The sequence below is a fragment of the Phoenix dactylifera genome, unplaced genomic scaffold, assembly GCF_009389715.1.
Source record: "Phoenix dactylifera cultivar Barhee BC4 unplaced genomic scaffold, palm_55x_up_171113_PBpolish2nd_filt_p 001223F, whole genome shotgun sequence".
NCBI lineage: Eukaryota > Viridiplantae > Streptophyta > Magnoliopsida > Arecales > Arecaceae > Phoenix > Phoenix dactylifera.
In genome coordinates this window covers 28,210-99,882 of record NW_024068558.1, presented here as the reverse complement: position 1 = coordinate 99,882, position 71,673 = coordinate 28,210, and the positions used below count along the sequence as shown (strand labels likewise).

At 44.5% G+C, this 71,673-nt stretch overlaps 3 protein-coding genes and 1 long non-coding RNA gene across 4 annotated transcripts in view; all 4 read right to left on the bottom strand.

The window, feature by feature from the left end:
* Positions 1-285: 285 nt before the first annotated feature.
* Positions 286-1,188, bottom strand: LOC120108203 (defensin-like protein 1). The gene is made up of 2 exons (XM_039121782.1): positions 1,068-1,188; positions 286-688 (listed from the first exon to the last, which is right to left on the bottom strand). The coding sequence occupies exons 1-2, from the start codon at positions 1,126-1,128 to the stop codon at positions 528-530; spliced, it is 222 nt and encodes a 73-aa protein (XP_038977710.1). The 5' UTR covers positions 1,129-1,188; the 3' UTR covers positions 286-527.
* A 12,717-nt stretch (positions 1,189-13,905) lies between these two features.
* On the bottom strand, positions 13,906-22,966 carry LOC103721255 (glyceraldehyde-3-phosphate dehydrogenase GAPCP2, chloroplastic). Its single transcript, XM_039121784.1, has 14 exons — positions 22,732-22,966; positions 22,356-22,444; positions 22,159-22,226; positions 22,013-22,051; positions 20,287-20,387; positions 19,148-19,260; positions 18,762-18,861; positions 18,510-18,656; positions 18,207-18,267; positions 17,974-18,071; positions 17,752-17,894; positions 14,776-14,859; positions 14,603-14,692; positions 13,906-14,508 (listed from the first exon to the last, which is right to left on the bottom strand). The coding sequence occupies exons 1-14, from the start codon at positions 22,831-22,833 to the stop codon at positions 14,454-14,456; spliced, it is 1,290 nt and encodes a 429-aa protein (XP_038977712.1). The 5' UTR covers positions 22,834-22,966; the 3' UTR covers positions 13,906-14,453.
* A 3,292-nt stretch (positions 22,967-26,258) lies between these two features.
* Positions 26,259-46,069, bottom strand: LOC120108204 (bifunctional purine biosynthesis protein PurH-like). The gene is made up of 12 exons (XM_039121783.1): positions 45,735-46,069; positions 45,506-45,617; positions 44,715-44,790; positions 37,816-37,912; positions 36,664-36,766; positions 36,381-36,514; positions 36,125-36,302; positions 35,880-36,037; positions 34,291-34,500; positions 33,869-34,216; positions 30,989-31,115; positions 26,259-26,721 (listed from the first exon to the last, which is right to left on the bottom strand). The coding sequence occupies exons 1-12, from the start codon at positions 45,831-45,833 to the stop codon at positions 26,570-26,572; spliced, it is 1,794 nt and encodes a 597-aa protein (XP_038977711.1). The 5' UTR covers positions 45,834-46,069; the 3' UTR covers positions 26,259-26,569.
* Positions 46,070-67,158: 21,089 nt separating this feature from the next.
* LOC120108202 overlaps positions 67,159-71,673 on the bottom strand; it is an 18,156-nt gene continuing 13,641 nt past the window's right edge. Inside the window, exon 4 of the long non-coding RNA XR_005509668.1 lies at positions 67,159-67,211. This is a non-coding gene — a long non-coding RNA (uncharacterized LOC120108202). The remainder of the gene's footprint in view (positions 67,212-71,673) is intronic.

Sequence of the window (71,673 nt, the reverse complement as noted above, 5' to 3'; positions counted from 1 at the left end):
ATAGAAAAATTTTGAATAAATATATTGAACTAAAAAACATAAAAACTTTCCGACTAGTTTTTTTAGGTGAGATCTTCGATCGTTAAAAATAGTATCAAAACTGACCTGATCCATAGCTCTGCATGATGGACTCATAGAGACTAACCATAGACTGAGTAATTTAAATCTCGTCAGGGACAAAAAATACTTCTGGATAGCGAGATCATGGATTGCTATAATATATATATATATATATTCATCACCAAAAGATAAGCAGACCTACAAATGATTCATCATTCATCCATATCAAACTTTATATCAAGTGTATATATACCAGGAGGCACAAAATAATCCAAAGTAATTTTCTTACACATACCATATCCCAGATAAGAACACTGGAAAGCTAGAAACCTCAAAGCATGTCCCAGAGAAGAACTACAGAGAACTACCAACGGAGAATAATCTTCCCACATACATAATATCCCATATTTTTTAAAGCAGATCCATGTACGTACAATAGCTTGGATGCTAAGAGTGAGATGCAGCACCTAACATATCTTGGTGCAGTAGCACTTTCGCCAGAATCCCCTGCACCTGCCACCAGTAAATCCCCTTCCCTCTCTTTGGCATACAATGGCGCAGTTATGGTTGTTCGTGCACGTTCCCTTGTACGTGTGGCTTTGCGACTCGCACAATCTTGCACCGGCAACTGTCATCATCTCGATAGCCATGCATGCATCCGTGCAAGCATGCATGCATCGATGTCAAGCACATGGTAAATAAAGATCATAACATAGTTAAGAGTGTAGAGCAAAATTATGGCCCTTTTAGGGTGACCATCCAAAGTAAAGCTGTTTTCTCATTATTTTTCTTAATTTCCCTTTGTTCTCTTTTTGTTTTTACATATTAATACCACTAGTGGAAGGAGTCATGACTTTTGTTAAGCAGCCTAAAAAGACATGAGCTTTCCAAACGCTTGCAGCTATATAAGCTTCAACCAATTTGGAAAGCACAAAAAAGAAGGGAGAAACCCAAGGAGAGGTATATATATATATGCTGTAATACATGCATGCGAAGATGAGTTTTACCTGAAGCAAACAAGATTAGCATCAAGAACACCACGCCTGCAGGCACAAGATTTCTCTCCATCCCTAGCACCTCACTTGCAAAGGCTTCTCGACTAATCTATAGGCCTTGGCTTGGGAGGTAAAGCTAGGGTTTATAGCCATTTATATCAACTTTGGAGGGGCGCGATTGCTTGTTTGTTTGCGGCTGCTGCATGGCAGATGTCCTTCATGCATGCACGTAACGTGGAGGCAGCATTTGTAGAATGGTCTGAGTGGTTGCCACCTACCTGCAGGTTTCTGAGTCATCAGGAATTCAAAGGTTCGATATTCGGATCCCAATTGAGATTGCAAAATCAATTTTTGGTTGTCAAGGAATTTTTGGTCGTCCTCATATTAAATGACTGACCGACTAAATTGTGATCCTGAGCTGATCCAATTGAGACTCTTAAAGATAATTAATTCATAATATATATGAAATTGGTTGACTAATCTAAGTAAATGTCTTTATTATGTTCATTGTTTACTGCATGCAGAAATAAATATTTTGGTTAATTACAAAGATCGATGGAATCGATTTCTCTTCTCAATCTAACCCAGTGGCTCTTCTTTCATGTGTGATAAATGGTACGTTAACTTAATCTCTGTAATCGAGGATCTATTCTCCTTCCCTTCCTGACTCTCTTGGTATATATTTCCGTGCCCATAGATCTATACTCTCTTAAGGCTCGTTTGATTCGCGGGAAACATTTTTTCTCTTAGGAATGTAATTCTTGGAAAGCAGATTTCTGGAAAGAGAATGCCTGTAAAAGTACTTTTGGGATGTTGGGTTGATAATGAGAAAGTGACAAATTTCTAAAGTGCTTATGTTTGGTTGACCATCCACTTTTCTGGAAAAGTTATATATAATTCCTATTATACCCTTAATAAAAATTAGGTCTTTAATGCCTCTTTAATGCTGAAGGACTTTTTTGAGGAAAAAATAAAAATGAAGTGATTCCTGTCGGCTCACGGAAAAGTAACTTTCTCATTTTCTCATGGAAAAGACTTTTCCATGAAACATGGGAATCATATTCCCATAGAAATACAACTTTTTCGTCTCTCTTATTTGAAAACTCCAACCAAACAAAAGGCATCTCATTACTTTTCCATTCACCACACTTTCTCTCCTTCTTTTTCCGCGAACCAAATGAGCCCTTAGTGTTCCTGTTCCCCGTTGTTGTATAAGAAATTTACACTTATCTAACCATATATATTTACCATCAATCGACACTATGTTTATGAGCACAGATCTAAACGTTGAGCTTATAATTAACCCATTTATTTGTTTATAAATACTTTTTTTTAGAAAAAGAAATGAAATAAGCGAGATTTCACTGTTCTTAAGAGAGTCAAAACCTTTAGACATCAGTTAGGAACAGGAACCAAGCATGCACATGGAACTATATATAGAAAACCATAGGCCAAGACATCTAAAGAGAAACACGTCATTGTTCGAATCTAAATAAACACGACCCTAAAGAAGAAGAATTTATATGAAATTTGAAACATATCTTTCCGAAATGGTGGTTTGGTCACCAAAAGGTGATTTGAAATTCTAGGCCCCAACGGTCAACAATTTGCCGAACCAATGAACACAGCTACATCGAGCAACTTTTGATTTCTAATGCTCAAGGCTACTTACTCTCAGTTTACGAATTTAATAGAACTCAAAATGGATAACTAAAACTAGTGACCTTTTTTATCTATGGTATGGGAAAAATCGGTTCCTCTAGTATCATTAATATTTTAGTTTGTAAGCCTGGTCCATATCTTTTGTTGCTTTTGTGTTGAATTTCTCCATTTTATTTGTCCTTTCCAATGAAATTAACTGTCATAAAAGCCAACATTCCATCACATTACTTCTTTATGTGTCCAGGCTACGGATAAAATAATATCCATCTTATTCAGCAAAGATCAGGGAAGAGCAACCACAACTCATAGATGAGACATATGATAAGCTTGCAAACTGAGGTGGAGTAGAGAACCTAATAACATTCCTTGATTCAAAAGCACCTGCCTCGGAATCCCTCAACAATCGCCACCAGTAAAGCCCGCTACATGATATACTAGACTATATATAGTTATTGCATTTTTTGCATGGTCCCTGGACTTGTGGTTCTGAGACTCTCATAGCCTAGCGTTGGCACTTCTTGCTACATCTACATACATGCCAAGGAAAAAGATCAAAATTTAGCGAGTCTGTGTAAAAAATAAAAGTGGATAAAGTGAAATGTTCAACCAAAGTTTAGGATTATTTGGGTCAGAAATCGAAATTTTTTAAACTCAACATGTTAACTCTAGCTTCATTAGTGATTTTGTTTGAGTGCTACTATATCACCAATTTATAGCTATCTAGTTGAAGTTCACTACTGTTGGTAATGTCACTACTGTTGGAACTTAATTTTCTGGTCGTTCAATAACTCTTGATTTTAGACTATGGGTGATTTATTAATATTCTCCTGATGTTCAAAAAATATTTTATTGAGACGTTTTGGCCCTTATCATCTTAAGCTTGTATGAATCAAAAAATCTTCATTATCGATAGATACAATATAAAAAAGTGGAAATTAATTCCCCACCCTCTTGATGACTCTGTTATAACAGAGAGTCTCTGTTGACCAAAATTGAAATTTTTGATCCAAGGACTTTGCAAAGCTTAATTCCCTATCTTGGAGAGTGTTTTTGTTCAAAATTATAGTTCCGAAGATGCCCCCACGACCCCACGGAAGACATTTGAAGGCGGAAAATAGAGTCCGTTGGAATTTCATGACTCTTGTATCCCGATGTTTCCTGAGCCACCGCTCTCTTCTCCGTTTTCTCTTTGCCATGGGAGATGAATGTTGGAATATATTCATATCCATTCGCTGAGAGTCTTTATTGACCGAAAATGCTGAGAGTCTCTCTACTTCTCTATTTTCTTTTTGTCGTGCGATTCCTCTTCTTTTGTTTTCTCTTTTCCGTATGGATTCTCTTCTTATCGCTGCTCTCTTCGTCTCTGTTTTCTCTTTGCCATGGGAGATGATTCTTAGATTCTCTTCTTATCCGTTCGCTAAGAGTCCCTGTTGACCGAAAACGCCTAGAGTTCCTCCTTCTCTGTTTTCTCTTTGTCGGGTGATCCCTCTTCTTATGTTTTCTCTTTGCTGTGCGAAATTAATTTCTGGATTCTCTTTTTATCCATTCGCCGAGAGTCCCTGTTGACCGAAAACACCAAGAGTCCCTTTTCTTATCCAGGATATGGCTACGATGTCTCTCTCCCCCACTCTCCCTCTGACTCTAGTATAACAGAGAGTTCCTGTTGACCTAAACTGATATTTCTAGTCCAAAGATTTTGGGTTAATTGCGATTCAGAGATAACATGGCAATTTTCATTCCCGAAATCCTGATTTCCTACATGCTCACTAGGTTCTTCTCTATTTGCCATTGCCGTGCAAAGAGATATCTTGGATTCTCTTCTTCTTTAGCTGTCATTGCTGATATCCTGTACTGAAAACAGTCCCCATGGCAGCATTCCTTTTGCTTCATTGTTAAAATAGCATTTATTCTATTACGAAATAGAATGATATGAAGAATAGATTCGGGAGAAGTAGATCAGCAAGCAAAACACAGATCAACACAAGCTTTTAACGTGGTTCACCTAAGTTGGGCTACGTCCAAGAAGATCCCACAAATATTATGTATATATGTTGAGAGAAGTACAAACAAGGAAAAAAAACAGAGAAAAAAGAAACAGGAGCAACACAACTTACTCCCAAGGAAAAACCCAAGAACCTCATTTTCCTAATTTCTTCTTTTTCCTCTGCAGTGCTCTCACAAACCCCTACGAATCAGCAAGCAAAGTCTCTAGTTCGATCATCCCAGGGACGACGAGGCAGCCATCTTCATCCTCATCATCGTTCCAACGTGATCGTCGGCTACTTCTGTTGAGAATCACCACATCAGCCCCCTCATCATCTTCATCTGTTGTTGAAGATAAGGACTTCCAAACCATGGTTCCAATGACATGGCGACAAGTGGCATGAAGGTAAGTGAGGTGGAGTTGCATACGGCTCCACCGCTTAACAAACCTCCCACTCAAAAACATGATCAAACTCTACAAACAACGTCTTCATCTCAAGCATAATGCTTGTGTACATGAGCCTCAACATGTATCATAGCTCAATCGGGCAGAATCTTTACTCTGTCTTCAGTGTGAAAGACCAAGAGAAGCTGAGCATGCCTTCAACTTCTCAACTGTAACTACCTTGGTTAATATATCTATAAAATTTTTGCTGGTATGGATCTTCATAAAAGTAAACTAACCATCCCCCAAAAGAGAGCGGATAAAATGATACCTGATATCTATATGCTTTGTCTTACACTGGAATGCTAAATTCCTTGCAAGATAGATTGCACTCTGATTATCACTGTACAATTTAACATCTTCTTGCAGATTTCCCAATTCTGTCATCAGGTTCTTAAACCATATTAGCTGTTTGCACGCCTCTGTTGCTGCAACATACTCGGCCTCTGTAGTGGATAAAGCAACTATCTTCTGTAGCTTTGAAGCCCAACTAACTATTGCGTTGTTCAAAGTAAACATATAACCTTTGGTGCTTTTCCTGCTATCCAGATCACCTGCGAGATCTGAGTCCATATACCTCTAAAGCCTGATCTCTGAGCCTCCATACCATTATCCATGATTAGTAGTACCTCTCAAATTCCTGAGAGGTACCTTTCTTCATATAAGCCCTATCATCTGGAGTTTTTGCATATTGATTCTTGCTAAGCTTGAAGTGACTAGCCAACGGAGTGTTAACAGGTTTTACCTTCTCTATATTGAACCTCTGTAGGATCTTCTTAATATAGCTCTTCTATGACAACTTCAGCTTTCTGTTTGCTCTGTCTCTAGTGATTCTTATACCAAGGATTTGTTTGGCTGGACCCAGAACCTTCATAACAAACTCATATGTGATAACTCTTTCTAGAGATTCTGGATCTCCTCCATGTTTGATCCTGCAATAAGCATATCATCTACATACAAAAGCAGTATAATATAAGAGTCATCAAATTTCTTAATAAAACAGTAGTGGTCAGCATTGCATCTGGTGTAACCGTGCATAGATATAAACCTGTAAAATTTCAAATACCATTATCTGGGAGCTTGCTTTAAGCCATATAGGCTCTTCTTGAGCCTACACACCATCTCTTCTTTTCCTAGAGTTTCAAAACCTTCTGGATGATGCATATAAATTTCCTCCTTTAAATCACCATGGAGGAATGCGGTTTTCACATCTAACTGCTCAAGATACAAATCCTTTGATGCCACCATACTCAACACAGATCTAATAGTAGTCAATTTAATGACAGGAGCAAAAATCTCAGTGTAATTTATACCTGCTTTCTGTTGAAAATCTTTTACAACCAATCTGACCTTGTACCTCTTGGTGCCATCTTGTTTCTCTTTTAGCCTATAAACCCACTTGTTGTGAAGAGCTTTCTTTTCTGTAGACAACTGAACCAAATCCCAAGTTTGGTTTGTCATCAAGGAGTCCATCTCCTCATTCATAGCCTTCTGCCAAGCTGTGGTGCTATCAACTTGAAAAACCTTATCAACTTGAAAAACCTCTTCATAACACTCTGGTTCACCATTGTCAGTCAACAATAAATAATGTAGAGAAGGAGAATAACGACTGGGAGCGTTAACAGTTCTAGTAGACTTTCTGATAACAATAGGAGTTTCCATATCCAATGAAAATACATTTTCTAAACTTTGCATCCAATTTGTTCCTACTTGTAGAATCCTCATGAACATAAGAAATGCAGCCAAAAGTTCTTAGGTATGATAAATTTACCTCCTTCCCATAGTCCATGCCTCCTCTGGTAATCCTTCATCCAATGAAACTGAGGGTCCTCTGTTTATCAAATATGCAGCAGTGTTCATTGCATCCGCCCAAAACTGTTTAGGCAATCCAGCGTGCAGTCTCATGCTCCTGGCACGCTCCATGATGACGTGGTTCATGTGCTCAGCTACACCATTCTGCTACGGTGTCCCTACAATTATCTTCTCTCACCTGATTCCATGGATAGGGCAATACTCCTCAAACTCTCTGCTGCAATACTCTCCTCCATTATCTGACCTGAAGCACTTCAGCTTCAGACCTATTTCATTCTCAACTAGAGCTCTCCACTTTTTGAAGACATCAAATACATCAGATTTATTCTTTAAAAAATAAACCCATAGTTTTTTTGTAGCATCATCTATGAAAGTGACAAAATATGAAGAACCACCAAATGAGCATACCTGGGTTGGTCCAAAGACATCAGTATAGACCAACTCCAACTTCTGTGGCTGTCGAGGCTGTCTTCATTTCAAGAAACTCACTTTCTTCTGCTTTCCATGGATGCAATCTTCACAAAACTCTAGATCCACTGATTTGAGCCCTAAGAGCTTTCCTTTGATATACATGATCTTCATTTCCTTCTTGCTCATATGTCCAAATCTACAATGCCATAGTGTTGAATCTGTGCTTGACTCTGCAACTGAGATGGAACTCACAGTGCCCTCTATCACATAAAGCGTGCCTTCTTTCTTACCACGGGCAACCACCATAGATCCTTTAATGATCTTACAAGAGTCACCAACAAGTGAAGTAACATAGCTTGCACTAGCAAGCTATCCAACAAATATAAGACTTCTTTGAGACTGGGCACATGTCTCACATCTGTCAACTTCAAAACTGAAATGCTGCTATATTGATCTGCACATCTCCTTTGCCAATGATGTTACATGGCTCTCCATCTCTAAGGTAGACGCATCCAAAATCTCCTTGGGCATAATGTGTAAAGATGTCCTTCTGTGCAGTAGCATGAAAAGAGGCACTGGAATCTATGACCCATGATTCAGCCTGCCCATCCAAGGACAAAAGTAAGGCATCAGTATCAGAAATTTCAGCAACATTTGTTGAAGAGCTAGTTTCCTGTGTAGTGCTCTCTGTCTAATTTTTATAGGCCTTACTGAAGCACCTAATATGCCCCTTCTTGCCACAGTGTCAGCAGTCATCTCCTTTGTCTTTGATAAATTTTGATTTGCTTTTTCTAGACTTCAATCTACCATGGTTCTTTGAACTATACTATGACCGGCCTCTACCCTCTACATGTAAAGCCATCCCTTATGCTTTGCCGGAGCCTTTCCTTCTGATCTCCTCGCTGAACACCAACATCATCATCATACTTCAGATTAGATGATCCAGAGGAGTTGCTTGAGGCCATGACCAGCCCATTCTAGCTTTTCGTTAGGGAAGACAAGATTAACAGAGCTCGAATCTCGTCATTGAAGTTGATGCCAACCGAGTTCAACTAATTACTGGTGATGGTATTGAACTCATTCAGATGTTCAGCAACACTTCTGTTTTCAGCTATCTTCATATTGAATAGCTTCTTCATCAAGAACACCTCGTTTGATGCCGATAGCTTCTCGTACATCCTTGCCAATGCACTCATGAGACCGGCTGTGATCTTCTCCTTTGGTATGTTGAATGCAACAGACGCTGCCAAAGAGAGGCGAATCGTCCCGAGGGCTTTTTGATCTAGGATCTCCCACTCGTCGTCGGTCATATCCATTCTCTTCTTAGTTTTCTCTCCAAGCGGAAGATAGAGATCCTTTTGATAAAGGTAGTCTTCAATCTGCATCTTCCACAGCCCGAAGTTCGTCCCACTGAACTTCTCTATTCTCAACTTTCCATCTTCCATTGCTCCCACTCGAACCACAAACAGAGCTCTTATAGTAATTGTTACGGAATGGGATGATATGAAGAATAGATTCGGGAGAAGTAGATCAGCAAGCAAAACACAGATCAACACAAGATTTTAACGTGGTTCACCCAAGTTGGGCTACGTCCACGAAGATCCCACCGATATTTTGTATATATGTTGAGAGAAGTACAAACAAGAGAAAGAAAAACAAAAGAAAAAGAAACAAGGGAAGAACAACTCACTCCAAGGAGAAACCCACGTACCTTACATTCTTAATTTCTTCTTTTTCCTCTACAGTGCTCTTACAACCCCCCCCCCCCCCCCCCCCCCGAATCAGCGAGCAAAGTCTCTAGTTCGCTCATCCCAGGGAAGACGAAGCAACCATCTTCATCCTCATCACCGTTCCAATGTGATCGTCGGCTACTTCTATTGCGAATCACCACGTCAGCCTCCTTATCGTCTTCATCTGTTGTTGAAGATAAGGACTTCCAAACCATGGTTCCAATGACATGGCGCACAAGTGGCATGAAGGTAAGTGGGGTGGAGTTGGATACGGCTCCACCGCTTAACATGTTCATCCTTCCTTTTTTCATTGTCATGGCTTCAAAGAGCATTTCATGGTTGTTTGTTCTTATGGTAACGAAGCTCTTATTATTTCCATATCCGAGAATACAAATCTCGATCAAATTTATAAGAAAATAGTGAAAAGGTGGAGACATCTATCTTCTACAATTGTAGTAGTTAAATTTTATGTTCCAAATAGGTATAGAATGCTTGTTACGCTCATGGGCGATGAGGATGTTTAGAATATGCATCAAATACACGTCAACGTAAATGCGTCAGTGATCAAGATGGTTGTTACTCATTCTCCAAGCTTGACCGAAGCTGCTGATGTGGTAATCGATATGAGGTAATGAACAAGATATTTGCATCCGTTTCTGTTTTGCTATTCGTAGTTTAAATTATTGCTGTATTGCATATTTTACTGCTTAGTTTATGCATTTTAAGTGCAAAATTGTTAGTTCGTATGCTGAAATTTTGTTTAACTTATTGTAGGGATAGTGGCCCATCCTAGAATATTGAATGTAGTTGCAGATCCAAAAATATTTTAAAGGATGGCTCAAGTAATTTTGGTCGAGTTGTTGAAGCAACAAGAGCCACTATTGAAGAGGAACCTAGTCAAATAATTTTTTTGGATGCTTGGAAAATTTCTATAGAGGGTGTTGGTCTATAGCTCAAGGGTCTGAAAACCATACGTGCTAAATTAAAAGTGGTTGTAAGTTTGCCAAATGGTAAATCACTGTATGCAGATACCTGAGTTATCTCATGCACACCCTTTTGCAATTTTTCATGTCTTCGTGTCTCTATTGAAGCAACCACTTGTGGCCTTTCTCGTAAGAGAAGGTGCGACTCCTCCTTCCTAGGCTAGCTTCTCGATCACTTGATGCAAGTAAAAATTTAAGTTGTGCATCAAGTTAAAATATTTGTGATGTAAGAAATAAACATTCAAACCTGAAATCGTTTTAACTTCTTCATAACTTCGGCGATTGCATCTACCTTGCAAGAAAATGGGGCATTACTCCAACGCAAGAGACGTGGATACACGAAGGGTGGTCGGTGGCTTCCAATAAAACTGTTCGCATGCTCAACAGCCCATGCCTACCAAAAACCGATGTAAACATCAAATTAGAAGTAAATACATATCTTAACAATAAAATTTAAAAGGAATATTAAGATGCTTACCACCACAGCAATCATGCAGCCATCCATATATCTAGCAGATCCCTTGCCGATGATGTTCCTTGTTCTCACACTCTCGGCTAGACTAGGTATCTGCTGGCGAAGAAAAGCGAAAATGGCATGATCCCAACTATATGAACCTAAGCAGTCTAAATCAACAAGATATAAACATAATGCCTTAGGAACATAGTAGTGTATGGTTGGAAAGAGGATAGTCATAAAGAGATATAGAACCCATAATTTCGTGAAATCCTTTACATCTTGTCGTCCGCTCTTTTCAACAAAGAATTGTAATCTATTTTTTATTGCATCTCTATCAGTCTTTTTGTGGTCACCCTCAAAAAAATGGGTGATGGGTCAAATGTAACCCTCTCCTTCTTATATAGTTCGACCTCATCGCCCGTCGCATTCAAACCAAGGATGAGTACAAAATCACTCCCTAAAAAGGCACTAGATCCTTACCAAACCAAAAATCCTCCTTCACATCATCCGAAAAGGAGAGCAATATGTCCAGGATAGGCCTACTCTATTAGATATATGGAAAACCTATCATATGCCCAAAAGGAGTGATGGTAACACTTTCTTTCTGCTCATGAGACATAGACGAGACTAGGGTGATGGTAAAATTGACAAAGTGGTTGAAGTAACAACTTCCATTGACCATATTATTAGGGCCAATAGCATGTGGTTTGCTTTTACTCTGAATTGGAGCCATCTAAGATGTCTGCATCACAGATACATTCAAACAATAATTTTGAATAATATCAACTCAAAATTAGAAATACATAATTAAATAAAACATCTTGCATTAATGAATGATCTTAAAAATTAATACAAAGAATAGAAATAGCACCGAATAGCCATCAGTGAAAGATATTCATGATTTTTCCATCATAAATATGACAAATGTGCTATCTCAGCCTTTCTATCGGTTAATTTTTCGAATCCTAACCATTCCCATAATTTAAAACAAATGCACTCGAATACTATATAACAGCTTGGTGATCGATAAAAAATTGAAGAAAATAAGCTAGAACGGTTGACAAACCTGTTAAAGGAAGTAATGTCGAGCAAAGCTTCGGTTACCACCGAGTCGGGCGAAGTCGGGAACGTCAGGGAAAGCTTCTGGAACAGACGTCGACAAAATGTCGTAAGCTCCCAAATCTCAGTCGGAAAATAGAGGAAAAATATAGTCGAACTAGCAAAAGGGGTGGGAACCTAGGGATTACGGAAAGAGCGGAAGATTGGATGAGCGGAAGAGCGGAAGAGTTTCTCTTCCGATGAGGAGAATGGATTTATGGTGGGAAAAACAATGAACGAATTGCAGGAGGTAATAGAATCGGACTTAGGGTTCGAAACAGGGAAGGATACAAAGATAGGAAGATGAAGGGGACGAAGGGGTAGATGGTTATTTATTCCCCATTGGAATAAGGCTGGACCAATAGTTTAAAAATTTGTCAACAGGGACTAAACATTAGAGGCCGATCTATCTTTGGACCGGCCATTTTTCGTATAAAAGATACTGGTTGGGATTTCGCGATTAGTCACTAATCATTTTGAATTAAGTTTTTTACTTACTTATGAGGTATTCAAACTAATGTATCAAATTAGAAGTTAATATCATATTTACTATAGAGCTGGGCTAAATAAACTAATGTATTAAATCTCCAAAGTTAGGAAAACTTTTAATGTGAGATTTTCATATTAACCTTCAATTGCCTTCATTTCTTTAACTTGCCAGCAAGGTTTTCACCTAGGCAAAAATATCAGCCTGATGCGTCTGTATTTGTCCAATTGATGTGATGAATAAGATATGTACTATTATTTTTTTTTATTTTTTATTTTTTGCTAAACAAAAGGGGTAGGGGGAGGAAGGGACAAGCCCATCCCCGCGTAGCAGCCCCCACTGAACCCCCGCCCCGCCAGGAGAATGTTCGATGCGGGCAGAAATGGCCGTGTGTTGGGCACCCCGACCGGTTTTACTCATACCCTCCCCACCCGTGGGTCCGGCTCAGCTACTCCTCTGAGCTCTGGCTCGAGTCCCACGTGTGAGTACGTCACACCCGGTACCACCCCGGCTACTAGCGGTTCAAGAGCGGTCCTACACCATAAGTCCAAGCAGTGGCCAAAGTAGTGAGCTCCGGTCCACAATTTAATCGTCGCCGCAGCGATTCGAACTTAGGATCTTATGGTTAGAATTGCTGCTCAGTACCACTAGGCTACCACCTTGGTGGCTGTACTATTATTCACTCACCAGAAAAGAAAACATATCTTGGACCTTATTATCTTGGCGAACCAAGATATCCACGATACTGATCAATAAAATATCAAAATAGTGGTTGAGATTTCAATGTGCTTATTAGAAGTTAATGTTAGATTTACTATATATGTCAACATTTTCATATCTTGGTTCCTAAAATAATGGTCATGATCTCAAATTTTTATTCTTTATTAGCCCAATTTTCCATCTGTAGTATGAGGCATCAACCAAGGTGGCAAACATTAGAGGTGTCAGCGGAGGATGATAATTTGCTAAACACGTAGTATTGGATATGGGCCTAGAAAATAGACAATAAAGTATTGGATTGGGCTTAGGTCTCGAAATCAGACCCAAATGCGTACTTGGTTGGGTATAAATTTAGGTGAGTTCATACCCAAAGTCTCGAATCTGACTCAGTACGTACAATTATTTTCGTTTTCAATTACAGGAAAATGAAGTAGCAACACATTTTTTCACCATATCTCTGCGGTTTACAATTTTGCCTTGTTGAAACAAAATGTCATATTTATATTAAAAAAAAGGTGAAATGCAGCAAAGACATTTTTTTTAACATTTTTCTATATCTTTATTTTTACCACGGATCATAATTATGCTAAAATAACTTATTAAAATGTCCAATTACTGTCCATCCGATATCTGAAACTGATATGCGTATAGTTTTACTTTTATTCAGACTCTCACGGTTTCAGTTGGGATTGGAATCCGAGTTTTAGAACCTCGATTTCCAGGGATCTAGCAGGAATCTTGGTTTCAAGGGTTTATTTATAGTTGGAGGGGGTCTTGTACAGCAATGCTGGAGATCTAGAACGGCTAGAATAATGCAATTGAGCTAGTTCTCTTCGGACTGCCCTAAAAAACCTGGACGGATACAAGTCCTTCCTGCCTAACATGATCAAAACCTGGACGGATATAAGTCCTTCCTGCCTAACATGATCTTGGACTTGGGCGGGCAAAAAGGCCAATTCTGAGATATGATCCAAATTAAAACAACACTCAAACGTACATAGTAATCAGCAGCACCTTCCAAATTTAAGAAAACGGAATTCATTCACAAATCAGAACACCAAATAGACCAAAATTCGCCATCTCCATATTGAATCATATACCATCCTTTTACAATACCGATACAGTATGAAACTATATAGCACTATAGTATGGTATGAAACTGTGTATCAGTTTAATACCAATATAATACAGTATGAGACTCATACCAGTTCAGTACCGACTGAAACAACAAAACTTACTGGGAAGATAAAAAAACATAACAAAAATTTAATATTATAATTCAGAAGACCTGTTTCAGTGCAACAAGAATGAATATGATCTAGGTGCATTTTTTTAAAAACACACGAGAATCCCCGGGAATAAATTTCTTCATCAATGGTCTCTTCCTCCATGCAAGAGATGAAAGTACCACTTCCCTTCTGAAAAATCATGTAACTGGTAGCAATACAAATTAAATCTCAAGCATTCCGCATTATTTCCAATATCGGAACAAGAAAACAAGACAGCTCCATCAAAATTGAAGCTTTAAAAAATTTGTTCTGCTTGAAGGATCCTCCAAGCGTGGACAGCAGCAACCCGCTGGATGCCTCAAGTTCCAAAGCATGTGTTCTTCAGTGGCGGGCACCGACCAGGGCCATGTGCTCTATCAAGTCCAGCACTCGGTTGCTAAACAAGAAAAAAAGGATATGTATCAGACTGAAGACATTGAACAAAAGATAGGGATGATAGCAGTGGAGTGAGAACAAGAGTAGTTCCTAACCTGTAGCCCCATTCATTGTCATACCAGGAGACAAGCTTCATAAAGGAAGCACTTAATCCAATACCAGCCTTCGCATCAAATATACTTGACCTGGAAATATATAACACATGCAACGGTTTAGAACCTGTTTGGCGAAGTCATACATGGGAATCCATTATATACCGAATCCATACCTTGAGTCGCCAACAAAATCGTTAGAAACAACATCCTCATCAGTGTACCCAAGTATGCCTTTCAGTGGGCCTTCTGATGCAAACCTGAAATAAATTGGCAAGATTAGATGCAATAACGAAGTGAAGTAGAAAATATATCAAAATTTTCATGTACATGTGAGGCTTAAATATGCACACATGCACAGAAATAAATAGCATATTTTCTAACCAAGATCTTTGTTTATCAGTGTAAACATGTAAAGGGATCCAAGTGATGGTGCAATCATGTACGAAAGTCCCTTTTTTAAATTGAAGTGTCTACATTATCCTTCTACGACCATACTCTAGTTATTGCTTCCATGCCAGCCATTGACATTGTCAATAAATTCACCTTGTGCATTTTACTCATTACTCACCAAAAGAACCCCCGTAGGATCCTTCTTGTATGCTTTTCCACTGAGGAAAAAAACATATATAAGTTCCTGTTTAAAAATGTTCAAGAATTGCAGAGAGAAGGAACCTAAGTAGCTATATTTGCGATGCAAGCGAAGCGGCAACCTGAAATCCCAAGTCACTTCCAAACGATCACAAAGTGACACCTAAGTTTGACGCAATGATAATTGGTACAATAGTAATCTCCTATACTGTCATAGACTGGAAGTTTGGGCGTTTTTCCCTTTATACATGTGGTATTCTACTAGTCAAAAAGCCCTAACACCCTTTTAGCTAAAGAGTCATCTAGGTTGCCTAATTGGTAGAGCATGATCCAACAACTCCTCTCCCCAACCAAAAATACCACTGCTCAGCCTTTTCATGCTACATAAGTTTACCCTTCAAGCAAATATTCATTTAGTGGTTCTTAAAGGTGGACTCACCAATCTATCTTTCCACTGCTTTATCAACTTTAGCAATAATTCTTTCATACTCACCATATTTTCTAATTTATCTAAACTTCTATTATCCTTTCCTCACTATATGCTAGCTTGTGAACATCCTTTGCTTCCTCCTCTTGTAAACATCCACAGATATCTTAAATACCCACCCTAATAGTTATTTGCTCCCTCCTACAATTGTCCTATCATTCAGAATTTTCTATATTTCTAGATTTCCGTATTTGAAAGAAGAATATTTTAGTAGCCTTTGTCTTTTGGACCTTTTAGGCACCAGCAACTTCATTTAATAGATTTACTCATACACAGCAGAACATCACAGGCATCAAATTTGTTCATCATTCTAGTACTGCAACTTTGATTAAGTTTTTTACATCTCATGCTATCAACCTTATTTCTGCATATGATGTTGATGCATCAAAGTTGGGTTAAGAAATTTAATCCAGAGAAATCGGTTTCCTTTCATTACAGTCAACACCAATGACAAGAAAAATTTACATGGAGGAAAGAGGATTTTGGGAGAAGACCTGCAATTACGCTAAAGAAAATATTTTTTTAATGGATCATCAAAATGGATGGTTTATGGACATATATTGCATCTTTCATTGACATGGCGGTCTGTGCTATAGTATGGTTGCAAGGTGAACTTGCATCTGGTGCTTTGCACTTTCTATTAGTGTGGAAGCTTCTCAATTCTTGATGTTACCCTAAATTTCACTCATATATAATTTTTACCAACAAGTACAGAAATTTTGAGCTATAATCAATAAGAAAAACTGCAACTGATCTACAGATTGCTTACTGGGGATGGGGATGGAAAAATAAAACTCAGATTAAAATGGATCACCAACAAGCAGGCACAAACACGCACCCACAGACAACAAGGAACATGATTTGACTCTGAGGGCATTCAAAGTTAACTTATTAAAACACATAGTGCTACTTCCATGTCTTTCAGGTACGTAATAAAGTCATTGATGAAGAACATTTTACGTACTTAGAAAAAGAAATGCATATTCATATAGTTTCTAACTCCCTTATAAAAAATAAAATTAAGAAGAAAACAAGTTTCTTTCACCAGATCATGTTGAGCAAGTTAACAAGTTCAAGCGAATCATCATCACGGCATAAAAGGTTATCTAAGGTAATATAGTCATTGATATTAAGAACAAACCTATTCAGGTTCCAATGACTGCGACAAAGGAAAATATCTACCAAGACCATATAAGATTCCTGCACTAGGTTTCTATTTGCAACACCATAGTTCAGACATGATCAGTAATGTGGATGGCTAAATTCCACCATAGGTAACTGCAGCAGCAGGAGTACTGCAGAACTAAGTTGAGCCAAGTTTCACCTGGCTCAGCTCAAAGTTTATATTTCATCATGTTTGATTCAGACTTCATAAATGCTATAACTCATTTCAGTACATATGGAAACATGCACATGGTTCACAAGCATATAACCAACCAATAGTACTAACAAAGTCAACACAGCATTTAGAAAAGCTACTTTAAAATGTTGGTTTGGAATCGCGTTAAATTTAAAGAAGTAAACTTGTCAGTTTTTGAGGTTTTCATCTCAATTAAGGATGTTTATGCTGATTTAGTCTACAGGCTACATGTCTAAATCTAATATAATATACAATAACAAACCCACACTAGATCAACGTAGTCATATATCAGCTTAGGGTTGTGTGACCAATCAAGTTATATTTCAGGCGATAGGATCAGCTAAATGGTTCAGCGAAAGTCTGAAACCAACATCATAAAGGAGAAAAAGCTTAACTTATTAAAAACTCAAGTATTTAAGCTACATGATTGACAGATTTTGACAAGTTACAAACAGCAAAACATGAAATATTAAAGATAAAAGAACAAGCAAAAAGTTAACTATACAAATTTAGGTTTAGAATTTTTCACAAAACACATTGCCTCAAGGACTTATTAAAAAAGACTAAAATGATCATAGGATATAATTAAAAGAAAAGTGATCTACAGAACAGATAAAACAATGAGCAAAATCACATAGCATGCATCATCATACAGAAGCCAATAGTTATATTTAACAGATTGCAACTAAATGAAAGAAACAGAAGTTTGCATACTTAATGGCGGCTTTGACATCATCATATGAAGCACTTTTCTCTATTCGGCAAGTTAAGTCCACAACAGAAACATTTGGTGTTGGAACTCGGAAAGCCATCCCGGTAAGTCTCCCATTGAGTGCTGGAAGAACTTTTCCGACCGCCTGATATTCAAAGAGGAAAGTCAATTCATATGAAAGTCTAACATGAGATTTAATGTATTGTAAATCATCTTGATCTCACCTTTGCTGCACCTGTTGAACTGGGGATGATGTTTTGACCAGCCCCACGCCCTCCTCGCCAATCTTTCATTGATGGACCATCAACAGTCTTCTGTGTTGCTGAGCAGAGTAAGGCAAACGATTGTTAAGAAATAGCAAGGTGGTAAAGCAAACTGTGTGCAATGATCATATTTGAGAGGCATGTCTAGATGGTTGTCTATTGTTAGCATAAGGGTAAGATAGAAAAGCAAAAACCTGTTGTAGCATGGACGGTTGTCATAAGGCCTTCAACAATACCAAACTCCTCATGGACAACCTGCAAGATATAACTATTTACACCGTGAACAGGGGCATGCTTCAAATGATATCACACTCAATAACAGAGACATTGGGAGAGGCATAGAATTTCAGAAATCATAAAAAAGAAAAATACAATTACAGAAGAACAGATTGCATAGCATAAATTTTTTTTATAAGTACCACCTAGTCATTCTTATCATTTATTGCACATGACATTCCAATGAAAACAAAGCATCACATTCTAAAACAATAGCACACCTTGGCTAAAGGAGCAAGACAGTTGGTTGTACAGCTAGCATTAGAAACAATATCCATGTCCGGGTTATATCTTTTCTCATTTACTCCAACCACGAACATAGGAGCATCAGCTGATGGAGCTGATATTACCACTTTCTTGGCACCACCCTAAAGGAATTTAAAAGGAAAAAAACTGTCATTGTCAATTTTTCATACAAAAAAAAAATAGCAGAAGAAATATTTGTATATCAAAAAAAGGGGCAGGTCATGCACCTTCAAGTGAGCTGATGCCCTATCCATTGTCGTAAAAACACCAGAAGATTCAACAACATATTCTGCTCCAAAATCACCCCAAGGAATATCTGCTGGATCTCTGATAAAAAAGAATTTTCAGGCATTTCTTTATGTTTAAGCTCCAATTGGTAATATATTTCGTAATACAAGCTAATTGAGAAAAAGTAAGCCATTTCATGTTAAAACTCTCAGTCATATCAATGTAAGAAAGGTTTCTTCCATGAACAGGTCCTACGGCTGTTAATTTGATGCATATTTCAGATTAATCATGACACAAGTTCAGCTAACAAAATTAAAAAAAGACTCAGCAATAACATGAAAAAGTCAGTAACCTTATAACAACCATAATAACATTTCTGCATTACCTTTTGCTTGTGACTGCAATTCTTTTCCCATTGATTTCTAATGTGGACTCATCCACAACCCTAATGGTTCCCTTGAATGTTCCATGTGTTGAATCATACTTAAACATGTATGCCTGAAAAGATGGGATTAATTTAAAATGATATTATTTTAAGAAGCGGTTACAAAAATGCATATCAAAGAGAAATCACCTTCTGTTATTAGCTGATGATAAAGAAGTATAATACATAGAAGATGTATGTCCAAAAGAAAACAGAAGATAAAAGGAATTCGTAATTATATATTATTCATAATTAGTAAAGTCACTGTTGTAGATTATGATGCACCAACATTTTCTTTTCAAGGACGGAACTTGCTGCCAAGTTTATAGATACAAAATTAAGTTGAGCATCGAGGGAAAATGTAAATCCCAACTCCCAGGCGATCCATTCTTCTACTTTACTTTTGGCTCATAACTTAAATATATTCTACCCGTATAAATAGATAAGCAGGTATCACTATGACCCAAAATCAAGTCCCACCGTTGAAAACTTAAGCAGATATAAGGCCATATCAATCCAACAACTCATGTAGTAATTTGAAACCATGAAATGAACTTTTCCTAGTTCTTGATAAATTATCTAAGTTATCTAGCTAATTAAAAATATTCGGATCTGTTAGGATCTCAACGAGGTGGGCTACCATATGAGTTGATTACATATCCATTAGAATATTTTCAATCGTAATACAAGCAGCAAGTAGACACTAAAAGTATAAAGACAATCTCAATTAGGTGAAATCAGCTGCATGTTTCAGATTAATTTATTCTAGCTTTTATCTCCTTTTCAGCCACCTTGTACTTGTACTACACAGCTATGAAGGATGCACTAAGTAATTCTTCTAACAAACACGATTTCCAACATGGCATTGCTGTTCTACACACTGGAGGTTGTGGACATCCACTAAATTACCTCTATAGTAGAAAAGGATTGGATAATCTACATACAAGATAAATAACAATATAAAATCAATGATGCCTGCATCATAAATTCAAATAAACAGATCCTATTTATCGTCTATCTTGCAAAACATATCCAAACATAGTGAATTACATCATATATTTTAGAATTCAAAAAATATCAACAAAAATATGGTTCCTTACCATGTACTTGGCATCAATGAAAGGGTCATTAACTGCTACTACTTCAATATCATCTCTGCTAGTCGCTATGCGCAACACTAGCCTTCCAATCCTCCCAAAACCTAATGTAAAACAAAATATTTGCATATATGGAATTAATCAGGAGATAGCTAATTTTGAGTTCCACATAATACATTAAAGAAAGTCATGATTATGACATAATACATAATCAGCAAAGTCATTGTGGAGAAAAGAAAATAAGCTTGCAGAATTCAAGGATCTAGAATAGCCTAGATAACTCTATCTAAGAGGGGATCTTAAATCTCTGTCAAGACACTCATGCTTGTTACCCCTATATACCATACCAAACAATGTAACGCAAAAAAAAAAAGCTTCATTGGTGATAATGAGACTTGTGAAAGTTCAAGGGGCCCTTTCTTGGAAAATTCTAATTGTCACACCAGACAAAACCAGGCTGTCCAATATGCAATCAAAAATAATTGCTATCATAAGTTCATTTGAATTGATTCCAACTAAATACATTTATGCTACCTACACATTTTCGGTTCAAAACTACATTCAATTACTTTGTCTTGTATGCAACATCAAAACTTATTCTTGATCCATGTTATTTTTTGAAGACCAGTAGTTTGAGTTTCCATACAGCTATAACTTGGATATAGGTCAAGATGAACACCCAAATCGAGAATTTTATAGCTGTATTGATATAGGTAAGCTCAAACAATGAGACTAACTGACATGTTGTTCTACATCTTACGCAACAATATTGCTTCTGAGAACAACTATTTGGTAAAACCTTAAGACCAAAGATTGGTTAACAAAATACAGGCACAAGTGAAAGTAAAGTATATGTGTCATAGCTGACTACAAAAACATACATACACACTATAAAGCAAAAGCATAAATCAGCATGGTATAACAGGTACCCCCCAATTAATCAATCGCTTCATAAGTTCAAAACAAATGCATACATATATATATACGTGGACTAGGATCAGGTTGAGTGGACATGCACTTAGAACCGTTAGATGTGATCTACTATCTCTAAACTGCTTATATATCAAAAATTATGAAATTTAGACCCCCCAGCTTATGCATCAAGTAGTAAAAATTATACATAGTCTTTCTTGTTATTTAAACTGTCCAATGTTTTAACCACTTGATGCATAGAATAGGGACTTCAAATCTCATGATTTTTAGTGTGCAAGCAATTTAGAGATAGTAGATCACATCTAATAACTTGGATAATCGATATTGAACCGCCATCGTCCAAGCAAGACCTGTTCAGTTCTGAGCAGAGATCTACTCAATCGGATCCTAATCTCCTCTCTCCCTCTCTCTCTCTCTATATATATAAGTGTATGCATTTACATACGTACATATACATATCAAAAATCATGTGATTTGAAGACCTATGCATCAAGTGATTAAAAAACATGTACTGCTTTGTTTATTTAAACCATCCAGTTGTTTGACCATTTGATTATAGGCTAATATCTATAAATCACATCTGTCTGCTGCCGGTTGTCTCGGTTCTCTTCCCTGAGCTGTCTGCGGGCTAGCGGATTTTTAGAAATGTAAGCAATTTAGAGATAGTAGATCCAACCGATATAGATAGACTTAAGAAGACAAAGGAAAAAAGAAACTAATGCTTGCAAAACAAAAGATTCAGTTCTGCACAACTAAAGCTCTACAGACATGTGCAAAGGATTAAACAAGAACCCACCATTTATGCCAACCTTTGTCTTCCCACCAGTTGACGACCCTAATCAGAATAAGAACCAGACATCAAAAACCATCACCACTAACAAATAAAAATGGAAAAACGCAGCTTCTTATCTGACTTTTTTATCATAGTGCAGGGGAGCTTACTTGGAACCATTGGAGGGGCCTCAGTAGCTGTAGCTTTAATTGGCTGAATACTCCGAGCACTAGGTTTCCTGCAAAACTCATATAAGAAAGAAGATGAAGCCTCTCATCAGCAAAACTCCAAAAAGAATGTTTATTAAAGAAACCAGCAAAACCAATAGCGGCAATAGAAGCAACAGCAACTGGGACTACTACTTAACTGGGACAATGATGACTCCGCAGAAGAAAGGGCTAAACCAAAAATACTTGAACGGATCTGTGCTGAACTTGAACTTCTGACGCAAGATATCTGCGAAAAACAAATAAAAGGATGTTTCAATTCATTTCCAGTAGCCAAAAAAGAAAAAAAAACGCCTCCTGCATTGATCAAAACTCAATAAACAGCCAAAAAACAAAAAAGATCACAAGTATCATCTTAATAGAGACAAAAACGACTCGGGGAGATCACAATCACCCCATTCACGGAACGAAAACACCGAATAACTTGTCCCCCAAATTGTGGACCAAATCCATAGCAAAGCCCAAATAATAATCAAAATCCTTTCCACAGAAGAGAAGGAAGCTAAAAAATCGCACCATAAACGACTCGGAAGCCCGACTTCCGGAATCGGAAGGGAAGCAGCCGCGCGATCCACCGATCAAGGGCGTCGCAGATCGGGCGAGCGTCGAGAACGCCATTAGACCCCTTCTCTCTCTCTCTCTCTCTCTCTCCCCTCTCGCGAGGAAATGAAAACCCAAGAACAAGGCGACGGGATGTTAGAACGGACGGTGGATGGAACCAAAATGGGGGACGGGGAGGAGCTCCTTTTATGGTAGGATTAGCGTTTGGCGACTTCCTTCTCTCCGGCGGAGCTGTTTATGGAAATTATAGATACTCTACCTTTTTTGATAAATGTACACACCCTCCGGACGTAATTTTGAAATTGGAAAGGGAAATTTATGGAAAATGGGGAGTGAATATAAAAAATATTTGGGGTTTGTTGAGTTTAAGTTGGTGCCCGGGGCATATCGGGGGTTAGGTGGGTCGTCTGATGACGTGGCAAAAAAGAGCCACGACTTTCTGAAGGAGTGATTGTCAGTCTCAGTACATATGCATAGAAACGTTATGCGAATATTAATATCTTATTCTAAGCCAGTCGTAAGATTGTTTGTCGCATATAAATTGTTATACGGACAGACGGGATTTAGCCTCGTACGGTTGGGTTTTCCGGGGTGGGTTCGTATGACGACTTGTATGATCACGAAAATATTAACAACTTTCCATTTTTGGGTACAATGATCTTGGTCACGTGATTTAATGCTTTAAAAGTAGAACAACGTCAAGTCTATTTGTCACCGACAATGTCCATGTGTTATTTTCGCTCTCTCCGACCTGGTAAGTTACTGCCGCAGAGGATAAAAATAGGATTTCTCCAATTTTCTAACCGTTGGATCAGATAACAGATCAGAATAAGAACTATTCAATATCAAATCCGACGGTTAAAATACGTGCGTAGCACGATATTAATATACTCCGAGGCACATTATACCGGAGATCGAGTCGCCGTTGGGTTGATTTAATAGCGGGGTAGGTGGGGAGCCCGGGAAGGACCTTGTTCTGGTATACCGCAGGAGCGATTATTTTAACCGATTTCAGCTCAATATGACCAGTCATCGTTCACGGGCTCTGTATAACTAAATTGTTCGCGAGGAACGACGGAAGCTGGAAAACGACTTGGGGAGGGAGAAGCTTCTGGGCGTGCGGACATGCCAAAGTTGTGCCGGAAGCGGCATCGGATCCTTCTTTTTTTTATGCGGGTGATTAGTGGGGTCCACTCTTTAGAATTGGACGCAGATGCCCTTGGATGATCAGGGCCGTCAAATCGGACCCCTTGGATCGTCCTCTGAAATAAATAAACTAGCATTCATCAAATGATCCGGAAACCTAACATGTTCCATCAGATTAATAGCACAATTAATCTATGGATACAAATTTCTCTATCCTTGAGCCAATATTTTACACCGTTCATATCATGCCGCTGTCCTATTAAAAATTATAGATCTCCTGCATCTCGCACAACTAATCTATATGGCAATCTTAATTCAAGAATCAATATGTCAAAATCTAAGTTACGTACTAGTCTAATTCGACCTACTTATACCTGTTGCTGCTAAGAACTGATTGGCCCTAGGCACCGCGGCGAAAGCGCGACGACACAAGAGAGCTCAGTAGTCGACTACTCTGGCCGGAATTGGAGAATGCGAACGGCGCTCGGTCACTACAGTCGAGATCCTCGTCGGATGACGAAATTCTTACCTGGAACATCATAGAGCAAGAAAGTTTTCTAGTCATAACATATCCGACAGAGGATCCTCCGATGCCTAAGTTAATGTGGTAATTAAAGAATAGAAGGAGGTTGTATTTTAGTCTGCTAGGATGTTCTTGTTTGCTTACCTCTTCTACCCCCTCCCCTCCTTTTTTTATATATATTCGGTGGAGGAGCCTATTTACCGCTAGAAAATTAGGATATATGGGTCTATCAGAAAGGACTAGCTTAAGTATGGCCTGGACATTGGGAATGAATACTTTGCATGCGGATGACGTTCTGCATATCACATCGGTGGAATCTCGAAGATCACTGGGTCCTCCAGTTAGGATGCAACCAACTGTGAGGAGCTCTTGATATGCAAATTTGGCGGTATGGCATTGGCCTCACCCAATGGTCGCTCCCAATCCACCATGTGTTAGCGTCATAGTATGTTTTAATTGGTTGGACCTTTGGGTAAGTTGTAGCCGGTTGGAGACATACCAATACCCATGCTTCATGTTTAGAATTAGCTAGCTCTCTCTCTCTCTCTCTCTCACTACTTCCTACGCTTCATGTTTAGAATTAGGTAGCTCTCTCTCTCTCTCTCTCTAACTACTTCCTATGCTTCATGTTTAGAATTAGGTCTCTCTCTCTCTCTCTCTCTCTCTCTCTCTCTCTCTCTCTCTAACTACTTCCTATGCTTCATGTTTAGAATTAGGTCTCTCTCTCTCTCTCTCTCTCTATCTCTCTCTCTCTAACTACTTCCTATGCTTCATGTTTAGAATTAGATCTCTCTCTCTCTCTAACCACTTATACCCATGCTTCACGAGCTCACCATATGCTCTTAGTTTGAACATTTCCTACAAGGGCTTCCTCCATGTCATTGTAGTTAGTTCCATGGGCTGAATAAAATTTATGTATGTATGCGTCATGCTTGACGTTGGCTTCTAGCTTTTGTTCCATGGGCTAGTCTGTCGCTCGTTACATGCCTACATCACAAGGATATCGGTAACTCAGCTTGCTAGCTTTTGGAGAATGCCAAAGAACACCAGGTTGTGCACCTCGCGGACTGGTGATATTAGGTGGGCCACACATAATAATTTATAAATGGCTTTAAGAATATAACAACAGGAGTTCCAAAAAGTTTTTTTTAAAAAAAATAAGAAATCTTAGCTCTTTCCGATGCTTTCTTTTTCATTGCTTCACGAGTTGGCGCCTGTTGGTAATGATTAGAGACAAAAATGACTGTATTCACATGTGCGGTTTTGATACACAGACCAACTTTATGTAATTAGATTTAGCAGCACTTCTGCAGGTACAGGCATGCAGGATTCTGACTCTAGATTTTTTTTTTTCCTCTAAGAGGAAAAAAATTGGATACTTTGAATTAATTTTTGTCGGATCAATATTTGCTTGTTGACTCTAATTAATTGAAATCCAGTCACCAAAGATCCATTCTTGACCTGATAATTTTGATATTTTTGAGAAAAAATATGGTTGGACTGCTATCTTAAAGTTGGGCAAAAATCTCTCCATGGCGTATGCTCTAAGTGGAGGTAATGCTGACCAACAAACATAAAGCTTGCTGGCCCAGAGCACAATGGACCATCGTTCTGAAACTAGGACAGAGTCATAGGGATATTTATTTACTTCATGTGGATTGAGACCAATTCAGACTTCCATTGGTAAAATCCAAAAACTACATGACCCAGTTGTGCCATCAGAAATTTATCGATAAATTTGACATAAATTTCATGAAGATGCAAACTATCGAAGCCACCTGCAGACTCCATGTTTGTTGATGGAGAGGAGAAATTATGTGCAATGGGTCATTGTCAAAAGTGACTCACTCACCAAATTTTCATCCTTAAAAGTTGAAACATTTGTAAATCAATAACTTAGAAATGAAAAAGAAGAGAATCCCCAAGATGTTTCAGGTCCCACAAAATTTAATTACTTTCAGCAGTATTGGGATTAGAATCTCGAGTGTTCCTCTCAACTTAACCAAAAACGTAGGTTATTCTCAAGAGCCTTGGCTTGCGCACTTCCTTCGTCTCCATAGAACCTTTCTTTGTACATTCAAAGCATTCTTTTGCACAGCAGGGTTCAGATTATTTAGTTCACCTTCAGTGCCTGAAATGCCTCACATTTGTGAAAAGAAGAGAAACACCATACTTATTGCAGCAGTCCACGGCATCCTTATCCCTAATGCTCCCTCCTGGTTCAGCAATAACTCCAATGCCATTCTGGCATGCTTCTTCAACTGCATCATTCCAAGCTGAAAGTTTGACAAATTAAAACAAATTTAGTTTAGGTTTAAACATAATGCATCAAAACTACTTAGTCTAAGAACTTCTAGAAGTTGCAGATAAGGATCGCATGACGAAAAGAGAATAAAAAGAAAAAGAAAAAAGAAGAGAGAGAGTCCTCTAATTAAAAAAATAAATCATATTGTTCAAAGCTTGTTTACCAGTATTGTAGGATATGGATTGATCATGTTCAATATAAGCTGGCTCCTGTAGTCATGGTGGAGTTCTGAACAAGCTCTGAGCGTCAGAACCCATGGATGTCTATAGAATGATGGATAGTGTAGCTACGTGGGTTTAGACTAGTCCCCGATAGGTCCATTTTCAACATCATAGAGCCTCAGAATTAATTCTTACTAGAGCTAGCAGGTTCATGCATCTTCAACTAGCAAATGTGCAAGTTCATATAATATGTCCAAATAACATTTACAAGATGAGCTTCAGGTGCTCGAATACTTGTGCTCTTCCATCTCTTGGACAAGCTCATATCATCACCTTCACCTCCTTCTACCACAACCATCAATACCCTGTCACGATCTACACACCAGGTCTCTCTCTCTCTCATGCATGCATTCTAATGTTTAAAGAAAAAAATGCAGTCCTATTGCTCGCAATATTTGGTCAACCAAAACTGGACAGGAACTTCAAACAATCAGAATAAAGTTGCCAAATGAACAAGTCATCTGTTTAACAGATTTGCATTTGGCCCAACATTTGGCTTCATAAAGGCTCATGCAGAAAACAAGCTGAGCTTAAGCTTCACTCAGCCAGCTCATGTTTTTGACACAATTAATCAGCATGACTCTCCTTTAAAGCATTTACATTGAATTACATGCCCGCATCTTCAGGATTCCTTAAAGATCAGCAGAGGCTCTATATAGCTCAGTTTGGTTTCTGGCTTCTTCATGGATCTCTGCATCAAGGGCTAAGCTTCAAGAGAAATTATGGAATGAATTGTTATTCCCTCCCCTCTCCGTTTCATCTTCTTTCCCTCCCTTCTGATGTTGGACAAATGGGTATAAGTCTAGAGTGGAAAGAAAGAGAATTAAAGGAAGTAATAGGAACAAAGAAGGGTTCAGTTAGGCAAGGGACACGAATTATACTGCTTTCTTTACGATACTGATTTCCCTACTATAGATGCAAAAAGACTTGTGAAAATCCTATCTCCAGGATAAGATGCCTAACTTCATGATCTCTAAGGGATGCACTCCTTAATGATGTTGTGAACCAAAGCACCCAACCCAAAAAATGAGGGAAAAAAACAAGAACTTGATAGCAAAAGAGTTTTACTAGACTGTTTGTAAGAGCATTTTCTGTATGTGTTAACTTTCTCACAATCTCTCTTGTTTATAAAAAAAAAAACGGATGCAAATAGTGACCGTTCATGCCAAATAATCAAAATAAGAAACTAATCCTTTATAAACACCTAGTCACAATAAACCAGAATCAATTTAAAAATAGTGAATCTTAAAAATTAGATTCAAGACAGTGGTCATTGTGATCACAATTCAGCTGTTGGGGCACATCCTTGGGATCCCAACATTTTAAAATTTTTGAAAAGGGAAAGGAAAGTGTCCGTTGGGAACCAGCCTTTGGTTCATCCCAAACATAAAATGATTAATTTTTAGTTTAAAAAATACTCTAACATCTGACATATCTAGTTTGGCCCCCTTCATAAGGTTGCCAGGTTTAGACTTCAGTTCTGCTTCATGTTCTCTTCTTTGAGGTATAAGTTTCATTTTCTATATAAAACAATGATGGTTCTACATCTTGTATCATTAAAAAAAAGAAAAAGGAGAAGAAAGAAAGAGAATGAAAACTTGATTTGCGAAGGCATAGCAACATATTAGTTTATTGTTGAAAATATTTTCTACATCTCTTTGTTAGATATTGCTCAACAAAAATGCATCTTGGTCTATAGATCTTGATCTAGCAGCCAAGATATTAACTCACAAAAGTTCAATTGATAGTTTCAGATCTAACAACTGAGATCAAGTACTTTCAAACCATCAACAGTTGCTGTCCCTTAACCACCACCCCCCCAACCTCCAAAAAAAAAAAACAGCGCACACACACCCAAAAAAAAAAGGAAGAAGAAACATGCGCCCACACTCCTTCCTCACTCTTCCCTCAAATAGCAACTTCTCACCACAGCAGCATGCAAGCTGCCTCAATTCTCAATACCAAATGCCCTGGCAACTCACCCTCCCATCAATTTATTCTAACTCCATCACTCACATCCTTTTCCAAAACCAATACGTCCAAGCACCAATCATTCTATCCTTGTTTATTTCAAGCCTAACAGTCTAAGCCCAAACTTTGAAAGATTCAACACAAAGTACGCTGAACCGGTACCGGTAGGCGTACCGGTCGCCTACCGGACCGGTTCGTACCAAAACCGGTCTTTTGTTTTTTTTTTTTTTTTGGTTCACGGACGCGCACGGAAAAAGAAATTTTTTTTTTGGTTCGCATCGTGTCCACGCGCGGATGCGCCAGGGCTGGCCACTCTGTGGCATTCATTACCCGCTCAGGGAAGCTCGCCCGCGCAAGGGGCGATTCCCAGCGCGGGGAATTGTGCCCACGCGCGGCCCCGCGCCCGCGCGTGGCGGTCTACCTTGAGGGAGCGCTGTGGTTTAAAAAAAAAATCAGTACTGGTGCGAACCGATCAATTCGCACCGGTACGGGCCAGTACAAGACCGGTACGCAGCCGGTATGCGTGGTTACCGGTCGGTATCAGCCCAAAAATAGCTGGAACCGGTATCCATGCTGTCCGTGTACCGGTTCCAAGCCGAACCGATATCCATGCTGTCCATGTACCGGTTTCAAGCCGGACCGGTCCGTACCGGGCCAAACCGGCCGGTACGAACCGGTTCGGCAAACCATAATTCAACATGCATGAACTTAAGCAAGGGAGCATGGTCCATTTTTTCTCAACTTAAACACCAAATGATTGACCTCCCTTGCAGCCCATCCTTTTATCAAGCTCTTCTTACTTCATCAGTCACATCCTCTTCCTTGTTTATTTCAAGGTTAACAAGTCAAGCCCAAGCTTTGGGAGACTTGATCATAGCTGAGCTTGTGGAAGGTAGAAAGGCTTGTGCTTGCTTTTACCAGAAGCCAAGCTAGTACTTGGTCAGCCAAATATCATGCCAAGCTCAAGCTGACTATATCTTGCTGTAGTTCAGCTATTTACACCATAGCCATGATACCCTCCAAATTTTACGAAAAATTTACAAATTTTTCATGAGCTGAAGGGTGGCCAAGCTATGCTGCTATTAGTTCACTAGTCTGTAAACAGCTTGTGAGCGGTTCACAGGATTCATGAATTTTATGAATAAACTTTAAACAATAAACTATCTGGGTGACTTTTACTGTAGATGTGGAGTCCTGGAGTCATAGAATGGCAGACATGACGTGATGGAAGTTGGAAATTAGAGGAATAGAATAGTTACGCAAACCATCCCCCACAGCCCTTAACACCAAATAAATTGAAGGAGGAAATTTTCATTACTACCCTCTTCCATCTCCTTCCTTGAAGTAACTGTTATATTTTTTTTCTGGTGAAAGCATTGAAGGAACTGTTGGCCTTCCTCCATTCCTTAAACACCCTAAATCCCAATGGCCAAGTTCCTTTTCTTTTTGTGAAAACCTAAATCTCAATCCTGAAGTTCTTTTCTTTTTCTTTTTTGTGGGGTAGGGGGGGGGGGGGGGTGTGGGTTTGTTATTATATACCAAATTTTCTCCAAACTCTTGTCATGTTTGCCAGATTTTTTTTTGGAATTCCAGAGTTCTAAACCTAGCTCAGCTGTACCTAATTGTCGAAATTGCCGGTATGGTTTAATCCCGCATAATACATGAGTGTGCATGCTTGTGTATATGCAAGAGACTAGCTGAGCTGTGCCTAATTGTCAAAATTGCTGCTATGGTTTAATCCCTCATAATACATGAGTGTGCATGCTTGTATATATGCAAGCATGCATTCACTCATGCATATATACGAGCATGCATGCATACAAGCTATACACACACGCACATATACACGTATATGTCCAGAAATCAGCAATTGATTGACCGGATTAGAAACTGGGTTACCAGATATTGCAATATCTGTTGACAAGAGAAAAATTATTTAAAAACATGTCCCCATAACTAGAAAGAGTGAAAGCTAAATACTAACATTAAAGAAAAGCACTGCAATGATTAGGTATGTGTCGTGATGAGAAATATGTATTTGCTTACCAAAAGGGAAAAAGGCATCACTCGCCAAAGCAGCTCCCTTTGCCTCCTCTCCTGCTTTCCTGAAAGCAATTCTTAAGCTCTCCAACCTGTTTGGCTGCCCACTCCCCATACCCAACATACGGTTATTCTGCAGAATATAAGTGTTAGAATTTAGCATGAGTTCAGCTATTTCTAGAAGCCTAAAATAAAAGATGATTGCAGACAACAATGATGGAGTGCAGTTCATGGAAAACATAACGGCAAGTGATAAATCTTGATCAACTTCAAAAAGAGGGGACACTTCACTGGCTATTACATTCAACTTAATCAGTTAAAGGGGTAAAACATTAAGGTTATGCTTTATTGAACAAGGCAAAGAGTAATTTCCAATAAGTAATGCTGAACCGGCCCGTATCGGCCAGTTTAGCCTGTACCAGACCAAAACCCAGCCTGAACAGGCCGGAACCGGCCGATACTAGATGCGTATCAGACAAAACCGAACGGTTCTGTCCGGTATGGCTAAAAACCAGTGCTAACCAGTTCGCACCAACTCCGATGCCACAGCGCGCGCTGTGCCAAGGCAACCGGTTCGGTACTGGTCCGAACAGATGTCGAACCGGTCCGATGGCCGACTGGTACGTCTACCATTACCGGTTCGGCGATCATTAATTTGCAGTATCAAATATAATAGCATATTATATTTTATCAGGAAACAGATACTTCCAGCTCCATTTTTTTTGTAAAAAGAACAAATGTAGCATGTTGTGTTGCACCAATATCATGGAATCAAACCTAAGTCTAAAGTATGGGCTTACAAGAGCTGCCTGATGAAGCAAAAATAAGAAAAGGCAAGAACCTCTAAGGACCACCTTGACTTAATGAACAGAAGGTCAAGTTAGATCTTCTTTAACTATTGATGGAATGATCTAGAGATGAGAAGGTATATAGTACATTGACCATTCTAAGAAAAATGCAAAAACCTCTAAGGACCACCTTGACTTAATGATCAAAAAGTCACTCATGAGGTTACATCTTGTTTTAGCTACGGATGGAGTGTTCCAGAGTTAAGAAGGTATGGAGGCATTGTTTCACAGACCAGGATGAAGCAAAGGATAATGTCTATGATTACGGGTCTAAGGACAAAAATGTCAATGAAAGGAATTTCTTGCGATCGCTAGGGACATATATGAAGATGTCGAGCATGTGGTGAAAACATTTGCCAGAAATAGGCAATATATATGAACCATGTTATATGTCATAAGCCAACCTTGTCATGGATAATTGATCTGTAAATCCTCGGAGGATGTTCCAAGATGTATCTAGCAGAGCTGATATAGTGTTTTTTTTCTATAGATGGGACGAAAATAGATTCAAATGCCAGGTTGTCGTTAAAGAGGCAAAAAGTGGAAGTCAAGGGTCAAAATATCAAAATAACTAAAAATATGACAAAATACATTGACAGCAAATAAATGAAAATTGACGGCCAGAAGTTAACTCCTTTTGATCATGTTCTCTATCTTGGATATATTTCAGATAAGAATGAAGCAAGTTTTCTGTTTTGGATAAGTTGTACAAGAGTGAATTTACCTGAGTTCTATTACCTGCAGAACTGAAATGGCTCTCTATTTGTAATCCTACTTAAGCAATTTAAATGACCAAACAAATTTTCTTCAGAATACACAGTTTCAGGATGCAAGTACTTGAATTTCACTTGGAACATAACAAAAAAAAAACAACTAAAGATATATGTAATTTTATGTATTAATTGGAAGTTACAAAGTTTTGTTTGATATTTAACAAGTTATGTTTGCATTTAAGCATATAACTATATTACTTCATGTAAAGTCAAATCTACTAGTATAGAGCAGATAGATTTTATAGAATCGACATAAAAGCTGCCCTATAAGTTATTATATTGTCTTCTCCATATTATTATATTTTGCCCTTCGGTTTGATTGGAGGAAGTGAAGAGGTGACCCAGGGTCTTTCACATCTTTAGGTGTCGGGACAAGCAAGATAAAAATGTTAAGGTCAATGTCATGTAAACCATGAACAGTAAGATTAAAGACAAGTACATTAAAAAAAGAACAGAAGTTGCACGAATTACAGATAGATGTTTAAAAATTAAATACAATAGTATGAACCACGGACATATAGGACAAAGATCCAGGTTAAGATTAGGAGACAGTATGTGTCCAATGATTAAAAATTTATGATAAGCTTGATGAAAGCTCCGACAAAAAACTTGTGAAGTCTTGTAAGAAAGGAGATAGTGATTACTAGGAATAATGGCAAAGGATGGATCAGTAGCCTCTTGTAAATACTTATATTTTGCAAACATAGTTAGGATAACACTTGTTGACTATGGATTTGCATTTCTGTTTCTTATAAAAACTTATAGTCACATAGTTAACATGATTATATTATTATTTTGACTTAGTTATCCTTGAGCTCTTTTTTATGGAGACTATTTGGACCTAGCTTCATACACATAAAAGACAATAAGTAACCTCATGAGACCAATGTCCAAATTCAGAAAAATTCATGTTTCAAATGCATTAGTTATTCCATGATGTGTAACTTCATGTAGGTTTTTTGATTAAGTGTTAAAGTATAGAGTCACTTTCTCTAGCTACTGGGAGCACATGGCAATTTCAAGCCTAAATAAGAAAGAATTAACAAGATTTTTTTATTTCAACTAGAGATGAACATATCCATTTGACATGGGGAATGAAGGTGCAATTTATCAACATTGACCTCTAACAGTATAACATGATTGGTTATATAGCAAGGACTTCATCTCTAGTTAATCATTATTTTAATCTCTAGCTTGACTTTCAAAGATTTATTACCTATTCTTCATACACAGCTTTTAATCTTGAAGTGGAGAAAAGAACTAACCTTGGCTATTACAATGGCATTGCTCTTCACATGCTTAACACAAAGCCATGCAAACTCTGCATCACTAAGCTCATCTTCTTGGGGAACCCTTTCAGACACTACATTAAATTTGATATCTTCTGGAGTTAAATCATCAGAATCTTGAGCTAACCACCCGCCACCAACCTGTCTGAGTGAGAGCATTCCTTTCCCGCTCTTTTTTGCCTCCAGTATCCTCAAAGTTTTTGACTTGCCACGGAGAATCTCCAGACCTTTTTCTGTATATTTTGGTGCAACCACAATTTCATAAAACATCCGTGTTTCACCATCAGTTGGACTCCTAAACTCTCGGATTTCCTTCGCAAGATCCTAGAAATTTAGCAATGAAATATAAGTAGAGTTGTACTACATAATATAAAAGATTCTCCCCTTACCCTGCTTACCTCATCCACTGTTGTGTTAAAGGCAACTATTCCACCAAATGCACTAACAGGATCTCCTTTAACAGCTAATCTATAAGCTTCGAGAATATCTTGCTGTGATGCAACTCCACAAGGATTTGTATGCTTCACAATCACGCAAGTAGGTCTCTTGAACTCTGACACACAGTTCCAGGCAGCATCCGCATCTAAGTAATTATTGTAAGACATTTCCTGTGCCAAACGAGAGAATATCAGAATATACCGATCATGAGCCCAGTCAAATGCAGCAAATGTCAGAATCAGTTTAAAAGTGAAAAACAACTTATTATGGCTTAGATGTAGTGCTTAGAAAAGAAGAAGGGGTGACGTTACAGCTATAATGTCTGGATAGCTCATCAACGAAAATGAAAACCGAAAATAATATCAACAACAATTAAAACTAAATAATAATATCCACAACAGAAAATCTTCATCCAAATTAGCCCTTTAGATGCAGGAAAGCAACACGGGTGCACAATATTTTCAAATAGATAGGAAAACAAGTTGAAAATCTTGAATGTGAAACAAAATCATGGTCTTCTGTGTTTACATAAGCAAGGGCTTGATTAAAAGAGAAGAAATGAGCATTTGGTGAAAGTTTTAGCAGACATCTAGTTCCTGCCAGCTGAAAATAATTATTTTCAGGTCTCAGAATGAGACAGCATTATGACTTGTTATTGACAAAGTAATCCCTTTTCTGCCAAACAGAAGGAAGTGTTTCCACAACTTCATCATAAAAAACAATTTGGATCTGAAGGCATGTAGCTTTTCCCAATTACATCTGTTTATATGAACATTACGTTTACCTATTGGAAACTTCCGATTAGTCTATTGACTATTCCATGTTTTCTCTGTGCAGCTAAAGTTTTAGCAGACATCTAACTCATGCCTTCCGAAATATTATCCTTAAGAATCAGAATGAAACAGCCTTACGACTAGTTCCTGACAAAGTCATCCCTTTTCTACCAAACAAAAGTGTTTTTCAACTTCATCAGAAAGAACAATTTGGATCTGAAGGTGTGTAGCTCTTCCAAATCGCAACTGCATATACACGTTACATTTTACATATCAAAAGGTTCCATTTAGTCTACTCCATATTCTTTCTATATAGATAAAGTTCTAACATTTAAATTCACAATATCTGTAAAAGGTACTATTCTAGCTTCATGACCTGTCCCATTGTATTGGCTAAGTTTGCCTTCACATAATTCATATAGACTTTTTTAATGTTTTGCGATAAATAAGCAAATTAGCTAAATGACTAATTTCTTAAGTAGTTCAAGTAGTGTTACAAACAAGGTTCGCCGTCTCGATACCAGATCCCGTACTGGTGCCACACTAGCACAGCGTCAATGCGATGCGGTATAAAATTTTTTTTGACGTACCACTCGGTACGCTATCCGTACCGGATACCGGTACCAAACCGATATGGTATAAGACATGCCAGGCAGTAAGATTAAACATATCAATTAAATATACCAGCACATTCGGCACAATATGAAACAAGATGACTAATAGATTAGCTAGGAAATGGTGATTGAAGCCATAATTGACTTGCACGAGTTTCTAACCTTGCCATGGTATTGTATAGCAGTTGCAATACCACCAGCATTCACCAAAGAAAGACTTTTGTCATCATAGAATGCGGCCTTTTGATGAGGATTTTCACCATAGCGAAGTGTAGATTTTAGTGACATTGGCACTGTAAAGCTGGGAGGAAATGTATTCCCTGTCAAAAAAATGCAATAGCAGGTAATTACATGCAAAGCTTTCAAAAAAATGTACTAAGTCACACTTTCTATATGCATTTATATACCTCCTTCTGATTGTTTCCATAACCACTCAGAAACCGCTGAATCATAAGAAGCAACATGCTGAAAAGCTTTCCAGGCCAGCTTCCTGCGAAACTGTTGATCATCATTCTTTCCTTGCAGAAATTCCAAGAGTGCAGGATAGTCTTTATGGTCCACCACAACCAAAACATCCTTGTGATTCTGCTAAACTGTGCAGTTCAGTAAGACTGTATAGAAAGTGAAAAAAAAACCCAAGATCATGGAGTCAAAAAAGAGAACCTTAGCAGCAGCTCGGATCAAGGTAGGGCCACCAATGTCAATATTCTCAACGCCATCCTCAAACCGAATTCCACTAGCTGAAGTAACTTTTTCATAAAAAGGATACAAGTTGACCACCACTATATCTAATGTTCCTGTGCAAACATTGTGTCAGTGATGCAATTGAATTATGTACAAGTATATGCAAAGGAAAAAGGTTAAGGATTGCCATTGCAAAAAAACGAACTGTAACCTTTTGAAGATACAACAATTTAAATGATAGTATGGTGGACAATAAACTCACCAATTCCATGCTTGTTCAAGGCTTCCATGTGATGGCCATGATCTCTCCGTGCAAGAATACCACCATGTATATTGGGATGCAAAGTTTTCACCCTACCATCTAGCTGCAGAGACAATAATTCATATATTTATGATCTGTAGATACAAGACAAAGCTTTTTTCACTTTTTTGTTAATATCAAGAATAGGTGTCATTTAAGTACCTAGTTATAAACAAAAAGCATCTGAGCAGACCGCCCAAAGTAAACATCCACATGTTCTTACTACTAAAACAATTTTAAAGAGGCAAAGATAATACTCTTCAAAAAAAACATTGCGCATGAATCACATTTTCTTATTAGATGCACGCCTGTCCATGTTTAGACATTTTTCTATATCGCACACATCACTTTCTAGTTATAATATTATTTCCCTTGGCTTCACTTGTTGGTCATACACCTTGCATTTCACCAACTCCCCTGAGCAATCCAGCTTTGGACAGTGGATCTTTGACAAAAACCAACATCTACAACACAAAGCTGCCAGTACCCTATGGTACAATATTAATTCAAACTATTTCATAAATGTCAATTTCAAACAAGCATAGATAGCCACATTAATATCCTAATTTTTATTTGTATTACAAAGAACAACTATGGAGAGACACATACACAGATATGCATGCGCACAAGCACGTACACACGCATATATATTATATAAAAATTGATAACTGTCTGCCAAAGAAACATAGGTAAAATACGGCATAGAATATGGATATAGGCTCCAGAATCTAGCTTTAGTATGACCAATCATACAGCCATGCTTTCCTACCCAAAAAAAGATACCAAGGACCAGCTTGGTATCATTGCTGATTTTGTGTTTTTGTTGCTCTACCAATTAGTGAAATGTCAATTGTTGGTTTATGTTGAATATAGCATTTGCACAAAATTTCTATTATTTCTTGCTTTTTTCCATTCTTTTAGGGAGAAAAGCACCTAGAACAGCTTATAGAGAGTTGAACCAAAGTACTAGTAATAAATACTAGCCAATATCATAATACTATATAAAAAGAATAGCCACAATCAAATTGTGGATGGCATGATTCATCTTGTTCCTAACATAGGAAGGGAAACTAGATTAAACTAGAGAAATAATATATCATAACTAAAGTTTACCATTTCTGGGAAATGAGTAATTTCTTCAACTTTAGTTACAGAGACCCCAGCTTGTTCCAAAGCAGATGCCGTTCCACCAGTTGAAACAATAGAATACCTGTAGATGTAGTAGTAGTAGTTTAATGAGACTCTATAAATTAAGATATGAAAGAATACATGAAGGAATGGTAGGCTTTATAGTATTAATAAAATCTTCTAGATATTCCAAAAGAGATTTGTGTGAAGGCACATGCCCAAAATAAGGAATTTGCAAAGTAAAAGAAATTTTAAATGTACGGAAGGGATGATCTCCCAAAATGTTAGACAAAATATTAATAACAGCATGTAAGTATATGTGATTGCATAATCCAAGAAACAAGCTCAGTTACAAGAACTCAAAGAGATCTCCAGATTCTGTAAGAATTTGACTATATTATCCATCAGAACAAAGAGTACCATACATACATTATAACAAAAGATAGTTATATCGACTTTATTATTTATTATTCCTTTAACAGCTAATCTCAAAAAGATTGAAATAATTAAAGCTGAATATGAAATTCTGATGTGCAATTCTTTAAAGGATTAATTTTCACATTTGAGAATAAGAGATAAAAAATTGAATTAATCATCTACCAAACACGACATGTTTCTTACAAACTAATAGTGTCTCTTCTTCCAAAAAACTGCATTAATTTTTCTTGCCAAGATGTTTATCTCCCCAAAAACCAATGCCAAGAATCCTTGTTATGCTTAACTACCTTATCAATCTTCCTCAACCGAAAATGGTTATGTTTTCCTTCATTCAAACAGAAAATTGAGATTTTTGTTCAAAATCCTCGCGCTTGACCAACGTTCTAAACCTTCCTCTTCAAAATCAGGAACCTCCATTCTTTCAAACTGAATATTAACTTTCATGGGAAGCTTCATGCTTTCTATCTTTCACCTACAGTGTTTCATTTTACCCTTACAATCTGTTCTAGTCAATAATAAAATATGGATTATACCATTTAAAGAAACTTAATTTCTCACATTATGCAGAACATTCTTAAGAGCAATTATGCTGTTTGCAATATGGTACTGATAGGCCACGTCGGTCAGAGAGGGGCCTAAAACCGAACCTCAAGTATCAAGGGTGAAGAGTGCACGTGAGAAAGGAGCTGCATGGCTTGCGGAGGTCAAGAAGAAGCTGTCAAAGTTGTTGCATGGATTACGCAGGGAATAAAACAACTTCAAACGTTTACATGCAGCGTTGCCCAGTCAACTAGCCGTAGGAGCTAGTTTAGGAGTCTGTTTTTCCATTACTTCTCGTTGTTGTTTACTGAGTAAAAGTTTAGTAGCTTAAGTTTCGGTCATGTACTCGTTGGTTTCGCCGGGCTTTAGCCTATTTAAGGAACCAGAGTTTAGCAATAGAAAAGCAAAAAATTTCCTCAACTATTGTGGTCCTGTTCTCGCCTTAAAGAGAATATATATATTTCTTTTTTATCTGTTATAATCCTTCTTTGACTGGGACCACTATCAGTGGTATCAGAGCGGGGTTTTAATGGCCACAAACAAGGAGTGGATTGAAAGATTGGAAGCTGGGCTTAGTGGCCTTCAAGAAGGCATGAGTCGTATGGAGCTGGGAATCGCCGACAAGTTACATCACTTGGAGGAGAGTTTCAGCCACCTGTCCGACATACTGCGATCATTCAAGGAGGACAACACCAGTCACAACACCGAACGAGGAGAAAATTCTCGGAACCACACTGAGAACAACCGGGCGGAAGCAGGAGGAGGACGACTCGTCTGTTCATCAAAAACGGCAAAGTTGGAATTTCCTCGGTATTCCGGGGAAGACCCCACCGAATGGTTCAATAGAGTGAACCAGTTTTTTGACTTTCAGGACATTTCCGATGCACAAAAGGTGCCGTTAGCTTCGTTTCACCTTGAAGGCGAGGCAAATCAATGGTGGCAGTGGCTCAAGAGGACTTTCCGGCAAGAAGGAAGGGTGATTTCATGGGAAGTTTTTGAAGACGAGCTTTGGGCTCGTTTTGGACCATCCGAGTGTGAAGATTTCGATGAGGCTCTTTCATGGGTCAGGCAAGCTGGCTCATTTAGAGATTATCAACGTGAATTCGAGAGGCTCGGCAACTGTGTTCGGGGCTGGACTCAAAAGGCGCTTGTAGGGACATTTATGGGAGGTTTGAAGGCTGAGATAGCCGACGGCATTCGCATGTTCAAACCGCAAACTTTGAAAGATGCCATCAGCTTGGCAAAAATGCGAGATGACCAACTCACAAGACAGAGGCGATTCCTGCGACCACCTCCACCACCGGCGCGGGCTCCGCTGGCTCTCCCACAAGCAAATCGTGCAGCACCTGCTGCTCCTGCACTACCGGTCAGACGGCTGACTTGGGATGAAATGCAACGTAGAAGAGCTCAAGGTCTATGCTTCCACTGCAACGAGCGTTTCACGGCGGGGCATAGGTGCCAACGACCGCAACTGCTACTTCTGGAGGGGCACACCAACACAGGCGGTATCATTTGTGAGGACGTTACGGAGCAACAACCACTGGAAGAGGACCCAGGAGTGCAACCCGAGCAGGAAATAGAGCCAGAAATCACCTTACATGCTTTGACGGGATGGACTGTACCCAGAACGATGCGCATCACGGCCAAGATTGGTCCCCACGAAGCTGTTGTGTTGATCGATAGTGGATCAACACATAACTCTGTTAATGACCGCTTGGCAAGTTTGCTTCGTTTACCAGTTGTTCCAACCGAAGCATTCACTGTCAAAGTAGCAAATGGTGAAAGATTACAATGCCAGGGGAGGTTCGAGAAGGTACGGGTTAACTTACAAGGCACTGAGTTTTCACTCACCCTTTACTCTCTACCATTGTCAGGCTTAGATCTTGTATTGGGAGTCCAATGGCTCGAAATGCTGGGTTCTGTGGTATGTAACTGGAAACAGTTAACCATGGAATTTATTTGGGACAACCAAGCCCGAAAGCTACAAGGAGTGGAGGCGCAAGCTATTCAGGGGGCTTCATTGAAGGAGATTAAGAAGGATTTTCACCAGGGCCATGCATTATTTGCGGTTTGTTTCCAACCAACCACAGGGACAGCAGCTAGGGACGAGTTGCAAGTCGAGAGGCAGCAGGACATGCAGAAGGTATTGCAAGAATACGAGGAAGTCTTTAAAGAGCCCACCAGTTTGCCACCAACCCGTGATGTAGACCATTGCATTCAGCTTAAGGAAGGGACCGAGGCCATTAACGTCCGGCCGTACCGATATGCCCATTTTCAGAAGGCAGAAATTGAGAAGCAAGTCCAAGAGATGCTAGATTCGGGGCTTATCCGCCCTAGCACCAGCCCATTCTCCTCGCCAGTACTATTAGTAAATAAGGAGGGAAGTTGGCGCTTTTGCACGGACTACCGTGCGCTCAACGCCGTCACCATCAAAGACCGCTTCCCAATTCCTACGGTGGACGACATGTTGGACGAGCTCTACGGTGCTTCTTACTTTACTAAATTGGACTTGAGGGCCGGATACCACCAAGTAAGAGTTAATCCTCCTGATATTCCTAAAACTGCATTTCGTACTCATAACGGACATTATGAATACTTGGTCATGCCATTTGGTCTCTGTAATGCGCCTTCTACATTTCAAGCAATTATGAACTCTATATTTCGTCCCCATCTTAGAAAATTTATATTAGTTTTCTTTGATGATATATTGATTTATAGTCCGACTTGGGACAAGCATTTGACACATGTAAGACAGACTTTGAAGATATTGAGGCAGCACAAATTCTTTGTCAAGTCTAGCAAATGTGACTTTGGACAACAAGAATTGGAGTACTTGGGGCATATTATCACCAATGAAGGAGTAAAGGTGGATGAAAGCAAGATTGCAGCCATGGTAGCATGGCCACAGCCTATTAACATTTCTGAGTTGCGTGGATTTTTAGGGTTGACAGGATATTACAGGAAGTTTGTCCAAAACTATGGCATGATCGCGCGACCTCTCACCAACCTTCTCAAAAAGGGACAATTCGGATGGCATGATGAAGCTGAAGCAGCCTTCCTTGCCCTCAAGAAGGCCATGACAACCACGCCCACCTTGGCAATGCCAACTTTCAACGACTCCTTCACTATTGAGACAGACGCATCCGGTGACGGAATTGGTGCGATATTGACTCAACAAGGCAAGCCAGTGGCGTTCATGAGTCGGGCCCTAGGAGTGACCAAGAAATCATGGTCCACTTATGCCAAGGAGATGCTGGCCATTGTAGAGGCAATACGTGTATGGCGGCCTTATTTACTGGGCAAAAAATTTTACATACAAACCGATCAAAGAAGCCTTAAGTATTTTTTGGAGCAAAGAGTGGCAACATCGGAGCAACAGAAATGGGCGGCCAAGCTCTTAGGCTACGACTACGAGATCATATATCGCCCGGGCCATGAAAATTCTGCAGCCGATGCCCTATCACGTAAACGAGGTAGTCCCATTCTTCATCATATTTTTATTCCGCCGGTTAATTTATGGGAGGAGATTAAACAAGCAACAAAAGATGACCCATACATCAAATCCATGGGGCAGGAAGCCGAAGTCCATCCTGAAGGCTCATTCAAATGGCACGATGGCCTACTCCTTTACAAGGGACGTGTGATCGTACCAGCCAACCCATCACTACGAGCCAAGCTACTCCATGAGATGCACGACACTAAAGTGGGCGGCCACTCGGGTGTGCTACGCACGCTTAAGAAATTGAGTCAACAATTCTACTGGCCTGCGATGCACAAGGCAGTCCAAGAATATGTCAAAGGATGCGAGGTATGCCAAAAGACTAAGGCAGAAACTTTGGCTCCCGCAGGGCTCCTACAGCCGTTACCAATTCCATGCCAAGTCTGGGACGACATCACCTTGGATTTCATTGAGGGACTACCAACTTCGCAGAGCAAGGATACCATCTTGGTGGTAGTAGACAGGTTAAGTAAATCAGCTCACTTTCTTACTTTAACCCATCCATTTACTGCAAAGACTGTTGCAGAAAAGTTTGTGGATGGGGTCATCAAGCTCCACGGGATGCCCAAGACCATTGTGAGTGACCGAGACCCAATCTTTATTAGCAAATTCTGGCAAGAGTTCTTCAAGATGTCGGGCACCAAGCTGCAGCTCAGCTCCGCATACCACCTGCAGACCGACGGACAAACGGAAGCTGTCAACCGCTGCATTGAACAGTATCTTCGGTGTTTCGCTCACCAATGGCCGCGCAAATGGAGTTACTTCTTACCTTGGGCGGAATACTGGTACAATACTACATACCATATTTCTACTAGGATGACTCCCTTTCAAGCACTATATGGCAGACTCCCACCTTCCATTCCTTTGTACAAAGATGGTCTCTCACTTGTACACGAAGTTGATCAGCATGTTTTGAATTGAGATGAACTCCTTCAGCAACTAAAGGCCAATTTGGAGCGGTCTGTTAATCGGATGAAACAGATGGCCGATCAAAAGCGGAGGGATATCTCGTTCAACGTCGGCGAAATGGTCCTTCTTAAGCTCCACCCTTACCGCCAGCAAACGGCCTTCAAACGAGTTCGCCAGAAATTAGCCAGCCGTTTTTATGGGCCCTACCAAATTTTAGAAAAGCTCGGCCCTGTCGCCTACAAGTTACAACTACCTGAAGGGGCGCGTATTCACCCAGTTTTTCACGTATCGCTACTTAAGCGGTATGAATATCAGGGCAAAAATACGGAAGCGCTGCATGCGGAAGTACCACCATTCACCGATGAGGGGGTGATTATTTTGGAACCTTTGGCCATCCTGGACACTCGCTGGATTAAACATGGAGCCCAACTTGTTGAAGAAAGCTTAGTGCAATGGAAGCATCTACCTATTGAGGACGCAACCTGGGAGCGGTCTAAGATGCTGCGGGAGAGATTCCCAACCTTGGACCTTGAGGACAAGGATCCACCTCATGGGGGAAGGATTGATAGGCCACGTCAGTCAGAGAGGGGCCTAAAACTGAACCTCAAGTATCAAGGGTGAAGAGTGCACGTGAGAAAGGAGCTGCATGGCTTGCGGAGGTCAAGAAGAAGCTGTCAAAGTTGTTGCATGGATTACGCAGGGAATAAAACAACTTCAAACGTTTACATGCAGCGTTGCCCAGTCAACTAGCCGTTGGAGCTAGTTTAGGAGTCTGTTTTTCCATTACTTTCCCGTTGTTGTTTACTGAGTAAAAGTTTAGTAGCTTAAGTTTCGGTCATGTACTCGTTGGTTTCGCTGGGCTTTAGCCTATTTAAGGAACCAGAGTTTAGCAATAGAAAAGCAAGAAAATTTCCTCAACTATTGTGGTCCTGTTCTCGCCTTAAAGAGAATATACATTTCTTTTTTATCTGTTATAATCCTTCTTTGACTGGGACCACTATCAGGTACCCCATGGCTATTGACAAGAGTTTCATTATTATCATATGCACATAAATTTGTTCTTTGTTTAATTTGTTCTGATTCAACTGTTGTTTGCAAAATTCTAACTCACATAGAAAGTTGGTTGGTAATTGTTAAGTTACAGGTAGTTTAAAATTTTAAAACAAAATAGGCTATATTATAGATGCAACATTCATTCAGCAGTAGGATTAATCAATCTTTCAAACAGGGGGACGGGAGGGAAGGGAACCATTATTAAACTACTATCAAATGTCTATGAAGGCATCTTCCTCGATGCAAATGTTCTGAAACTCTATTGCATGGAAGGTATTCATTTATAGGTTCCTAAACAATTACACATCGTTCTAAAAAACAGAGAATTATAATGGCAATACAAGCATAAGGACACAATAAACATAAGGAATCATGAAATACATTTTTAATGATCAAGAAGTAAATTGCAAACATGAAAGTTGCAACTGGAAGAGTGCAAACACACCCTAACGCTTGAAGTCCGTTTGCAAGGAAAGCTAGATCCCGCTTATCTGACAATGATATCAATGCTTGCATGCCACCTACGGATAAAGGATGTGGTCATTTAGACAGAATGTTTCAAAGATTTTTTGTTAAACCCTCACTCACACTTACAAAAGATAATAAGGAATCTTAAAAATAATCTTTTGGCTCAAAATAAAAAATATAAGTAAAACAACTAAAAGAGGAGAAGCAGTCACCAAGTTTTCACCACGCCATACAGCAAATTGTCCTAAACAGGTAAAAGGAAAGTAAACCAAAGCAACCTCAAAGATCAGATTTTTAAGGAAAAATCCTAAAGAAGTATTAAAGATTTAGCACTAAATGAAAGATTAGAAGCAAGCGATATTGACCTAGCAAAAGAAAAATCGAGATAGATTTCTATAGGATTGAATCCCCCACCCCACCCTAAAGTCGGACGTGAAGGTTTCGTCTCATCCGGCTCAGAAATCCGGGTTTCAAGATGAAAAATATCGCAGGAAAGCACCTGCACCCCATCACTGGTCCAGGAAAGGAGGGGAAACGAAACAAAAGAACCAAAAATCAAACCTTTTAAAGTTTTAGAGAGCACAAAAAGATTAGCGCCGGCTCAAAGAGGAAAACCAGGGTATCTCAGGTTCAAGTGAATAACATCCAAAACAAATCAAAAACCCTCATTGCTCCCCCGCCCCAACCGGCGAAAAATAACAATAATAATAATAATAATAAATAAAAACCAAATTTTTAAATCAAAATACAATGAAAAAAAAGAACTACCGGTTGAGAGAGAAGGAGCGGCTGTCTGAGTCTCCACTTCGGCCATGGCTCTAATCGAATGGAGCCCGTTGGAGGAAAGCCGATACACAACACAAGGCAAGAAGACACGAGTCTGTGTCCAAAAAAACAACAGGGTGAGCATAGAACCAGCAACGGCGGTATCTTTACCTGGCGGTGCTCAGCCCACCATAGAAAGAGGAAAGAACATGGGAATGGAAGGAAGACTCACCGGCTGGGCGCGGGGGTGGTACCGCCGGTGAGGATAGAGGTAGAGATGAGCAGCTTTGGTGGTGGTGACGGCGGGGAAGCCCGAGAGGGAGAACGGCATCCTTTCAGCTTTCCCTATTAGAGGGGGAGGGAATTTCTTTATTTATATGAGCTCGTGTTCTACTGTGCCGCGGTATTTGATAAGACGATGGTGTGTGGGCGGTGAGGAGATTCATCCAACGGTTCGAAATTGTTAGTGATGCAGGTGACTTTGTTATAAAAAGTTCTCCGCGGGGTTTTAAAACGGTGGGAGTTTTAGTGTCGTCCTGATTTCTGTGGACCGGGGAAGGGTCAGACCGGGCTAGGTTTGCTTGATGTATGAAAAAAAATATATAATTCAAAAGGATAAAATAATGCAGCAAACTGAGACTTGAGAAAGTAATAAAAGATAGGCAGTAAGTAATCAAAAATAGGAGGGAAGTAATAAAGGTTAATTACAAATATATCAAATGTATTACACCATGGATTCATATCTCTCCCATTCAATAAAAGCATTTTTTGTAATTAGATCTTCCTTTAGATTTGTTTATATGGCAAAAAGGGGAAGGACATAGGAAAGAGGGATACCTACATTCAATTAATTACTTCGTCGTGGTAGAGAAGAAAAACTACGCACGGATCGTACTCGGGCTTCGGATCAATGTCCGCTTTGAGGACCTTGTTCTGTTGGATCATCGGGGACAAAGGCATCTGGCATGGAGGCATAACAGTTTGCATCATTGCCAATATTTGTTCCATCTTGGCATTCAGATCAATGATTTGGCGATTTTTTTTTTCTTGCTGGGCATGCTTGCCAAATGACTTATTATATATTCATTCTTCAAAAAATATTATTTAAGTATATACTCCTCAAATCTTCTTATTTTGCAAGGATGCCCTCTCGTTATATTCTTAATCGACCGTAGTCCTAAACAACTTTTTTGAGTATTAAATAATTTTATTAGCCTTTTATATTAATATCATTTGAAATTTATGCAAAAAACAACAATTTAATTTGTCGAGCATGTAAATATAGAATGACAATAATGTCCTTTTACACATAAAATTATTATTATAAATATTTTGTCGGAAATTTGACATGAAGGATACCATTGCAAAAATAGGATATTTTGAGAGTTATATATATATATATATACATATATATATATATACATATATATACATATATATATATAACATATATAGATACATATATATACATATATATATATATAACATATCTATATACATATATATACATATATATAACATATATATATATACATATCTATATGTATGCATATACATATACATATATATACATATCTATATGTATGCATATACATATACATATATATACATATCTATATGTATGCATATACATATACATATATATACATATCTATATATATGCATATACATATACATGTATATATATATAGATATACATATATATGTATATACATATACATATATCTACATATACATCTATATACATATCTATATATATGGATATACATATCCATATATATGCATCTGCATATATATGGATATACATATCCATATCTATATATATGCATATGCATATATATGGATATGTATATCCATATATATGCATATGCATATATATGGATATGTATATGCATATATATGCATATGCATATATATGTAGATGTATATGCATATATATAGATATGGATATATATGTAGATGTAGATGCATATATATAGATATGGATATTGTTGCTGGTGGTCCAAACCGAGAACGATTGACACAGCGGTGTGAACGGGGTTCCGTCTGAGTTGTCTTGGTTGGTGTTGGTTACGCTCCACCTTCCACCGGGAAACCTGCGAGCAAGCCTCGCACCACCACTGGGGTAGTGGGGGCCCTCCGACGATCAAGTCAGAGGAGATTGGAGGAGAAGGAGAGATGATAATAGCAAGCAAGAGAGTGCTCTGGAAGATATTGCTTACCCCCCCTTCTCTCCCCCAGCCGCATATATACCTGGCTGGGGGGTCTCTCAGGGGGGTTTGTCATCGTGGGGCGCGATGGAGTGGCCACTGACATGGCCGTTACAGGGCGTCGTGGAGCAGCGCTGGGTACGGCCATGACAGGGCGTAGTGGAGTTCCGCTTTGTACGGCTGATACAGGAGATCGTGGAACAGCATCGGATACAGCCGTTGCAGGGAGTAGTGGAGCAGGAGGCCTCGGCGTGCCTCTGGGAAGCAGCCTATCGTTATCAAGAGATCTCCGACTCGGGGTCGGAGTGCTGGATCAGGGGGCAGCCGACTCGGGGTCGGGCTGCGGTGCTGAGGATATCCGACTTGGGGTCGGATTGCTAGATTAAGGGGCAGCCGACTCGGGGTCGGGCTGCGAAGCCGAAGATGTCCGACTCGGGCCGGACTGCTGGATCGAAGGGCAGCCGACTCGAGGTCGGGGCTGTGGAGCCGAAGATGTCCGACTCGGGGCCGGACTGCTGGATCGAAGGGCAGCCGACTCGAGGTCGGGCTGTGGAGCCGAAATGTCCGACTCGGGGTCGGATTGCTGGATCAAAGGACAGCCGTAGTCTTCATGGGCGCGCGTGCCGGTCACGTGGAGCATGGCGGCTTAGTTCCCCCGTAACAGTAGCCCCCACTTCCGAGCCTGGAACCAGAAGGGGAACGGGTGAAGGGAGTGATGCTTCAAGATTGCCGCCATCCCTCGGAGAGGCGCGCGCGCTTCGAGCTTCCCGCCTTCTTTATGGCGTATGGCGGTTGTTGCTGACCTGGCAGTCTGAGGATTTCGGCGGACATCCTTCCTTAATGGTGTTGATTCGCCTTTGGGGCGCGAGCGACCCTTCGGCGGCCAGACGTCCTCTGGCGTCATCGAGGCATCACCCGCCTTTCCGCCTATTTAACCGGGGGCCCTCCCCCGTCCGTCTTCCTCTTCACAGACATTTTCGAGTTTCCCCTTTGCGCTGCCGTTGTTGCCGTCGGACTGTTTGCTTGCTTCTCCTTTGACGCTCTCGGAGTCGTTCTTCCTTCTCCTCCGGTGAGTTACCCCATTCTTCTACTTAGGGCTCTCCATACTTTCTCCTTTTGTACTAGTGTACCCCAGTCGTCCCGGCCTTTCCCCCCTTCTTGTCCCCGTCCTGACCGTAGGTTTATTGGCCATTAGGAATGGGCGAAGTGAGAGCAGACCACATTAGGTCGGAGCTGGTCGCCGAAGACTTAGACAAACTCGTGGCTCGGTACCACCTTCCCGAGGCCTGCAACGTTACGCTCCCGGGGCCTGAGGAGAGGATGTCCCATCCTCCTCCAGGGAAGATCGCCATCAATGAGGGCATTCTCCAGGCCGGGTTCCGCTTTCCCCCTTCGGACTTAGTCGTGCAGGTACTCCGGGGTTTAAGAGTTGCGCCGACGCAGCTGGTGCCGAACTCGTGGCGTGCCCTGACGGTCTTCCAGGTTCTCTGCCGCATGCACGAGATTCCCGCCACTCTGAATGTTTTTTGGGAGTTCTACAGCCTGAGTGGCCACCCCCAGGACAAAGGGTGGTGGTGCTTTGCGGCGCGGCGAGGGTGCGGCCTCGTCAAAGAGGCTCCTTCCTCCATTCACGGCTGGAAGGAGCGTTTCTTCTTCATCGATGTAGATCCCTCTTGGGAAATCAGGGCGACCTGGGAGACGCCGATGAAGTCCCCGATCGGCCTATCGAGACTGTCGAGGGAGGAATCCGATGGCTTGGCCGCCTTGAAGGGGTTGGTTGCCGAGGGCCAGCTCCCCCCGGTGGCCCGCCTTATTTCCGAGGATACCTTGGTGAATGTCGGTCTGAGCTCGGTCCCCACCGACCGTGAGCCCGCTACCATTTCTTTTTTGACTCTTTTCTCCTCTTTCGTCTCGTTCTTTCCTTCGGTTTCTCAGCCCTCGACCATCTCGTTCTTGTTGCAGAGATTGACGACGTCATGCGGTCGGACAAGGGACCGGCTGTTGGTAGGTCGTCCCTACTGGAAGCGGTCCGGAGGAGGAAACGAGCTCCTCCGAGCGGGGCCCCGCCGGCGAAGAAGTCCCGCAAGGAGGTGCCTCCGACGCCGACCGACGAGTCCGGGCCCACCGATCAGGGAGACGCCGTGGGCACGGACCGGCAGCTGACGCTGTATCAGCCCTCCGGTGGTGAGACTGCCGCTATTCCGGAGGTATCATCCGAGACCGCTCAAGACGGACGGGTCGGACGTGATCGGTCCCCGGCCCGGCCTTCGACTCAGCCGGCTCCTGATGATTCAAGGAGGGACGCGCCGAGGCCCCGGCCGAGCGGGGCCCTATCAATTCCTGGAGTGACCCCCGCCCCGAGCACAATCAGCAGGACTCTTCCCCAGGCGATGGATAAGGGTAAGGCTGCAGAACCACCATCCGGCTCCAGGGAGAAATCGGGGTCGGCCTTCACTACCGATGGCGCCCGAAGCCTCATCGAAACAGTGCTGCTGGAGAAGGACCGTCGGCGGGTCCGGGAGTTGGGGGTCTCTGACGTCGGGGCTGCCAGCTGCGTCTGTCTCATGTCGGTGAGTGTTCTTCTGGCCGCTTTTCACCATTTATTAGCTCTGTTGTTCTCCGCCTGACGCCCTCACTTTTCCTATCTCTTAGCTCGCCCAGTACATGATCCGTCTAGAGGAGTGCTACAAGGAACAGGCGGGGCTTCTGGCGAAGGCCGAGGACCGACTGAAAGCAGTGGAAGAGGGAGGCCAGGCTGTGGCGGGCAGGACGACCGGGGACCTCGAGACGAGGCTCCGGGAGGCCGAAGAGCGGGCACTCGGCTTCGCCGCCCTCGAGAAGCAACTGTTGGAAGCTCGGGAGCAACTCAAAGTCGCCTCGGGCCTCGAAAGCAGGGTTAAGAAGGCGGAGGAACGAGCTGAAAAGCAGTCCCGGAAGGTCGCGGACTATCGAGAGAGGTGGGAGAAGGCTCAGTGGTCTGCCGACAGCGCCCGCAACCGAACCCGGTCTCTTGAAGCCAAACTGGGCGAATTGGAGTCAGCCTTGGAGAGGTCCCGCGCGAACGACCAAGAGCTCCGTTCGCGCCTGGAGGAAGCTGAAGCCGCTCGCACTGCTGCCGAGGCGAAGCATAAGGAGGCTCAGGCTAATCTGCTGAGGGTCTCCTCCGAGGCTGAAGACCGGATTGTGGCGAAGGTCTTGGAGGCTAAGGCTCAGATTACGGAGCGAGCAGAGGCGGCGCTGGCCGAGAAGAGTGCGGAGATCGGGCGCCAGGCGGTACAGGCTTATCGTCAGTCCGTCGAGTTCACCCGTGATATGTCGGAGGCGGTACGGGCCTATCGTCAGTCTGACGAGTTCATCCGTGACGCGTCGGACGCGGGGTCCGAATCCTTCATCTTAGGCTTCGAGGAGGGCCTGGCAAGGGTGTCGGCTAAGTACCCCGAAGTTGACCTGAGTGGGATTTCCCTTCTCGACTCCTCTCCGGCGCCATCGCCTGCTGATTCTCCTACCGCCTCCCTACCCCCTGCGGACGAGCCCGACGCTCCCGACCCGGGGGTTCCTCCAAGCTGACCTCTTGTACCTTTCGTTGTCCTCTTTTTTTTGTATGTCGGCATTTTGCCAAATTGTATGGGCCTTGGCCCTGAAACAATGAAAAATTAATACAAGTCGAATGTTTCTTCATCTCGCTTTCGTCCTCCTCTTTTTTTTTTTTTCTTTTTAACTCTTGGCAGCGTCTTGCCGACTCCTAACTCTCGAAGTTCTTCCGGCCCTAAGCCAGGCATCCGAGGGTTAGGCCTCAGGAAATTCTTCCGGCGCTAAGCCAGGCATCCGAGGGTTAGGCCTCAGGAAATTCTTCCGGCGCTAAGCCAGGCATCCGAGGGTTAGGCCTCAGGAAATTCTTCCGGCACTAAGCCAGGCATCCGAGGGTTAGGCCTCAGGAAATTCTTCCGGCACCAAGCCAGGCATCCGAGGGTTAGGCCTCAGGAAATTCTTCCGGCATTAAGCCAGGCATCCGAGGGTTAGGCCTCAGGAAATTCTTCCGGCACTAAGCCAGGCATCCGAGGGTTAGGCCTCAGGAAATTCTCCCGGCGCTAAGCCAGGCATCCGAGGGTTAGGCCTTAGAAAATTCTTCCGGCACTAAGCCAGGCATCCGAGGGTTAGGCCTCAGGAAATTCTTCCGGCGCTAAGCCAGGCATCCGAGGGTTAGGCCTCAGGAAATTCTTCCGGCGCTAAGCCAGGCATCCGAGGGTTAGGCCTCAGGAAATTCTTCCGGCGCTAAGCCAGGCATCCGAGGGTTAGGCCTCAGGAAATTCTTCCGGCGCTAAGCCAGGCATCCGAGGGTTAGGCCTCAGGAAATTCTTCCGGCACTAAGCCAGGCATCCGAGGGTTAGGCCTCAGGAAATTCTTCCGGCACTAAGCCAGGCATCCGAGGGTTAGGCCTGAGGAAATTCTTCCGGCATTAAGCCAGGCATCCGAGGGTTAGGCCTCAGGAAATTCTTCCGGCACTAAGCCAGGCATCCGAGGGTTAGGCCTCAGGAAATTCCGCTCGTCGGTCGGCCAAGGCTGGCGCAAGCCGAGGCGACCGGTCGGGGCTTCAGGCTAGTCTGGTCCCGGGATGGTCATCGGGTTAGCCTGGCATCCGAGGGCCGAGCCTCGGGAGATTCCGCTCGTTGGTCGGCCAAGGCTGGCGCAAGCCGAGGCGACCGGTCGGGGCTTCAGGCTAGTCTGCTCCTGGGATGATCATCGGGTTAGCCTGGCATCCGAGGGCCGAGCCTCGGGAGATTCCGCTCGTTGGTCGGCCAAGGCTGGCGCAAGCCAAGGCGACCGGTCGGGGCTTCAGGCTATTCTGCTCCCGGGATGATCATCGGGTTAGCCTGGCATCCGAGGGCCGTGCCTCGGAAAATTCCGCTCGTTGGTCGGCCAAGGCTGGCGCAAGCCGAGGCGACCGGTCGGGGCTTCAGGCTAGTCTGGTCCCGGGATGGTCATCGGGTTAGCCTGGCATCCGAGGGCCGAGCCTCGGGAGATTCCGCTCGTTGGTCGGCCAAGGCTGGCGCAAGCCAAGGCGACCGGTCGGGGCTTCAGGCTAGTCTGCTCCCGGGATGATCATCGGGTTAGCCTGGCATCTGAGGGTTGTCAGGCCTCAGGAAATTCCGCTCGTTGGTCGGCCAAGGCTGGCGCAAGCCGAGGCGACCGGTCGGGGCTTCAGGCTAGTCTGCTCCCGGGATGATCATCGGGTTAGCCTGGCATCCGAGGGCCGAGCCTCGGGAGATTCCGCTCGTTGGTCGGCCAAGGCTGGCGCAAGCCAAGGCGACCGGTCGGGGCTTCAGGCTAGTCTGCTCCCGGGATGATCATCGGGTTAGCCTGGCATCCGAGGGCCGTGCCTCGGAAAATTCCGCTCGTTGGCCATGCGCCTGTCGCTTGCAGCCCGACGGGGTTTCTCCGTGGCCAGCTGCGATCGTGTTTCTCCTCTTCTCCAAGCGTTGCCTGGGGAACACCAGAAGGGCATTAAACGCTAATTGATGCGTTACCTGGGAAATCGGATCGCCAGTTGCTGCTTGCGAGGAGTGTCAGTTAAGCGGCCGCGATGCGTGCGTTCTTCGAGGCGGATGCGGCCTGGGCGCGGGCGGAGATACGTGGACCTAGGGGTACAGGGCACCCGGAGTGTCCTGCACAAAAAATGCGATTAAGGAGAATGACGCTTAGGAAATCGCGGAAAGATACGCCTTGAGAGCCGGATCGGCTCCGGATTCAATGCGCCCGCATTTATTGGAGCCACCCGTATCGGAACGACCGGGGGGCTGCAGTTTGGCTATAAATATAGGTGCAGGTGCGATGGAGCCTGCCAAGCCGGAGCTGTTCAAGTTGCCATGGATCGTGGACCTTCTCTCTGGCGCATGGCTGAGAGACTCCTGCCGAAGGAACGGGAGGCGCGCCCCTCGCGACTTCAGCCAACTAGCCGTTTCATCTGGGATCAGCAAGGAGGGTCTCCCCGGCGGAACTCCGCTTTAGGCGTTTCATCCGGGATCACATCTCCCCTCCTTGAAGTTCAGCCTCCCGATTGAGCTCTGCACCAGACGCCTGATCCGGGACCGCGCCTCCATATGCTCTTCCCCCTCGTATTCCTTCTCTCCCCTAACACTGGGGAGGACCGGAATATCCCTTGGAGGTGGCGTTCCTCTGGAGGCAGCGGGAGCTTCGTCGGCGGCGGCTCCTCATCCTCTTCGTGGGGCGTGGATGGCGCCTCCGGTTGGAGGCAGTGTGGACTTCTCCTTCGTCCACTTCTTCTTCATCCGCGCCGGCTCTTCGTCTCTTTCGTGAGACGCCGATGGCGCCTCCGGTTGGAAGCACCCACTTCCGACGGGATTGCAATCGCTTCAGATGGAGGTTTCGGGATCCCAGATCTTCAGCTCCTCGGAGTCTCCACCTCTTCTTTACTTTCTTTACACCCTAATTCCCCCTGGGAATTCCTTGTAATCACACGAGCACGCCGTTGTAACCAGAAATTATTGAAATGCAAAGCGTTATACATTTTTGAACTGTCTTTCTGGCATCGTCGTTCTACTGGTAATACATCCGCAGGTTAGCGGAATTCCAGCTCCTTAGAATTTCTCGACCATCTAGGGCCTCCAGCTGGTAGGAGCCAGGTCGGTTTACCCAGCGAACCTTATATGGGCCTTCCCAATTTGGCGCTAGCTTCCCACCTTCCGCAGGTCGAGATGCTTTAGCTCGCCTTAGCACCAGATCTCCGATTCTGAAAAGCTTCGGTCGGACCTTGGAGTTGTAATATCGGGCCACCCTCCGCTGATACATCGCCATCCGAACCTGCGCCATTTCCCTCGCTTCTTCCAAGAGATCCAGGTTCCCTCGGAGTTGTTCCGAATTGGCCTCGGGTCGGTGCGCGGCCACCCGAGGTGAGGGGAGTCCGAGCTCCACGGGGACAACGGCTTCCGTGCCATAGGTTAGGCTGAAAGGCGTCTCCCCGGTAGGGGTCCGATGCGTGGTCCGATACGCCCAAAGGACATTCTCGAGTTCTTCGACCCAAGCTTGCCCCATCCGACCGATTCGCGCTTTGATTCCTTGGAGGATTGTCCGATTTGTGACCTCGGCCTCGCCGTTGGTTTGGGGATGCGACACAGATGTGAACCGATGCTCGATCCTGAACTCCTCGCAGAAGTCACGGAAATGCTTGTTGTCGAACTGTCGCCCATTATCTGAGATGAGGACCCGAGGTACCCCAAATCGGACAATGATATTCTTCTTCACGAACTTCCGGACTTGCACCTCCGTGATAGTGGCCAGCGGCTCTGCCTCCACCCACTTGGTGAAGTAGTCGATTGCAACAATCAAAAATTTCCGCTGAGCTGAAGCGACGGGGAATGGTCCGAGGATGTCCATTCCCCACTGGGCGAAGGGCCAGGGTGCAGTGATTGGTGCCAAGGGGACAGAAGGGACTCTCTGGACGTTGGCGTGGCGCTGGCAGGCGTCGCATTTCCGCACATGATCCTTTGAGTCCTCCAACAAGGTAGGCCAATAATAGCCTTGCCTCATGATCTTATGCGCCAAGGACCTAGCCCCCAGGTGCGATCCGCAGATGCCTTCGTGGACTTCGCTGAGGGCGTAGGCCGCTTCCGAGGGGCGGAGGCACCTTAAGAGGGGGGCGGTGAACGAGGTCCGATACAGCCTCCCTTCATAGAGTACGTAGTGGGCGGACTTCATGACGAGTCGCCGAGCTTGATCTTCGTCCTCTGGGAGGATTCCTTCGGCGAGGTAGGCGACGAGCGGGTCCATCCAAGATGGCTCCGGATCAATCGCCATCACCGCTCCGGCCTCGCCGATGCTCGGGGCATCCAAGGTCTCCAGGTAGATCGCCCTCGACAAGTTGTGCGCGTCTGCGCCCACCAAGCGGGACAGCCTGTCGGCCCTGGCATTTTCGCTTCTCGGGACCTGCTGAATGTCAACACTGCCGAGGTCGGGAATGAGTGCTTGCACCTTCCAGACATAGCTCTGCATGGTCGGGCTCCGAGCCTCGAACTCCCCTCGGACCTGCCCGACCACCAGCTGGGAGTCGGTGAAGACCTTCAAACGCCGGATGCCGAGCTCCTTGGTGAGTTTGAGTCCTGTGACTAGGCCTCGTATTCCGCCTCGTTGTTGGTCACTGGAAATCCGAACCTCAAGGCATACTCGGCTATCACACCATCGGAACTGGTAAGGACCAGCCCGGCCCCTCCACCTTCGGGGTTCGACGACCCATCAATGTGAAGCGTCCAGATTGGGAGGTCGAGGCTGGGTGTTTCCGGCGGCCTAGGTTCCGCCTCCTGCACAGTGCACTCAGCGAGGAAGTCCGCGAGCACCTGGGCCTTGATAGCGGGTCGGGGCTGGTAGCGGATGTCGAACTCACCAAGTTCTACTGCCCACTTCACCAGCCGTCCCGCATTCTCAGGATTGCTGAGGATCTGCCGCAGTGGTTGATCGGTCAAGAGGGTGACGGGATGAGCCTGAAAATAGGGGCGAAGCCTCCTGGCCGCGGTGAGCAGCGCGAAGGCGATCTTTTCCGCCTTCGTATACCGCGTCTCGGCATCCCGTAGGACCCGGCTGATGTAGTACACAGGCTTCTGGAGCTTTGCCTCTTCCCGAACCAGTACTGCGCTGACTGCGGTTGGGGAGACCGCCAGATAGAGGTAGAGCATCTCCCCCTCTTGCGGCTTGGACAGCAGGGGAGGAGACGCCAAGTACTCCTTGAGTTGGTCGAATGCCACTTGACATTCGGCCGTCCAAAGGAAGTCTTTCGGGCGCTTCAACACCTTGAAGAACGGTTGGCAGCGTTCGGCCGATTTTGCCACAAATCGTCCGAGCGCGGCGACCCTTCCAGCGAGCTCCTGAACCTCCTTCACTTTGGTCGGAGGGGACATATCTTGGATGGCCTTGATTTTGTCAGGGTTGGCTTCGATCCCCCGCTGGTTGACAATGAAACCGAGGAACCTCCCGGCCGAAGCGCCAAAGGCGCACTTCGCTGGGTTCAGCTTCATGCGAAACTTCCGCAGGGTGGCAAAAGTCTCCTCCAGATCCGCGATGTGCTGGTCGGCATGGCGGCTCTTCACCAGCATATCGTCCACGTACACCTCCATGTTCCGGCCGATTTGCCCTTTGAAGATTTTGTTGACGAGGCGCTGGTAAGTGGCGCCAGCATTTTTCAGACCAAAGGGCATTACCTTGTAACAGTACAGCCCCCGGTCTGTTATAAAGGCAGTTTTCTCCTCGTCCTGCGGAGCCATCATTATTTGGTTGTAGCCGGAGAAGGCGTCCATGAAAGACAGCAGCTGATATCCGGAAGTCGCGTCGACCAGTTGGTCTATCCGTGGAAGCGGAAAGCTATCCTTGGGGCACGCCTTGTTCAGGTCGGTGTAGTCGACGCACATCCTCCACTTCCCGCTCGCCTTCCGGACAAGTACGACGTTTGCCAGCCACTCGGGGTAGCTCACCTCCCTTATGAAGCCTGCATCCAAGAGTTTGTCTACCTCCTGGTCGACCACCCGGATCCGATCCGGGGCACAGTGTCTCTTCTTCTGCTTTACTGGTCGGTGGGTCGGGTCGACGTTGAGGGCGTGAGAAATGACCTCCGGGTCGATCCCGGGTACATCGGCCGCCGACCAGGCAAATACATCAGCATTGGCTCGGAGGAATTCCACTAACCTGAGCCGAGCTTCCGAGTCGAGGTTGGCACCGACCCGGACCGTACGGTCCGGGCGACCCTCTTCAAGGGGAACTTCGATCACACCCTCGGCCGGCTCCCCGTGCCGCAAAGCCACCTCGTCTCTGGCGTCAAGGGACTCGACGCTTAGGGCCTCCACGGGCTTCTTCCCTTTGAGAGTTGCTAGGAAACATTGCCGTGCGGTCGGTTGGTCACCTCGGACCTCTCCAATCCCGGCCGCCGTGGGGAACCGCATTAGCAAATGGTATGTAGAGACTACCGCGCGAAGGGCGTTCAGTCCGGGTCGTCCGAGGATAGCGTTGTAGGCCGAGGGAACACGGACGACCAAGAACCCAAGCCGCACCGTGGCTTCTGCGGGTGCAACGCCCGCAGTCACAGGCAGCTCAACGACACCTTCGGCCGAGATAGCGTCTCCAGTGAATCCTATGAGGGGGGTGGATGTTTTGTGCAACACTTGTCGGGACAAGCTCATCTTTTGGAAGGCCTCGTAAAACAAAATATCAGCTGAGCTTCCACTATCCACAAGAACACGCCTTACATCATAGTTCGCCATAGTGAGGGAGATCACCATGGCATCATCATGGGGGGTCTGAACCCCCTTTACATCCTCATCACAAAAGGTGATTACATTTCCGACCCGCTGCCTCTTCGCGACGGCCACCCCTGATGCTTCCACCGAGCCCCCTGCGTTTCTCACGGGCCGAGAGCAGCCCCCAGTGATGGTGTGGATTACGCCCGCGACGGGTCGATTCTGCTCCCGAGGCTCCTGAGGGGCCGGGTCGGCCGGACGCGGGTCTGCGGGGGGACGTCGGTCGTTTACATATCGACCGAGACGCCCTCGGCGGATGAAAGCCTCGATCTCGTCTCGAAGCTGGAAGCAGTCTTCGGTATCGTGGCCGTGGTCTCGGTGGTACTCACAGTACGCCCGAGAGGGCCTCCTCCCAGGGATTTTCTTCATCTGCCTCGGGACCGGGAGGTTCTCCCGCCCCTTGACCTCCATAAGGATCTGGGCCCGGGGGGCCAGGAGTGGGGTGTACCGGTTGAAGCGTCGGTGCGGAGAACGAGGGCGTGGGGCGCCGTGGTTCCTCGCCGGTGACGGGCTTCTGCGCCGATGTTGAGGCGTCGGGCTCCTCCTCTAGGGTGCCTCTTTTCGCCTTTTCTTCCCGAGCTTTAGAGGGGCCTCGGCGGCCTCCTTGTTCCGGTGGGCGGCTGCCTCCTCGGCGTCTGCATACTGGTTCGCCCGAGACAACAGCTCCTGGAAGCTCCGCGGCAGGCGTTTGTCCAGGGAGAAGGTGAGTCTGCCCTTCCGGAAGCCACGCTTCAGGGCTGAGAGAGCCACCTCCTGGCTCAGGTTCCGGACCTCCAATGTAGCCTTGTTGAAGCGGGTAAGGTAATCCCGCAGGCTTTCTCCCTCGTTTTGCCGGACATCAAAGAGGGAGTCGGAAACCAATCGCCGCCGGCTACTGACGGCGAAATGGCTGATGAAGAGGCGAGTGAACTGGTCAAAGGACTGGATAGAGTCAGCCTCCAGGCCGGCGAACCACGCCCTGGCTGGGCCACGGAGGGTCGCCGGGAAGGCCTTGCAGAGGAGGGGATCTGATGCTCCATGGAGGAGCGTAAGAGTCCTGAAACTCTCCACGTGATCCTGCGGGTCCGCCGCCCCGTCATAGGGCTCGATCGCCGGCATTTTGAATCCCGGCGGATTTGGGGTCCGCAGGATCCTCGAGGCAAGCGCCGGTTGGGAGGAGATCTCCAAGTCGGCGAAGAGATCTTTGGAGTGGCCCTTCAGGACCTGGAGTTGTCTGTGGAGATCGTCCACCCGCCGGTCCAGGGAGCGCGACCGGTGGGTGGGAGACAAGGAGCGGCGCGAGGGGGACCGACTGGAGTGCGGGCCCCTCGAGGATTGGGGGGTCGGAGAACGCGCCCGGGTCCGCCTCTCGTACCCCGCGCAGCTTCGATGAGAAGGTCCTGGCAGAATGGACCGTGCTCGAGAACCTTCCTCGCGCCGGCGCTCCTCCCCATGGGAGAGGAAGGAGCGCGGGTTGAGGAAGACAGGTGAGCGCTCGGGGGGCAGCGGCTCCTGGGCCCGCTGTGGCGCTCGAGACATCACACCCTGCAGGTTCTGCACTACCTCCGCGAGGGTGCGAACCTGCTGGGCTAACTGGTCGAACTGAGCGGCTTCGACCATCTGAATGGGGGGTGGAATGGTGGAGTGTTGCTGAGAATGTGTTGGAGACGCAGCGGCCTCCCGGCCGGAGGCGCGAGAGGCCCCGCGACCGGAGGCATTGGAAGCTCCACGACCACCTCGCCGTGCCATTACGATCGCTCTGAGATCAGGCCCTTCCTCTAGCGCCAACTGTTGCTGGTGGTCCAAACCGAGAACGATTGACACAGCGGTGTGAACGGGGTTCCGTCTGAGTTGTCTTGGTTGGTGTTGGTTACGCTCCACCTTCCACCGGGAAACCTGCAAGCAAGCCTCGCACCACCACTGGGGTAGTGGGGGCCCTCCGACGATCAAGTCAGAGGAGATTGGAGCAGGAGGAGAGATGATAATAGCAAGCAAGAGAGTGCTCTGGAAGATATTGCTTACCCCCCTTCTCTCCCCAGCCGCATATATACCCTGGCTGGGGGGTCTCTCAGGGGGGTTTGTCATCGTGGGGCGCGATGGAGTGGCCACTGACATGGCCGTTACAGGGCGTCGTGGAGCAGCGCTGGGTACGGCCATGACAGGGCGTAGTGGAGTTCCGCTTTGTACGGCTGATACAGGAGATCGTGGAACAGCATCGGATACAGCCGTTGCAGGGAGTAGTGGAGCAGGAGGCCTCGGCGTGCCTCTGGGAAGCAGCCTGTCGTTATCAAGAGATCTCCGACTCGGGGTCGGAGTGCTGGATCAGGGGGCAGCCGACTCGGGGTCGGGCTGCGGTGCTGAGGATATCCGACTTGGGGTCGGATTGCTAGATTAAGGGGCAGCCGACTCGGGGTCGGGCTGCGAAGCCGAAGATGTCCGACTCGGGGCCGGACTGCTGGATCGAAGGGCAGCCGACTCGAGGTCGGGCTGTGGAGCCGAAGATGTCCGACTCGGGGCCGGACTGCTGGATCGAAGGGCAGCTGACTCTAGGTCGGGCTGTGGAGCCGAAGATGTCCGACTCGGGGTCGGATTGCTGGATCAAAAGGACAGCCGTAGTCTTCATGGGCGCGCGTGCCGGTCACGTGGAGCATGGCGGCTTAGTTCCCCCGTAACAAGAACTACCCGACACATGACCTAGAGTTGGCCGCAGTAGTGTTCGCCTTGAAACTTTGGAGACATTATTTGTATGGCGAACACTGTGATATGTACACCGACCACAAGAGCCTGAAGTATATATTCACCCAGAAGGAATTGAATATGAGGCAAAGAAGGTGGTTGGAACTCTTGAAGGATTATGACCTGAGTATTAAATACCACCCAGGAAAGGCCAACGTGGTGGTGGATGCCCTAAGCAGAAAGTCAGTTATAAGCTCCGCCGCTTTACTCGCCACTCAACCACAGATTCAGAAGGATCTTGATAAAATGCAGGTTGAGGTGGTTACCCAAACTACAAAAATTTTGCTGGCCGCCTTGAGTATACAACCAACCTTGATCGATAGAATAAAGGTTGCCCAGCAGTCTGATGAGCACATTTGCCAGCTCAAGGATGAAGTGGAGAAAGGGTTGCGACTCGAACTCCAAATGCACCCAGATGGCACTCTAAGGTTTGGCCACCGACTGTGTGTACCGGCAAATGTTGACCTAAAAAGAGAAATCATGGAAGAAGCCCACCAATCCCGTTTCTCTATTCATCCAGGCAGTACTAAAATGTACCGGGACCTTCGGGAACATTACTGGTGGAAGGGGATGAAGAGAGAAATAGCTGAGTTTGTGGCCCGATGCTTGACCTGTCAGCTAGTAAAAGCAGAGCACCAGAGGCCAGCAGGGTTGCTGGAACCAATAGAAATTCCTGAATGGAAGTGGGAGCACATCACGATGGATTTTGTTACAGGACTCCCCAAAACGGTGAGAAAGAATGATGCAGTGTGGGTGATTGTTGATCGCCTTACAAAATCAGCTCATTTTCTGCCATTCAGAATTGGTACTCCTTTAGACAAGCTGGCCCAATTATACATCGATGAGATTGTACGCCTGCACGGAGTACCAGTGAGTATCATTTCTGATCGTGATCCCCGATTCGTGTCCAGATTCTGGGAAAGCTTTCAGAAGGCCATGGGTACCGGACTGAGGCTCAGTACAGCATACCACCCCCAGACTGACGGCCAGTCAGAGCGGACAATCCAAACTCTGGAAGACATGCTGAGGGCTTGCACTGTGGACCTAGGTGGAAACTGGGATAGTCACATACCACTGGTGGAATTTGCTTATAACAATAGCTACCATTCCAGTATCCAGATGGCCCCATACGAAGCTCTCTATGGGAGAAGATGCCGATCCTCCTTACACTGGGATGATGTCGGGGAGCGGAAAATGCTAGGCCCCGAACTGGCCCAGCACACCAGAGACAAGGTACTACTAATTAAGCAAAGGCTTCAGGCTGCCCAGGATAGACAGAAAAGATGGGCTGACAGAGGAAGAAGGGCCTTGGAATTTTTGGAGGGGAACTTTGTCTTCCTAAAAATTTCACCATCAAAGGGTATTACCCGATTCGGAAGACACGGCAAATTAAGTCCTCGCTACATTGGCCCATTTGAGGTTCTTGCTAGAATAGGCAAAGTTGCCTACAAATTGGCCCTACCTTCAGAGCTATCAGGCGTACACAACGTCTTTCACGTCTCTTTGTTATGGAGGTACGTTCCGGATCCCAGCCATGTGGTACCACATGAGCCTCTGCAATTAAATAAAGATTTAACCTATGAGGAGGCTTCCCTGCGCATCATAGACAGAAAAGAGCAAATTCTCCGAAGGCGCACCATTCCCTACGTTAAAGTCCAGTGGACCAACCACACTGAAAGGGAAGCTACCTGGGAATTGGAGGAAGAGATGCGACAACGCTACCCTCAGCTCTTCGAGAACCGAGGTATGTTTAATTTCGAGGACGAAATTTATTTAAGGGGGGAAGGATGTAATGTCCGGGCCCACAACCTACTAGGCCCAATAAGAAATAGGCCCAGTTAAGGGTTGGGCCCAAATTTCACTGTAGCCAGCATAATTATTATCAGGAATAAAAAAAAAAAACGAAGGGATAAGACCGACAGGGAGAGGTTACCGCACCCCCTGCTGGCAGCCGATGCCGGCGCGCCGGAGACAAGGGGGGGCGGCGGCCAGTCCCGAAGTATGGAGGAAAGGAGAGGATGGGACCTCTCAGAGGGGGGTTTCATCCTCTAAACAAATATTTAAGCCTCTGCCGGCAACCCCAAATCACAGACCCCCCTAAACACCGAACGAGAGAAAGAGAGAGGGAGCCGAAGCCCTGGAGCCTAAGGCCAAGGAGCCCTGAAGCTCTGAAGAAGGGGGGACTACCAGGGAGGAAGCACTGCCCGACTACACCCGACTAAAACCAGGTATGGGCTCCCTGTTAATAAAATTATAAAGCATGGAGAAACCCCTCTGTGGGGTGCTCTTCCCCTCTGTGTCAACAGTGACATAGAGGGGAGGAGGCCGGCACAGGAGAGGGAGAAAAAACCCACAATCCCTGGGTCGGGCCGGACTCACAGGCCGCGACCATCCGGACCGAACCCAACCGGGTTCGGCCTGTTGACGAACCGGACACCGCGGCCTCGGCCGCGGGTACCTTGGGGTTCGGGGGGGGGGCAACCCAGGCCGCCATATCTGGCCGGGACGACAACAGAGGCGGCCACAGGGCCGCCAGCCTCGGCCGGACCACCACCTCTTCTCCGGCAAGGGGTGGTGGTGCCGGAAGAAAGGACCAAGGAAAAGAAAAGAAAAAAAATAATAATAATAATAATAATATAAAATGAACTCACCGGACCTTAAGGCTTCATCCCCTCCGGCCATGCCTTGCCGTGGACGGAGCGGGTGGAGGCTCTCGGGTAAAGCCGGATCCCGACCCACCTCCGAGCCCTTCCCCTCTCCGGCATCACTTTGGAGGGAGGAAGGGCTGGCCTTCCCTTCCGCCGGTGCACCGGGGGGAAACCCCCGCCTCGGTCGGTGGATCGGGGGGAGCCTCGTCTCCCCGGTTGCCTGCGGGAGAAGAAGGGGAGGAGACAGTGGGTTTCGGAGGGGGGACAAAAGGGGTCGGAGGCTAGGGTCTCGGCGAAAACAAAGAAGAAAAAAAAAAAGAGAAAGAGAGAGAGAGAAGGAGAGGGAGTGACCGAGAGGGAGAAGGCCACAGATCTGGCCGGAGGAGAAGAAGGGGGCCGGAGGACCGGCCGGAGGCGTGGGTTTCGGTGGAGACGAAGGAGAAAAGAGAGGAGAGAGAGGAGAGCGGGAGATGAAGAGGCGGAAGCCTCTGGAAGGGGGGAAGAAAACCTGATAACGGGTTCGCGGGTCGGATCCGAATCCGAACCCGCAACCCGTTAAGCCCAAAGAAAAGAAAAAGAAAAAGAAAAAGAAAAAGAAAAAGAAAAAGAAAAAGAAAAAGAAAAAAAAAAGGGGAAAGGGTTTAGCCAAATTTGACTAAACCCGAGCCCAATCAAATTTGGGCTAAGTCTGGACAAGCCAGACTATAAATTTAACCAAAATTAAACCCAAATTAAACTTGGGATTAAGCCTAATGACCAATTAGAAGGCCAATTAAACCATATGGACCCAATCAAGGCTCCAATATGAACACATTAGACTTGGGCTAAATTTCGGGTAGAATCCAAACAAGTAAAAGGAAATAATATGCTCATTATAATGTGATTTTAGGTGACTCAGGATCCGTCACCAGGACGTAAGAAACTTGGGAGAAAACGAATCACTGTAAGTAACCTGTCCTAATCCTGTTATGGATCATGTTATGTTATTAATGGTTTCTAAGCATTTATTTTAAGTATATATGTTTCATACATGATATGTTACAATGCATAAGTAACTTTAATGATCCCAGAAGCTATGGCTATGTATGCAACATGATGATACTGATATTATAATCATGCATGTAAGTTTATAAAGTCTTAGCTAGCCCAGAGGCACTATAATGGGCTCAAAGATGCTACTGAGAATGACTGAGCCGCCAGTGGCTGAATAGTAACTGAGCTGCCCCGCCAGTGGCTGAATAGTAACTGAGCCTGCCCCGCCAGTGGCTGAATTGGAATTGGGTCTGCCCCGCCAGTGGCTGAATAGTAACTGAGCTTGCCCCGCCAGTGGCTGAATAGTAACTGAGCTGGCCCCACCAGTGGCCGAGTCTGACTTCGCAGTAGCATCCGAGAGTAAAAGGACCACGGCATGCCGGGGGGCACGGTTTCATATGCATATAATATGAAAATTTTGTGATTTGCACTACTGCTTCGTTTAAATTGCATACTTATTATGCCAGGATGATTATTAGATAAACATGCATGTCAGCTTCTCAAAACCCTGATTTACATATTTAGTCTACTGGTTGATCCGGTAGGATTATGCAGGATTACTTACTGAGCCGTGTAGCTCACATCTGTTTATGTTTCGTTTTCTTTCAGATCCTCACCAGTGATCGCCGTCAGATATGTTTTTATTTTGTTACAGAGCTTCGTATTTTTGGAGAAGCTTATATACTTCTGTACATTTGAATAGTATAGAAGTTCTGTATTTTTGGTTTCAAACTTGAAGGTTGTACTGCAAACTTTTAATATATATATAAGGATGAATCCTTTTTGGCTACCTGTTACCCCTGTATGAGGCTGCGTGCTACTGTGGGCGATAGTCGACAATAGCACGGCCGTGTCACGGATCCGGATCCGGGACGTGACAGTTAATGCCCTACTGCTCACAAGAACGGACTATATCGTGCATCTCAAGCAAGCCCTAGCTGCACGCTATTTGGCTTAAAGCCATTCATTCTCATAATGAGAATGGGCCATACCTCCGCCACCTGGACACCTCTACATGGGCTATAAATGACTCCATCAGATAATACCTAAAAGACTTTTGAAAATCCATTCTAACTTGATCATCGGAGAGCTCTCACCGGAACCACCGGTGAGACTTTGTGCAGGTACACCGATCGCGGGAGGTGGCCCGCCTTCTTTCTCGACATTCCGGCGGCTCCCTCGACTCCTCCGGCATGGTCACCCTCGGGCCAAATTTGAACCACAACAAGTATTATTACTATTTTTAGTATTATTACTATTTTGTATTGTTACTATTATTATTACTATTACTATTATTAGTATTATTAATAGTATTAGTACTACAACTATTATTATTATTATTACTACTATTTTTAGAATTATTAATATTATTAGTATTATTACTATTATTAGTACTATTACTATGATTAGTATTATTACTATTTTTAGTATTATTATCATTTTTAGGATTATTACCATTATTACTATTATTACTATTATTTCTATTATTACTATTATTAGTACTATTACTATTATTAGTATTATTATTATTGATAGTACAATATTTCTACAATATAATATAATATTATGATAATTATAACATAATATATAATAAAATATAATATACTGATAATCTAATATAATACAAAAATATAATATAATATAATGGATTAGAATCTATTCTAATGATAGATTATATTAGATTATGATTACATATTATTCTATATATTTAATAATAATATAATCATATAATAGAATATAATGTATTGTAATATGATCTAGTATGTTATCTTTTATATTATTGATTGTATATTATAATAATATAATAATAATAATAATAATATCAAATATTATCATAATATAACTATTATTATTATAATTAAAATGTAAAATTATGATTGTAATAATATATTATATTATGATTATAATAAAATATAAGAATATGTTATATTTAATGATGATGCATTACTACAATAATATAATATATTATACTATTATATGTATTACTATTTTTTAGGGTTGACTTGAGATTTTCAGAAGTCAACTCATGATCTTCAAGGGATGTCTTGAACTTGTTGTAGCTTTTGTTATACGTTGTCTTTTTATTGTGGCCGTTGTGGAGTCGGCTCTTTTAGTTTAGGTATTGACTCATAGTTTTTTAGGTTTGACTTTTGCTTGTCTAGAGTCGGCTCGTAATTCCAATAGGTCGAGTTGGTAATATGATGAAACTTTCAGTTCTCTGTCTTTCTCTTGCAGCTATTTAGGGGTTAACTCGCTTTTTTCTGGAGGTACCAACAAAAACTCAGGTCATTAAAATATGAGACAAAAATTTAGAATAGTATAAAGTAAAAGAGCAAAACTTCAATACAATAAAAAAATATTTAAGCCAATTATATAAGGCTTATTTGTAGAATGAGTATATCTATCAAATAAATTCATGTAGTGCAGCTAAAAATGTATATGGAATGGCATAGAAATGCCCACCAAATAATAATAAAGAAATAGTTTCATCAATGTCTCACATGGCCTGGCATCTTTAGGATATGCACTGGAGGAATGATGGCGAAGCTAAAGAAAGGAAACATTACATGCTTTTTCTTGTACATAGAATTAATAAGAAATTTGGGTGAACTATTTTGTGAATTAACAAAAAGTATCAAGGAAAAATATATAGAGATCAAAATAATTCCGAGTTGCTATAATACGTAAAGCTAAGGTAGAGCAAACACTCCATATGAAAAATTATACTCTAAAATGATGATTCACATGATGTAATAGATATCTTGATCCGTTAGAAATTGGACAGGTAAAAAAATTTCTCGTTCAGTTACTGTTACGGGGGAACTAAGCCACCATGCCCCACGTGACCGGCACGCGCGCCCAGAAAAACTACGGCTGCCCCTTGATCCAGCAATCCGACCTCGGGTCGGATATCTTCGGCTCCGCAGTCCGACCCCGAGTCGGCTGCCCCTTGATCCAGCAATCCGACCTCGGGTCGGATATCTTCGGCTCCGCAGTCCGACCCCGAGTCGGCTGCCCCTTGATCCAGCAATCCGACCTCGGGTCGGCAATCTCTTGACAACAACAGACTGTTCTCCTGAGGCACGCCGCGGCCCCCTGCTCCACTACTCCCTGCAACGGCCGAATCCGGCGCTGCCCCACGATCCCCTGTAACAACCGTACGAAGCGGAGCTCCACTACGCCCTGCCATGGCCGTACCCGGCGCTGCCCCACGATGCCCTGTAACGGCCATGTCAGTGGCAACCCCATCGTGCCACACGATGACCAATCCCCAGAAAAACCCCCCAGCCTGATATATATGGGGCTGGGGGGAAGGGGGAGGGTAAGCAAGATTCTCCATAGCATCATCTTACCTGCTACCTCTCCTTCTCCTTCGATTCCCTCTAACTTGATCGTCGGAGGGCCCCCACTACCCCAGTGGTGGTGCGAGGCTTGCTTGCAGGTTTTCCGGCGGAAGGTGGAGCGCAACCAAAGCAATTCAAAGGGAACCCCGTTCACACCGCTGTGCCAATCGTTCTCGGTTTGGACCCCCAGCAACAGTTGGCGCTAGAGGAAGGGCACGGATCTCAGAGCGATCGTAATGGCACGGCGAGGTGGTCGTGGAGCTTCCAATGCTTCCGGTCGCGGGGCCTCTCGCGCCACTGGCCGGGAGGCCGCTGCATCTCCAACACGCTCTCAGCAACACTCCACCGCCCCACCGCCCATTCAGATGGTCGAAGCCGCCCAGTTCGACCAGCTAACCCAGCAGGTTCGCACCCTCGCGGAGGCAGTGCAGAATCTGCAGGGTGCGATGTCCCGGGCGCCGCAGCGGGCTCAGGAGCCGCTGCTGCCTGAGCGTTCGCCTGTCCTCCTCAACCCGCGCTCCTTCCTCTCCCATGGGGAGGAGCGCCGGCGCGAGGAGGATTCTCGAGCACGCTCCATTCTGCCGGAACCTTCCCACCGGAGCTGCGCGGGGTACGAGAGGCGGGCCCGGGCGCGTTCCCAGACCCCCCAGTCCTCGAGGAACCCGCGCTCCAGTCGGTCCCCCTCTCGCCGCTCCTTGTCTCCCACCCACCGGTCGCGCTCCCTGGACCGGCGGGTGGACGATCTCCACCGACAACTCCAGGTCCTGAAGGGCCATTCCAAAGATCCCTTCGCCGACTTAGAGATCTCCTCCCAGCCGGCGCTCGCCTCGAGGATCCTGCGGACCCCGAATCCGCCGGGGTTCAAAATGCCGGCGATCGAGCCCTATGACGGGGCGGCGGATCCACGGGATCACGTCGAGAGTTTCAGGACCCTTATGCTCCTCCACGGAGCATCAGATCCCCTTCTCTGCAAGGCTTTCCCGGCAACCCTCCGTGGCCCGGCGAGGGCATGGTTCGCCGGGCTGGAGGCTGACTCAATCCGGTCCTTCGACCAGTTCACTCGCCTCTTCATCACTCATTTCGCCGTCAGTAGCCGGCGGCGACTGGTCTCCGACTCCCTCTTTGATGTCCGGCAAAACGAGGGAGAAAGCCTGTGGGATTATCTTACCCGCTTCAACAGGGCTACGCTGGAGGTCCGGAACCTGAGTCAGGAGGTAGCTCTTTTGGCCCTGAAGCGTGGCTTCCGGAAGGGCAGACTCACCTTCTCCCTGGACAAACGCCTGCCGCGGAGCTTCCCAGAGCTGTTGTCCCGGGCGAACCAGTATGCGGACGCCGAGGAGGCGGCCGCCCACCGGAGCAAGGAGGCCGCCGAGATCTCTCAAAAGCTTGGAAAGAAAAGGCGGAAAGAGGCACGCCAGAGGAGGAGCCCGACGCCTCAGCGTCGGCGCAGAAGCCCGTCGCCGGCGAAGAACCACGGCGCCCCACGCCCTCGTTCTCCGCCCCGACGTTTTCACCGGTACACCCCTCTCCTAACCCCCCGGGCCCAGATCCTTATGGAGATCAAGGGGCGGGAGGACCTCCCGGCCCCGAGACAGATGCGGAGGATCCCTGGGAAGAGGCCCTCCCGGGCGTACTGTGAGTACCACCGAGACCACGGCCACGACACGGAGGACTGCTTCCAGCTTCGGGACGAGATCGAGGCTCTCATCCGCCGGGGGCGTCTCGGTCGATATGTGAGCGACCGACGTCCCCCAGCAGACCCGCGTCCAGCCGACCCGGCCCCTCCGGAGCCTCGGAAGCAGAATCGACCCGTTGCGGGCGTGATCCACACTATCACTGGGGGCTGCCCCCGGCCCGTGAGGAACTCAGGGGGCTTGACGGAAGCGTCAGGGGCGGCCGTCGCAAAGAGGCAGAGGGTCGGCAATGTAATCACCTTTTGTGATGAGGATGTAAAGGGGGTTCAGACCCCCCACGATGACGCCATGGTGATCTCCCTCACTATGGCAAACTATGATGTAAGGCTTGTTCTTGTGGATAGTGGAAGCTCAGCTGATATCTTGTTTTACGAGGCCTTCCAAAAGATGGGCTTGTCCAGACAATTGTTGCACAAAATATCCACCCCCCTCATAGGATTCACCGGTGACGCTGTCCCGGCGGAAGGTGTCGTTGAGCTGCCTGTGACTGCGGGCGTCGCACCCGCAGAAGCCACGGTGCGACTCGGGTTCTTGGTCGTCCGTGTTCCCTCGGCCTACAACGCTATCCTCGGACGACCCGGACTGAACGCCCTTCGCGCGGTGGTCTCTACGTACCACTTTCTCATGCGGTTCCCCACGGCGGTCGGGATCGGGGAGGTCCGAGGCGACCAACCGACCGCACGGCAATGTTTCCTAGTGACCCTCAAAGGGAAGAAGCCCGCAGAAGCCCTAAGCGTCGAGTCCCTTGATGCCAGAGACGAGGTGGCCTTGCGGCAGGGGGAGCCGGCCGAGGGTGTGGTCGAAGTTCCCCTCGAGGAAGGCCGCCGGAACCGGGTGGTCCGGGTCGGCGCCAATCTCGACCTGGGAGCTCGGGCCCGGTTGGTGGAATTCCTCCGAGCCAATGCTGATGTATTTGCCTGGTCGGCGGCCGATGTACCTGGGATCGACCCGGAGGTCATTTCTCACGCCCTCAACGTCGACCCGACCCACCGGCCAGTGAAGCAGAAGAAGAGACACTGTGCCCCGGATCGGATCCGGGTGGTCGACCAGGAGGTAGACAAACTCTTGGAGGCAGGATTCATAAGGGAGGTGAGTTACCCCGAGTGGCTGGCAAATGTTGTACTTGTCCGGAAGGCGAGCGGAAAGTGGAGGATGTGCGTCGACTATACCGACCTGAACAAGGCGTGCCCTAAGGATAGCTTCCCGCTTCCGCGGATAGACCAACTGGTCGACGCGACTTCCGGATATCAGCTGCTGTCTTTCATGGACGCCTTCTCCGGTTACAACCAGATAATGATGGCCCCACAGGACGAGGAGAAAACTGCCTTTATAACGGACCGGGGGCTGTACTGCTACAAGGTAATGCCCTTCGGTCTGAAGAACGCTGGCGCCACTTACCAGCGCCTCGTCAACAAAATCTTCAAAGAGCAAATCGGCCGGAACATGGAGGTATACGTGGACGATATGCTGGTGAAGAGCCACCAGGCAGACCAGCACATCGTGGATCTGGAGGAGACTTTCACCACCTTACGGAAGTTTCGCATGAAGCTGAACCCAGCGAAGTGCGCCTTTGGCGCTTCGGCCGGGAGGTTCCTTGGTTTCATTGTCAACCAACGGGGTATCGAAGCCAACACGGACAAAATCAAGGCCATCCAAGGTATGTCCCCTCCGACCAAAGTAAAGGAAGTTCAGGAGCTCGCTGGAAGGGTCGCCGCGCTCGGACGATTTGTGGCAAAATCGGCCGAACGCTGCCAACCATTCTTTAAGGTGTTAAAGCGCCCAAAAGACTTCCTCTGGACGGCCGAATGTCAAGCAGCATTCGACCAGCTCAAGGAATACCTGGCGTCTCCTCCCCTACTGTCCAAGCCGCAAGAAGGGGAGATGCTCTACCTCTATCTGGCGGTCTCCCCAACCGCGGTCAGTGCGGTGCTGGTTCGGGAAGAGGCAAAGCTCCAGAAGCCTGTGTACTACATCAGCCGGGTCCTACGGGACGCCGAGACGCGGTATACGAAGGCCGAAAAGATCGCCTTCGCGCTGCTGACCGCGACCAGGAGGCTCCGCCCCTATTTTCAGGCCCATTCTGTCACCCTCTTAACTGATCAACCGTTACGACAGATCCTCAGCAACCCCGAGAATGCGGGACGGCTGGTGAAGTGGGCAGTAGAACTCGGTGAGTTCGACATCCGCTACCAGCCTCGACCCGCCATCAAGGCCCAGGTGCTCGCGGACTTCC

What these genes read in the sequence shown, in the direction of transcription:
- LOC120108203 (XM_039121782.1), bottom strand. Translation starts at nt 1,128, where the DNA reads ATGGAGAGAAATCTTGTGCCTGCAGGCGTGGTGTTCTTGATGCTAATC. An exon ending in GCTAATCTTGTTTGCTTCAG is followed by an intron (nt 689 to 1,067) that starts GTAAAACTCATC and finishes AGATGATGACAG; the next exon opens with TTGCCGGTGCAAGATTGTGC.
- LOC103721255 (XM_039121784.1), bottom strand. Translation starts at nt 22,833, where the DNA reads ATGGCGTTCTCGACGCTCGCCCGATCTGCGACGCCCTTGATCGGTGGA. An exon ending in GGGCTTCCGAGTCGTTTATG is followed by an intron (nt 22,445 to 22,731) that starts GTGCGATTTTTT and finishes TGTTTTTCGCAG; the next exon opens with ATATCTTGCGTCAGAAGTTC. An exon ending in GTCTTGCTCCTTTAGCCAAG is followed by an intron (nt 18,268 to 18,509) that starts GTGTGCTATTGT and finishes TATATCTTGCAG; the next exon opens with GTTGTCCATGAGGAGTTTGG.
- LOC120108204 (XM_039121783.1), bottom strand. Translation starts at nt 45,833, where the DNA reads ATGCCGTTCTCCCTCTCGGGCTTCCCCGCCGTCACCACCACCAAAGCT. An exon ending in ATGGAAACAATCAGAAGGAG is followed by an intron (nt 36,038 to 36,124) that starts GTATATAAATGC and finishes TTTTTTTGACAG; the next exon opens with GGAATACATTTCCTCCCAGC. An exon ending in ATGCCATTGTAATAGCCAAG is followed by an intron (nt 31,116 to 33,868) that starts GTTAGTTCTTTT and finishes TATATTCTGCAG; the next exon opens with AATAACCGTATGTTGGGTAT.